Here is a 72089-nt window from a genome sequence, read left to right on the forward strand (position 1 = left end):
CAGTATTGGCTACAACACGCCGAGAGCGAATCAGAAGAAGGTTATTGACGGTGCCGAAGGGAGGAAGAAGAGTGCGTACTTGGCGCAACTCTAGATGTAGACCAGACAGACCCATTTGTGGACGGAAAGATAAATAATGAAAACATTACTTTCCTAGTAGATACTGGCGCTACTCGATCAACTGTTAGGTCAGCTGATGTTAAAAATCTTCCTCTCTCGGATGAAACAATCCAAGTAGTTGGTGTATCCAACAGACAGATTAAAACTTATCTGACAGAACCAGTAAAAGTTAGCATAGGGACATTTTCTGAAATGCACCGCTTTGTTGTGTGCGATACAAGTCTTGTGAATTTGTTAGGAAGGGATTTGTTGTGCAAAATGAATTGCACTATTTTCTGTACCCCTGATGGTATAGCATTTGAAACCCCTGATGAAGATGTACTGTATAAGATGACTATAGCAAACAGGGATACTGAGGTTACTGAAGCCTATGCTGTATTTAACCCTGATGAATTACCCAAAGAATTTAACCAAACTGTAAAGGCAGAAGTCTGGGATTTCACCGGAGAAGACGTTAGAATGATGAAAAATGTGGACCCAGTAAAAATAACAGTGAAGGAAGGAATACGCTATCTAAATGTCCCTCAATATAAACTGACACCTGAGATAGTTGAAGGAGTTACCCCTATAATTGAGAAAATGATAAAACAAGGCATTTTGAGGGAAATAAGGAGCAGTCCATGTAATTCCCTAATTATGGGACTGAAAAAGCCTAATGGAAAGTTCAGGATAGTGCAAGATTTGAGAAAGATAAACAAAATCGTTGTGTCATGTTGTCCCATTGTACCAAATCCACCTGTGATTTTGAATCAAATTCCCCATGATGCAGAATGGTATATTGTAATTGACTTATGCCATGCTTTCTTTTCCATCCCATTGCACCATGACAGCCAGCAGATTTGTGCGTTTCGTTTTGGCGAGCGTAGTTTGGCTTGGTGCCGAATTCCACAGGGGTATACAGAAAGCCCCTCAATCTTTAATCAGATTTTAAAGAAATCCTTAGAAAGTCTAGAGATGCCCGAGAAGTCAGTGTTAGTACAATATATCGACGACCTACTTGTGGCGTCGAAGACTCGTGAAGCTTGTGTAACGGACACTATAGCCTTGTTGAATTATCTGGCTGATGAAGGACTTAAAGTGTCACCATCAAAATTGCAATTCTGTAAGAAAGAAGTACATTATTTAGGTCATAATATCGAAAAGGGTCTGAGGAAAATAACAATAGACAGAATCAGGATCATAAAAGGAATGAGAGCCCCTATGACGCAAAGAGAGGTGAGGATGTTTCTTGGAATGGTTGGATATTGTCGTCAGTGGATAAGCAATTTCTCCCTGATTGCAAAACCTTTGGTACGCCTGACAAGAAGAGATGTGAAAGATCCCATTGATTTGAACAAAGAGGAATTGGCAGCTTTTAAATGATTGAGAGATGATTTGTGTGAAGTGCCAGCATTGGGAATGCCCGATTACGAGAAGGAATTTGAGTTGTATTGCAGTGAGAGGAATGGATGTGCACTTTCTGTATTAATTCAGAAGCATGGAAATTTGAGAAGGCCAATTGCATACTTTTCATCAATGCTAGACCCAGTAGCTGTAGCCTTACCTGGGTGCTTGAAAGCAGTGGCTGCTACCTGTCGAAGTCTGGAACAGAGTGAAGGAATTGTGATGGGATATCCTGTGAAAGTGTTTGTACCTCATGATGTGGCAATCCTTATAACAAGGAGTCGCACTCAATACATGACACATATGAGAAAGTCATATTAGGTGCAACGAATGTGAGCCTTGAGAGGTGTTTGAATGTGAATCCTTCAACGTTATTACCTGATGCTGAGAAAGTGGAAGTCAGAGATGAAGCAGATCATGATTGTCTGGATGTACTTGACTTCTGTACCAAACCACGTCCAGACATAAAAGATGTACCATTGCCAGAAAGCGATTTTGTGATGTTTGTAGATGGTTCTTGCCTAAGAACAGATGATGGAATGTTGAGTGCAGCATATGCAGTATGCATGGTTGCAGCAGTAATGGAAGCCTCCTACCTGAAAGGGGTAAGATCAGCCCAAGTAGCTGAACTTGTTGCTTTGACTAGAGCATGTAAGATTGGGAAGAGTGTGAGGGTGACTGTGATAACTGACAGTCAGTGCACGATTTCGGCCAAATATGGCTACAAAGAGGATTCTTGACATCAAGTGGAACTCTTATTAAGAATGCTGAAGTGGTTGGAAAATTGCTTGAGGCGATACAGCTGCCTAAGCAATTGGCTGTTGTGAAGTGCGCTGCACATAATCAGTCTGGCGATTACATCGCCATAGGCAACAAATACGCCAAGGATATGGCCCAATACTGTGCACAAACTCAGAATTCCATTAATCGGGGAAAGGAGAAGGAAGTGACTTCTTGCACCTTAATGTTTACTAACATTGTGGGTACCTGGGAGGAAGTGAGACAATTGCAGGAAGAAGCAGGAGATGAGGAAATGAAGCAGTGGGTAAAAGCAGGATGTGTACCAACAGAGAAGGACCATGTGTGGGTCTATCGGGATGGAAGACCAGTTATGCCTGATAGCATGATTTCTGCCATGGCACTGATGTATCATGGACAGAGACACATAGGAAGAGATGCCATGATAAGGTTGTTTAAACAGACCTGGTACAATTCAAAATTTAGACTTGTAGCAGAAAGTCTTTGTCAGAGATGCCTTATATGTCAACAATACAACCCTGGAAGAAAGACAGTGGTGAGTCTAGGAACAATAGGTCGAGAAGGAGGGCATTTTACCAGAATGCAAGTAGATTTCTTTGAAATGCCTCCTTGTAACAGGTTGAGGTATGTTCTAGTTATGGTCTGTTTGTTTTCGAGATGGGTAGAAGCATACCCAACGAGAAGAAATGATGGAATCACAGTGGCCAAATTGCTTTTGAGGGAATTTATAGATTCGGGTTCCCAGTAACAATTGAATCAGACCGAGGAAGACATTTCCATAATGAGATCATAAAACTGATTTATGAAGCATTGAATGTACGACAAAAACTACATTGTGCCTATCGCCCAGAGGCTTCTGGTGTGGTGGAGCAAATGAATGGTACTATCAAAAACAGAATAGCTAAAATGTGTTTAGCCACACATATGAAATGGCCTAATGTCTTGCCTCTAGTATTCATGACTATTAGATCAAGTCCAGACAGAACTACAGGGTTGAGCCCCCATGAAATTATCATGGTGAGAGCAATGCATCATGTGTTCATACCAGTCAACAAGCTGTTGCCTATAACTGATGACATGGTGTTGGCTGTAAAGGCCTGGCTGACGCAGTTCATTCTGTGTTTCATCAGGTTGGAGCGGATGCCACCACCCTTGAAAAGAAGCAAGCTCATAATCTGAGCCCAGGGGACTCGGTAAGAATTAAAGTACACAGAAGAAGAAATTGTTTGGTTCCAAGGTGGGGAAAACCACGACAAGTGATTTTGACTACAACAACAGCTGTGAAGTGTGCTGGAATCAGGAACTAGATTCATGTAAGTCATACATTGAGAATTCCAAATCCAGTGGATAGCACAGAAAGAGAATATTTTGATGAAACAGAATCAAGTACTGAATCAGATGAGGAAGAGACAAGAACAAAAGAAAACCCTGAAAGGGGGGAATCAGAGATAGATCTAACTGTTGTCCCAAAAAGTATTTCCTTGAAAAGGAGTTTACAAATTTCTGATACCAGCTCAGACTCAGAGACTGAACAAGTAACTTTTCACTCGAGAAAAGAAAAAGACAGCGAAAAGACAATTAAAGAAATTGTTGATAAAGAAGTTCCAGATGAAGGATTGAGAGAAATTCCACCTGAAATAACAAAATTAGATGGTCAGGTGCTAGATACAGAGAGAGAGGGAAAGATTCTTGCGGAAGACCCCCGAGGAGGTGTAGGGAATTCCAACATTCAGTTAGAGAAAGGGACAAGTAGTCAGCAGGAAGATTGTACGCAAGAAGCCCGAGGAGGGACAGAAGTAGGGAAAACGAAAGAAGCGAAAGAAAGAAAAGCTGTTGAAAGGAAAAAGCAAGTTGAAACAGAGTCAGAAGAAATAGAAGACGAAATACCAGAAGATAGAGTCTTGAGAAAGAGAGCTTGGACAACTGAAAGGAATGATAAATGAATAAACTGAAAAGATCAGCAAAGGATGAAGTGTGGCCGAATAAAATAAAGAGGCTGAGATATCGACTGACACGAGTAAATTCATCAAGTGCTGAACCGGTGAATGAAATAACAAGTCAAGGGAAATCAAAAGATGAAGAAATAATTGTGATTGAAGAAAGCAAAAGAACGAGGAAACCTAACCAGAAGTATAAGTCGCCGGAATGGATGTATGTGGCCCTGCCTCAAATAAAAGAAGACGCGGATAGCCAAGAAGATCCAAAGGTGACTTTACCGGAAGTGGTTGAAGAAGACGAAGAATCGGAAATCCTGAGAGTTATCTTGTCCGATATTGGAGAAGAGACGGATGTTCAGGAAATTCTGTATTCAGATCACGGAGGAAAAGTGAAGAACGATGAGATGCCAAACTGAATAAGACAAGAGTGCTGCTAATGGAAAAACAATAAAATATGGGAAAAGATAAAAACTGGTGCTTAGAGCCTTGGGTTAGATAAACTAGTTGTGAAGTAGAAGAGGCTAAGTCAAAAGACACTGTTCATTTTTACAAAATGGCAAACACAGATAGTAGAAAAGATAGATGTATATTTTTGAAGCGATGGTGTAAAATGTGTTGTTGTTGTACAGGATTACTAATGCTTCTGTGGAGTGTACTAGCTCTGATGATCTCATTTAAGGTTACCATAGACACAATAGAAGGACATAGTGAAAATAAGACTAATAAGATACAAGAGATAGTTCCGAATAGAATAGATAGAAATTATTTGCATAAAGACAGGTCTATAACTGACTTTTCTAACAATGTATTTTCGAAATTACTATATGAATATGTAAAGACAAAGTATGTAAGGGACTGCTACGTCTGTATGCAGTTACCAGCATCTGTTTCGGAGGGAGTGACTTATCACCACCTTCCTGTAATTTATGGAATAACATGTAGTGTAATAGCTAGTTTATTTTACCAAACAGGGAAGTTAGAGTATTATTTTTCAGATGTAGATAACATATTTTCACAAGTACCGTCAATTAACAAACTAAATAAGGTAAAACCTGCAAAGGTATTAGGTGAATTTTTCTTAGAGACTAAAGAATTAACATTAGAATATATATATAGAAATAATTTGACTTGCAGTTTAAAGAAAGAAGAAAAGACGTTTTTGGATATGGTTGAAGAAAGGAGATTGAAAATGCAAAGGAAGGCATCTGAGGGAAAGGCAATTTGGGATGTAGAAATGGAAAAACACTTAAAGGGAGAAGCTAGTCCAACTATGGCTTTAGATTGGCCTCAGAAATGAACATTTTGTATTAGAAGGAATCAGACTGCATATGATAATTACTTTATAGGTAACAGGGAGTGTCATGATACATACCGAATCATGGGTGGATGGGGATTTAAAGGAGGAAATGATCCAGTTTTTCCTGGATTATACTTTATCTGCGGGAGCAGGGTGTATTATCGTTTGCCAGACCATTGGTATGGCACAAGTTATGTAGGCCTGGTTTTCCCAAAGATCTTTCATATGGAAAGAGGAGAAGATGGTGTACTTAATTTAGGTAGTTATTTAGTATGTAGAAAGAGAGAATCTTGGTCAGAAATTGTGGGTGATATTTTTGGAGCATTGATACCAGCAGTGGGAATATCTCTGAATGTGAATAAAATTAGAAAACTATCAACAGTGGTGGATCGCTTGTCTACAAGCACCGCTGGAGGATTTTTATTGGTAAATACTGAAATGGTTGCCATGCGTGCCATGGTAATGCAAAATCGACTTGCCCTTGATATATTATTGGCAAAAGATGGTGGAGTCTGTGGAATGCTGAAAGTTCAACATTGTTGTACTTACATTCCAGATGAAAGTAAAGATTTGAAAATCTATATTAAAAATATAACTGATTTGCATGATGAAATTGCACCACTGGAGGTTGAAGGTGTCTGGGAAAAGATTGGAAAAAAAATTTCTTCTATTAAGAATTTCTTAGTAAACTTAGGTAGTACTTTCTTAGGTAAAATCTTATTTCCATTAACATGTGTGATTTTCTTAGTATTAATATTAAGAATAGGATGCGTTTGTCATAAAAGGAAGAAAATTCAGAAAAGCTTAAAAAGAGAAAATTTAAAAAGAAGAGACGAGAAACAGGAGAGGAAATTTGAAGAAATAGAATTAGAAGTGGTAAAAGAAAATATGTATAAAACAGCCAGAAGAGAAGAAATTGGGGAAACTGAGATGTAAAAACAAAGGCAAGAACTCATTTCAACCAGCCCTGGGCGTAGTGGGCGTAGTGAGGCTGCGTGAAGCATTACGGAGTGGGGGCAAATCTACGCCCACCCGCACACTTCGCGTAGCCCCACTACGCGCCACCCGCCTCCCTCCCGCCCTCATTTTACAATTACTTATAAACATTACATAAAGAAAATTACTTACCTGAGCTGCTGCGTCCCGGGGCTCCATCTCGCTCAGGTAAGTAATTTTCTTTATGTAATGTTTATAAGTAATTATAAAATGAGGGCGGGAGGGAGGCGGGCGGCGGGCAACTCTGCTCCGCCGTGGGATGTGCGTAGACTGCCCTTGCTATGCCTACTTTGCAAAGCGCGAAGTGGGCAGTACTACTCACACTCCGCAGGCGGAGAGGAGCACTGCGCCCACCCTTAATTTCAACTCCATGAAAAATGATACAAAATTTTAATGGTGTGGTGATAAAATCACCAAAGGGGGGATTGATGGAGCGGGTAGTACAACATTTTGTATACCCCCCTAATTTGCATACCTATACTAATTAGAATAATCTATTAATTATAATATTATGAATTTGTTTGCATGAGTTTTAATCAACCTTACTATTGATCAATATACACGTGGGATTAGCATTTTCCATGGCTAAATAATAATTATTATTAACCTATGTACGCATACTAACAATAGAAAAATAGAATATTGCATGGTATATGTTGCTTTGTGATGTTTTCGTAAAGTCGCCCCAGATGACATCAATGGGTGAATATGAATATTTTAAATGTTGCTATATGCTAGATAAATTACAAGCACATAGGGGAATTAGTGAGGGTTTAACATTTTATTCGTTATTTCTATGTATTAATTACTCTTTTGTGTTTGTTTCGCTTAAGTTGTCCTTTGGGCCTAAAACCCAAGATGGCCGCTAACTCACTCGATGCAATGGCTACCATTCCACGAGGCTTTGGGTGAAGTGCGCCTGCGCAACGACTTGTTCCTGTAGCCTCGACATGACCCTACACATTATGTACCCAAGCAAGGTCACGGTGGGAAGCCCGCCAAGTATATTAACAAAGGACAGACACAAGAAACTGGAAAGAACATGTTAGATGACTTAACCCCCGGAACTGTGTGAAACCTCGTCGGACAATCCCAATTGACCAATGAGAGAAGCCCAAACCCTGGAAAGTGTTACATTTAATTTATTATAAAAATCACGGTAGAATAGGTTGTGTTGGTTGTTCTTTTCTTGGCGATGCTATGCTGACGGAGACGACGGTGAGGCTACATGACAGCTGCGCTCATGAATCATTGACAGACTGAATGCTGCCCATTTCTTTGATGGACTACGAACTTTATGGGCATTGATAGATGCTTGCTCATCTCTGGTCCTTGTCCATCTTTGGGACTGTAGTGTGCTGCATGAAGAACTTTCGAATTCTGACTGATTGACGACTAAATCTGCTGACTTAGAGGACGACTAATAGCCAGATTAGGTAAATATGATGTTCTGCAATTTAATAAAATTTAATAGATTGAACTAAAATCCTTGCAAAAATTAGATAAACAAATATTGATTAACATGAAAATGTGTTTTGTCATTTATTGAGGGAGGTAAAGATCAAGATATCAAATGTGTTTTTAGATGATCTAAATCCCCTTACTAAATGATCCATTCATCACGTGGGAGGAGTATCTTGATGTTTAGGACTGTGATCTGTAGGGGTAAGGCTATTAGTGTATAAATGTGTAAATACATTTATCTCTATAGGTTATATAGTATTCCTCTCATGTCAGGGCTTGGAACATTCATCTCTCCTGTAAGTGCAGGCCAGTGAGAAGTGAAGTGGGAATGTTGGTGTTATGGGCCCCACCACTGATTGTAGGAGTGAATGTGTTAATGTGATATTTGGCCTGTGACGAAGGGAGGATATTTAGTACGGGGCTTTGTCTTGATTCCCGTTACCCAGGTTCCACGCTGCTCACCCGGAGACTGTTGGTTCAGAAGACAAAACAGATTAAAATGCATTCTAACGGAAAGTAAATTACCACGAACCATTGCGGAAGCCTCTAGTCAGTCAGAGCAAAGTGACAGTGAGGAGGAAGGACCGTCAGTGTGAAGGTCCAAAAGAGCCAGGGTACCAAATAAAAAATACACTACACCTGAACAGACGTATTTGGCATTGATTGACTGGGAAAAAGCGTATTACACCTTTTGCTGCAATATTCTTAGCTCGCATGACCCACCGTGAGAAACCTCCATGGTCGAGCTGAAATAATTTGCCAATAAATTTAAGTTAATTAATCTGTGCTGGCGAAAATTACCAGTCTTGAGAACTGTATAGCTGCTAATGAATCTGCTTTACTTAACTAAAGAGAGTGTGAACTGTGCTGTGAATTAACGTAGGTGAGGTTTGAGAGGAATCATCTTCCTGAAACTTGCTTTGCTGCTTACGCTAATAACATCTAAATTCCAAATTTATAAAAATTCTTGAGGTCTGATTCTAAAGAAATAATGGAACCTAATGCGGTATCATCAAAACGCAAATGTATATGTGCTTGTATACTTGCTAAATTTTCTGTTTCTAACATTGCTTATAGTCCCACCTCATCATATTTACATGAGCAAACTTGAGCATACTGCTGTGCCTAAAAATGGGTTTGTGAATCACTACGAATTAGGTGATACAAATGATGGATTATTGCATGGAGATTAGTCTGCTGGTGATTTTCCAGCAAATGTATTCACAAAAGTATTAGATGAGTATGTCAGCACCATCGATGCTAGAGATTGCTATGTGTGTTTGCAATTGCTTTCACCAGTTTCTGAGGGGGTGACCTACCACCACCTACATGTAACATTTAGTATTTCCTGCAGTGTTTTAATGAGATTATTTTATGGTTAGGGACAGTTTCAGTATTATTACTCGAATTATGATCTAATCTTTTCTAAGGTGCCAATGAGGAAACCTTTAAATACTGTGCCTGACATTAAAACAGCTGAAATGATGGGCGAATATTTAAGCCTACACAAAACCTAGACACAGCTTTTGTACACCACACAAACCAACACACCTTTTACAAAATGACAGAAAAGGAATTTGTAGAATCAATTGAGGGAAGATAAAAAGATATTATGGCTAAAGCTGCTAATCATTCTAGAATACCATCTTGGGCACTTAGAGAACCCGATTTCAAAGTCAAAGGAAACTAAGATGCTATTGCCTTAGATTGGCATCATAGAGGAAAGTTGTCTATATTAAAGCACCACTGAAGCTGATACCAGTCTTGTTGGTTTCAGCGACTGGGACCACACATTCTAAGTTTTGAAAAATTGAGGACTGTTTTCAGAGGTGTTGATCCAATACTCCCTGGGGTTTATTATATTTGTGGGAAGAATGCCTATTATAGGCTACTTAAAAAAATGGTATGGATTCTGTTGGATAGTTTTTGCAAAAATCTACAATGTGGGTCAGTCTGATGGAACCAATGGAGGTTCTCATAGGAGATTAAAGAGAAGATCAAATACAGGGGACGTAGTAGGCGATATTTTTGGAGCGCTCATTCCATTTGTGGGGGTGATATTGAACTCTCACAAAATACAAAAACTGTCTACACTAGTGGACACGCTATCTACCAATACTGCTTGAGGATTCCTAGCAATAGGCACTGAAACGATTGCCATTATATCTATGATACTTTAAAATCATCTTTCTTTAGACATCCTTCTTGTAAAGGAAGGCGGAGTTTGTCGAATACTGAAACTGCAACATTGTTGCACTTGAATTCCAGACAAAAGTAAAGACTTGAAAGGTTACATTCAGGACATCACTCACCTTGGAAAAGAATTAAAAAATTTAAACGCTGAGGATTCTTGGGAATCAGTTGGAATAGGATTTTCTTCTATGGGCAGATGGTTTGCAAATCTGGGAAATGGATTGTTTGGGAATATCTTGAAGCCCATCTTTACAATTGCAATTATATATATTGACCTTAGTTGTCATCTGTGAGTTTTATAGATGATTTAAAACTAAGAAAGAAACTAGAAGAATAAAGAGAAAGAGAGAGGAAATTGTGCTGGAGGATAGACAGTGTGTTTAGTATGATGAAATGAAGGTTTTGGATAACTCTATACTCAAATTATTAATGAAGAGTACAGAACTTTAATGTGTAACATCAGAAGAGAAAACCAAATTTCGACACCTTTAGAAAGAAAATGACAAACCAGCACAAATTATGCTATATGGTTTAAAATGAAATTTAGTTACTGCCTCGTAAAAGAACGCAGACAGAGTAGACATGAAATTGCTCATTTGAAAAACAAAGGTGTGTACTTACTAAGATTCTATGCTATTCTTTTAACGTGAATTAGAAAATATGAAAGCGATGAGTCACATGTGTTGGAATATTTTTTTAATAATTTTCTGCAGATAATGATATATGTGAATAATTAACAGAACTAAATGCAAACTAGAGGACATGACCGGTTTTAAGAGTTGTTTATTACTATAGATGCTCATGTTAAAGTGTGCATCAACTGAGAAGAAGAAATTGTGTTGCATATAAATGCTAATTCTAATTTAACTAAAACTTTCACAGAATAATCTTTATATATGTACTAATGTAATGTGCCCACAAAGATTTTATTTTCAAGACGTTGAGATAAAGTTACATGTTGGTACTTTCGAAGTGCAGTAGTATGTTATAGTTACATATGTTATTTGCAATGGACTAACTTATTTTAAGCATCTACTTACACTGTAAATCATATCTTAAATTGCCTTAATTCATAATGGAAATGCATATTTGAACACTTAAATTCTTGCTTATATCAGCCTAAATTCAAATTGGTCTGTCTGCTTATTCATGTATATTTTCCTTTTTCCTGTTGCTCGACTCTGTCTCCATGGGAGAATGTCTCCATATTACAAATATATTGCAACTGTATCCTGTTCTGGGAGTTTTCATGGGCTTACAAGGGCCATTCGATACCAATGTTGTTACACCAGGAACATCTGCCTGAGAAACTGCCCTTCCGAACTCGTTCATATGCCTTGTTGTTTAAAGGACCACCTCTAACGGATGATCTGATCATTTACATAACCTGGAATGCCTCTATTCATGAAAATGTTTCTTCTTTATGCCTCTTATGACAAGCATCATATATGTGCGAAACAATGAACAGAGTGGTTAGATCTGATGAGGTAACACTAGAGGTGCCACCCCGGAACTTGAAAAGTTATATCTTGTGTTGGATATGAGGTTTGAGATGCCATTCCTTGCACACATTATTTTGCCATTCATGTCCACATTCCGTTGCCGCTTTTCACATGAGAACTGCTTCCTATCGGACTGAGAGACAACTATTGGACTGGAAGACTCTCCGGCCTGGTGCATAAGCTGTGTGCTCTAATACCGGACGTTTTTCCCTCATGGCAGAGAATCTTTGAGCTGACATTATCCATGTCCTTTCCTGAATCTCCTCCTAGAACTTTGGTAATCGATGGCCCAAAGAGATCAATGGGATTATTCTGTACTCTTAACTTTAATGTTGATATTGTTTTTTTTTATTTTCTAAATACTGATATATCTGACCATTTATAAATCCAGTTTCTGTCTCTCTATGACTAGTCTCCAGAAATTGATTGTGTATTTCTATAAATTAAATGAGGGATGAGAATTCTAACAGAAAGGTCTCTAGTCAACATGTCCTAATGTTACTATTTTGCATAGTTGAGTTACTTTTTTGTATGATCTTAGTTCATCTGCATTTCTTTAGTGGATCTGGCCTAGCAGTAATAATTCTCTATTAGTATAGTGTCGTATGGAGAGCAATATACACAATTCTAGTCACTAGCTCATGTCAGTTATCCAATTCCTGGTCCTCATTGGATAACTAGACTGGATCCCCTATATTCAACCCCTCTCGGCACGATCAAAGATCCATCGGAGGGCTAAGTAAATGCCTCCAGGTGTGGTGCCAGGTAAAATAAAAATCAATTGTAAATAGGGCCAGTGGCACTACAGCAGTATAAACACACATGGATGTATAAATAAAGAAAAAATGATAAAGAATTGAAGGAAAAATCGTTTGAAAATTCAAATATTGGCCTTATAGTCCAGGCACTGAAGTGTACTTCATCTTAAGAAGATTTGCCCATTTGAACATGCAAAATGCTGTAATTTATAATGCACGAGGAATACAAATCCCCCTGTAAAGGAAACATAAACGTATACTGGTTGTGTCTATCAGAAAACTCACCCGGCAAATCATTAGTGCTGTGTAGCTGGAACAATGAAATTTGTGTAAAATAATGTTCCTATTGGAATTATGGACTCACTTGAACTGTACCTAAGATTAGCCATGTATAGAGCTTTCACCGAATCAAGGCAAGATGATGTCCACCCTTAAAAACACAATTTAAAAACAAAGTTACTCTGTATGTGCATATTTCTCTATTTTTACATGCTGCAGTCTATCTTCGAAAGTAAGTTTGGTGAATTTTAGAAGTGCCTCTAGAAAATGTTATGAACCATTTTATTCGAGAAAGCTGGAGAGGAAATGAGTAAAATAGCAACAGAACCCCATGAACCACCATGGACAGCTCCTGTGCTCCTGGAAAGAGAAATGCTTCTCTGCTACCCTGCCCTGCAAAAACAAAATTACGGGTATTGGTTTGCTCCTGAATCATGTGTGAATAGATGTTAAGACACTGCCAGTGAACCATAAAGAGCTTTTTAAAAAGCGTCTAAGTAATTTCCACAAAAAAAACAAAAACTTAAGAGTTAGGAGCCTTTACTCCCCAACTAACAAGCACTTGTAAAGCCAATAGGTGGATATATGTGAACATATTTGTAAAGTTGTTCTCTTTGAATGTTTCTAGTTATATTATTAAATATCGAATTGAATCTTGGTAGCTGTGGCTGTGTGCTCATCTACACTGGCTATCTTTGAATGGAGTTTCTGAAAGTATAAGAAAAGTCATTTAAAGCAAGACACCAATCGTCGGTGCACATTACAGGCCGTATCCTTTGAATGTATCATCTCTAAATAGGATGGTGAAGTGAAGTAGGAGTCATGGAGATGGACAAAGAGAAAGCGAGAGAAAAGGAGAAAAATAGACCCCCACTGCATTACAATGTCTTATGTCGGGAGTGGAAGGATACATGCCATCCAGTCAAAACTCTGAGAGATGGAAATGCTCCTCACATGGGTTATTCAAGACCATAGAGTGGAAGGCCATCATATCAAGAGCAGGGACCAGCAACCCTTCCCATCAAGAGTAAGGGACTGACACAAAACCCAGTGTCTGCATTATCTGTATTATATTGTTCACAATAGGTCTTCAAAAACAGATAGCTGAAGTTGTCTGTAGGTAAAACCTAAAATTAGGTGCGTATACTCGGACAGGCATGCACGGATTGGCTGGATTACTTTGAAGCAGAGGACAACATGCTTTGAGATGTTGTTTACTATGACTAGCTTTGAATGAGTGTTCTGTTACATTTAAAATCAAAATAAAGACCTATCTTATCAGACACTCTAAGTTACCCTTATGTCAGACAGAGATGACTTTTGTTAGGAGAAAGGATCGAGAAGTGTGAGAAAAGTTTAATGAGAAGGGCAAGTTTTTGGGTGATGTGTAGGGGTCAAGGTTGTCTGGATGTTTGTTTTGCAGCAGAAAAATAACATTCTTAATTCAACGCAGAAGGGAAAAATAAGCTGATCTAAAGGTTAGAAACTAGAGGGCGAATTGCTGAATTATTTGCCATCTGGTACTGTAATCCATTTCATTCTGAACAGAGTGAAGGCAAAGACAATCGTGGATTGCAATGTCTGTTCCTTCTGTATTTGTTTGACCATCTGTAAATAGGACAGGGTTTTCAAAGCTATTATTGGTTTAAAAAAAATAACTTGGTATCAGAAAATGCCTACCTGGATTGATCACTGAAAAGAGGAGCAATTTTTCCGTTCTACATCATAGCAGGGGGAAAATAAGTTTTGTTTTAAGGCTTCTGTGTGTCATGGAGGCAGTTAGGTGCGTTTTATCCTTTGTACTATGTTAGTGGCGCAACAAAAGTGTGTGGGTCCCCCCTGCAATGTACACAGAGGGACCCCCGCTCTGGACTTAATACGGAGCGATCAGGCTCAAGAATTGTGCTGAGGGGGCCCCTTGCAGCTTGGGGGCCCCCTGCAGCTGGGGGCCTCCTGCAGCTCAGGGTCCCCCCGCACCGGGGGCATGTGGGGGTCTGTGCTATGCCCCTGTACTATGTTCGTTGACACAAGATGAGTTCCAGGAAGCATTCGTGGCCCCAGCCAAGGTAAACAGTTACATAGAGTCAAGTTCATCTAAAGAATTTGGATAAGGGTATAGACATGGGATAAATATATGTCTTCGCATTTTATTTTTGTGTGCACCTGGAAAGAGAATATTCCCAAAAGAATCCCCTGCTGAAAGCACAAATATCAATTTAGTAAATGGCAGGAGCCTGCCGAAAGTAGAGACTATTGTCCCACATTATAAAGTAGGGAAAGACAGGAAAGAATTCTAACTCATCTGTTTTGGGTGCTTTAAGAAAACAAGCCTTATTTCCCCTAATACCTGATGGGCCTCATTTACAAGCCCATTGCGCAACTGGTGCATCACTTTTTTGGATGCACCAGCGGCACCCTGAGTGACTTTTCATAGACTTGTAAATATGGGCCCCTATTACGCATTACTCTGGGTGAAAGGGGCGTTCTATTGGTGTTGATGTGGGTGTTCCCACGCAACATTCATGGAACCTGACACAATACCAAATTTACAACATTTTGTAAATCTGGGGAAAAGTCAGAACCCTACGCCCCCCCAGGGGAGGCATAGGAGTGGTGCACCAAGGAGAAATACTTTTATTTCTCCTAACTCTTTCCTCTTTCTATGCGTGCAGCATTCTGCAGCACACATAGAAAAAGGAAAATTCCATGAATGATAGTTTCTGTGCAGATAGGTGTCCCTTCCTGCACACAATCAATTTTCCCAGCAACGCAGGCACTCTTGCAAAATGACGCAAGGATGCCTGTGCTGTCGCATAGCAGCCAATTGTTTCCCAGTGCAGGGGAAAGCACAGAAATGAGTTGCATTATTGTTAATACTAAGCATCCCTGTGCTTTGAAAATGATGCAGCTAGGTAAAGAAAAATGGCTTGCGGCGTCACGTAATTTTCTTGCAAATTAGGCCTGTTGTGTTATCAGAAAGAATAATCAGAAGTTACACAGTATTTACAAGATTTTTCCATAGGTCAGTGCCTCAGGCCATCCTGCGCCACTGCCTTGTGCCAAAAGCAAAGGACAGGAATATGCCATAGCTATCAGATACGGCGCATTCCTGTCATTATCCCCTGTGCTGGCGCACAATGGGCTGCCATGTGCCAACGCATGCACTTTTGCGCCATTGGCGGCTCCTCGCTATGGCAGAGTAGCATTGCCCTACTGCTATCAAGCAGTTTGAGAAGCAAAAACATAAAATGGCAATAACTTTCAGTGTTTCTGTGTTTGGTGCAGCTTTGCGGGCAGGGCAGTGGAGGAGTAGTTTGCCCACTCCTAACTGCGCAGTGACTGTTTGGTAGGCCCTTTCGGGCCATTCAAACCATTCAAGCGCACTTTTCCCTTCTCCATGCAGGCTGCATTACAGCCTGCATGGAGAACATGCCCACCCCTCCATCCCCTTGGCTGAGCGCTGTGTCTCAGTGCAGAATGCAGCACACATAGAAAAAGGAAAAAAGAAGGAGAAATAAAGTTATTTCTTTTTGTTGCACCTCCCTTAGGTCTCCTGTGGGGAGGTGTACGTTTTAAGTGCTGCCTCAGAGTTATGATTCCTCATAAATCTGGGGTAGTGTCAAAAAGCCATAGGTGTTGCTGGGAGCACCCACATCAACACCCATTCCATGCCCCTTTGATGCAGAAAACTGCTTTAAAGGGGACAAACGATATTTACAAGGCCGCATTAAGCCTTGCAAAGTCGCTTAGTGCGGCATGGTAAACATGGAGCAGGCCCCTGATTCACCGGAGCATTGCAAAAAGTGACGCTCTGGTGGCGCATCGTCATTGTAATTAAAGCCCTTTGTGGGTAATTGAATCTTGTTTGTTTTAGAACTGTGTCAGATAGTGAAAGTTAATCCTTAGAGGAGAGTTTGGGAAACAAAAATAGTTGTCTGTATTCTCAGGTGCAAAATAATCCTCATAGAGTAACGAAAAAGCTGAAATAAATGTTGTTCTCACGGCAAGTCGAAGATACTGCGCATAATTGTTGTTATTTATTTTTAGATGATCTATTTCTTGCTGATCCCTTTCCGAATACCGTTTCCCAATGTGTAAATCTTGTCGTTATTTATTTCTTTCATTAGCTATAATATCTGCCAGTGGAATTACTATTGGGGGGAGGGGGTACATTCATGATAGGTATAGTGATTTGTTTTGTACTGTGTTGGATCTGACATATCTGTTTGTCAGGGATCTTCTTGCTCTTTCTGCAAAAAGTAAAACACAGTGATTGAAGCATCTCAGTGTTGCATGATGCACTATAAATAACAGTATTAGAGCAATGATACATAGAACCACTGCATTAGATCAAGGATCTCTTAGGTTATGCATTACCAAACAGGTAAGTGCTTCATTTCATAAACACCTTTAAAGAGTGGAGAATCTGTGGTGAAGAGGAAGCAGTTTTCATCGTCTAGCAGAGACATATCAATGCTGGTCCAGGGCTTACTGGTGGTACTGTTGATGGAGGACTGCTCCCAAGGCAGGGCAATCAGAATGGTTTAGAGCCCTTAATAGAAAGGTTTGGACAAAGTTGGCAAAGTCTACCATTTTGACACATATTCAGGGCAGCAATAGACGTTATCCACAGGCCTATGTTTGGCAGGGAATCTTGGTGCTTTTCAAGGATTGTGATTGATTTCTCCTGACATGGGGTAAAACAAGAGATCTCCTGGATTGCTGTGCATGTACAGATGATTCTGGAGGACTTCCTGGGCCACATATATAACTTTGTGAGCTGCTGACTTTAATTGGAGACCCACAGAGTTAACCATGGCCCCAAGGTGAAGGCACCATTTTCTCTTTTTTGCTGGGTGCTAGTGAGTACTGAAGATTGACATTCAAGTATCCATTTGTGCATAGAATACTGAAGGAAATCTGAAAACATTTCCCCATTATCCGAATGAGGATCAAGGCAGACTAGTAATCGGGAATCAGTGCCTTGCATGCAGTCTGGTTCCGCTTTTTATACTTGTATAACAAGTCCCGCAACCTGATACAAAATGGCTGCTGTCTTGTGGCCGAATGCAAGGAAGGGTCACTGATCAAGAATTTGCAAGCCTGGGGTTGTAGAATTCCCATCCCATAAAATCTTTCAACAACAGGAACTATGCAAAATATTTTTTGAAACATAATATTAGTCCCAAAGAGTTAACAGTCAAATTTCCTTGGCTGTATTATCACTATTATTATTATTATTATTATTATTATCATTCCGTTGCTGATTTCTTTAGGAAAATGCAGACTGGAAGTGTGGATCCGGGTTAAAAAAAGTTTTAACTGTTACTGAGGTTTCATTAGAAATAAGGATCAAAAGCCCCCCTTTTGCCCACCCAGTGTATGATATTATTGCTTCTAAAAACTTTGAGGAGTACCCTTCGACATATACCGGTTTCCTACACCAAGTTTCTTGCAAACGTAATATATTGAATTCAGATATAATATTGATCCAATAAGTGTTCCCTATTTTGTTAATGAGCCCGTTCACATTCCATGTGGCAAACCTACATTTTCCTCCCATCAGTTGGGCTCGCGATTGTAGCCACACTCAGTCCTGAGCTGGGAATAAGACAAATTCCACGACTGGGCTTGGATTTCTCCCTCCTATAATCGATAGCCAATTCAGGGCCACATTTAGTACTGTTGTGGGACATATTACACTCCTGTACCTTTGATACCTCCTCTCTACTGGATGCCACTCATCTGCACTATGTTCTTTGCAACTGAGTCAATCATTGTCTTCCATGATGCTCAGTGCTTGTTACCTATTTGACAAGAAAAGATCATTGGAGTGTGGATAGTGTGGCCATGGTGCCTGTACGTTTTGGGTGTTAGTGCAGAAATTATTGTCACTCTGTAAGTGGCAATAGAAAAACCCCAATGGAAAAACTGCCACATTTAGACCAACCGGTGGTAAAAATACTTCCTTTGCGTGGATATCACCTGCTATACTAGGATTTTTGAAGTTTACAACAAAACAATACCCCCCTCAAAGTTTTTTATTTTTGGGCCAATCCATCCGTGTGAATAAAATTTGTTGTGCATTAGCTGGTGAAAATAAATATTTAGAACTATTTCAGTGAGCCACTTTATTCTTTAGGCCTTCTACAGTCTCTCTATCACTGGTTTTCAGAGGGGGGCCATTAACCAAAACAGCCACATATGGGCAACATACTGGGGGGAGGTGAATGGTTACTCGCTGTTGAGTTTGGTCATGGTTATTAGATGAATATTTATCTATTTGAGCTGCATGGTTCGGGGTTACAATAGGTGTCTGAATGTGGGACATTCTAGTGGACCCGGTCGATTGGTTGGTCCTAAGATTCAACAGAATCTGACATGAAGCTGAGCTTATACCAGGTTGATAACCAGTCCCCACAGGTGTATTACCATTAATCATCTTAGCATTTTTATGTCTGTGCCTACTTGTCCCATGCAGACCGTGTGCTAGGTAAATAGAAGATAACAGTTTCCATTTCCCCCTCCAAGGTAGCCAATTTCTTTTAGAGTAACTATCAATTTGTCCCAAAACAGTTTCCCAGAGGGGTTGTCCATGTCATTGCAATGATCAAAAGGCCCCTGCAAGACTGGCGGGACCTGTATGGTCCAATTTGTAGGCATAGTGCTCTGGGACTTTCTTTTACGTTCTGTCGTAGGAAAAAAATCAAGGATTGGTGTTGAGGGTGCCGAGGGTGTCTGATGTTGTAATGGCAGAGATACTGCCCCTCCCAGAGCGTTCAGTAGTTCATTTGCATGGGAGCCCTTCATAGATTCCTTACTCGCACACTCCTGACCCTGATCGTTAGCTGCCCCTAAGGCTTGTTCCTCTGCAGGTGTGACCAGTTCGCCTTACCCATTTATCACAGATGCACTCAATGATAAACGCTGCTCTGCCTGGTCTATCTCCTCATTTTAGGCACCCACCGCACTTGCTGAGAAGAAGTCTATAGTGGTCCGCTTGGTTACAACCCTTAGTTCAATAGGAGGTTTTGTAACTGCGATCTTGCGCTTTACCATTATTGATTTTAGAAGCAGGCCTCTGAATACTCCAAAACAACAGAAATGTCACTTACTTATCAGATGATTTGCTCATTATTTGTCAGCACTGTGTTGCCTCTACCAGGCATACACAGTTGCATCAGGACCAATGAGTGATCGGAAAGTGTTTTAGCTAAATGTCTTACCTCAACCACCCAATTGTTGTGGATATGCACGTGCCCTCAGCTAGTTGCGCGTGCCTCACCAGCAACACATCTATCAGTCTATGATCTGCTATTATAGCCCCACAGCCATGCCATGATTATGTGTGGCTGCACCGGGTCATCTATCCAGAGTTGAATTAAGGACCATGTTAAAGTCTCCAGTCAAAACAACTACTTTGGGAAATAAGGACAATACTGTATCCCAAAAAGAGTGGAAAATTAGGGTATTATTGTCATTGGGCCCATAGACGCTAAATAGCATGATGTGTTTATACATAAATATTCCTTATACCACAATATATCTGCCTTGATCCTCATGCACCAAGTATAAATGTTGAAGATGTCCCTCTTTTAACTATGATAGTGAGATCGTGTGAATATGAGCAGTAGAGCATTGTGTAGACATGCGCTGACCATTTGATTGATAAGGTTTTAACAGTGCGGTTAGTCAAGTGAGTTTCCTGCAACAGTGCTGCCTATATAGTGTGTCTCATTAGCTACGCATATACTTGACTGATCTTACTAGGGTTATTCAGCCCTCTGATGTTCCATGCCAAGCAATTAACTGAAGGCTTCATTTAAGCGTATGATGACGCATATTTTGATATTGTGTATGAATGTGACTTGTAAAGGGGACTGGTGCAGCACGATCATATCGTAGGGTCAGCTTTGATCATGTTACAATGTCATGAAAATGTGATACATCTAGACAGTGAAACTGAATATAAACCCTCAAACCATTCTCTTCTCCCCACCCACATCAGCGACCCCAACCCACCAGTGAATTCTTGTACCCTCGTACCTTCCTATATTAGATCAGTGAACCAACAAACACCGAACAAAAATTCTGACCAATCCAAGAGTGAGTGTTTCCAATGGGGAACATCCAAAGCACCTACTTAGACACTTTGAAGACACAGAGATGCCAAGTAACATCGTTAACTCTAGGAGCCATGCTAAAAAATAAAGGTCAAATGTTACATATTGCAGTGGCTATGTTCTTGTGAGGAAACATTTGGCAATCATGCTGAAGTCGCCCATCGGGTTCTAGGAGGAGCTTTCTGATAAATTGTCATCATTACCACCGATCATCCTGGCTGTGACCGTAGTGAGAGCCTTCCCAACTGGGGGACATGGTCAGTATTTCGAGTCTTCCCATGGGGTCACTCAATGCTGGTGACACATACAGTGCTTTTGTACATGCCTGGAGTTGCCACTCACCCCCTGGCCATGGGGGTTAAAGCAATTCCTGCCAAGTTTTGTTCCTGTAATTCTTGTGTCTGTGCGCAGGACAGACGCAGCCAGGAGCTGCAAACCCTTAAAGCTGTCAGAGCCAGGGGATGAATGGTATTATAAGCTGAAAGATCATCCAATCTGAGAAGCCGCTCAGTCCGCTTTTCTCCACACACATCCCTGGCTGGAGTCCAGTCAACACTCCCATGCAGTTCTTCCAGCACTCAGCCATATGTCACCAGTAGACTCTGGATTGTGCTCACTTGGGTCTCACTCTTACCTGAAGGGGATCCAGCTCACCCAGCCCACATCGTGCCTTCTCTCTGCATCCAGGGCCTCAGCTCCTTGATCGGCTGTCTTCAGGCCAGGCCGCCATCTTGTGTCACCTTGGCAGCTGTCTCGGTGGTCGTGGTGATGCAGCCGAGTTTGCCAGCTCTACACACTCATACACACAACACTCATTTGGGCCCATATACATTCATACACGCAATGAGGTGGCAAATATCCACTGGTCATCAATTTTATTTTACCCTAGGAAACCTTTACACCAGTAATCTTACCATTTATGTCTCCTGAGTAAATGAACAATTCGATAAGACCTAGTAGTAGATTAGAATAGGGAGGAAATACGATAATGCATTTAACTTTCGTTTAAAGAACCACAGACTCAGAAGAAGGTTTAAAAGTTTATCTGAGTTAATAATTTTTGTGAGTCAAATCAACATACACATGGATATACCACAAATCTCCATCAGGAAAATAGTACAGTTAGCTTATAATCAATTTGCATTAATACATTCTTGCAATGACAGCACCTGAGGAGAGAAAGAACAGAGAACAAGTATGGAGCATTAACCCCACAGTTATATTTACCTAGAATGGTATGAGGACCCCGACATCAGAGAGTCAAGGATTCAGGACAGGTTCGGGACAGGGAAAGGTGACGTCTTCTAGTGTAACGCCAGCGTTACATCCCTCTCTTGTGCTACTCTCTCCGGCTCGGGCTCATCTGACCCCTTCCTAGATGTGCCTCCTCGGTTGTTCCGCAAATTTCCCTAGTGTTTGATTCTTCAGTCAGATTGCAGCAAATCGGGCAGCATCTCAGCAGAGCATCAGCATCTCAGCATCAAGTGTGTCTAACCATCTATAACTTACCTCTGTTAAACCAAATGCAAGTGTATGATCCACCCCCAAATGTTTCAATTCCATGTTTACCCGCAATTTCATTGGGCCAAGCAGTGGGGTGAGGACATCACACCATACTAAGTGCAATAATTTTCTTTAGTCTATTGTCTAGCTCCCCGCCCCTTAATTTTAATACCTACAAGCTTTATTCCCACAAGCATTTCAAATTATGATCGATACATTTGTAGCACAATGTTTCTTTTGCCTTCCTCTCGTAGGGTCAGAAGTTGGTTTTCCCATGTCCTTGCTAGGCTTAGGGGTTGGCAGCCGTCCCATGACTTTATGGACTTGAGAGCATAGATGTAAGGTGCATGCGTGGTTGCCACAAAGGATAAGGACATCAGTCACCCTCCAAGGCCCAAAGGCATACTATTAATAAAGTCAGAGAGAAACATGTTAGAATACAAAATTAACTGTATACCACTTACTTCTACTCTAACCCCATTTACCTAATAAATCTTTCACATTAATAGTTTAGTAGAACGTGCAAAGGTTAGTTTCAGCTCGGCATGTGCGTTAGTGCATTACTTTAAAGCGGCCATTTTAGAAGCTGTTGCGCAGCTGCAAAGATTTCCCCCAAGCGACAGAAAACGTCATTCTACATAGATGTAGTAGGCGCATGCACAGAAGAGTTCCTGCATTTTCGGCAGCCATTTTAGGACACTCGGATTATTCATTAGTAAGGCACATAGGAAAGCGTCCCCTAGATACAATATGTTGAATGTGGTGCACTGTTAGTACTCACGGACAGGTTGATTATAGAGTTACATGTCATTCGAGAGGATTGCATACAAGCAAGTTTCTTTTAATGCGAAACCTTGCTCCATCAATCCCCTCTCTCATGGCATTTTATGCCATCACTAAATTCTATTTAAATCAGATGCCAACTTTAGCATTCTACCATTTTGATGTCTTCAAATCTTTCATTCCTTCCCTTGTCTTTCTTAAATTGTGATCCTTTCATTCTTTTGTAAATATTTCCCTTCAATTCTTCAAGTCGTATTTTTTCTTATTTTCTTTTTCTACCTTTCTCATTCACTTTGTACCTTTTTCTTTTCCCACTGCATTTGCGGCAACACATTATCATCAAAACTAGCAAAGTTATGCCCATGATTGACAATAATATTTGACCTAAGATACTTTTACCTATGTTAGAAAACCAACTACTGATGGTGGAAAAGCTATTTGTTATTTTCTTTCATACACTGTCAACCTCCAGTGGTTTCAGTTCTTCTTCCAAATGTGTAATATTTTTAATATATCTTCCAATCTCTACACTATTGTCAGGTATATACGTGCAACAATGTTGCGCTTTCAGCATTTTACAGACTCCACCCTCATTTGCCAATAAGATATCAAGGGCAAGTCGATTTTGCAAAACCATAGATCTGACAGCAACTAATTCGGTATTGATCAGTAGAACTCCTCCAGCAGTGTCAGTAGATAACCGATCAACTACTGTTGACAATTGACAGATTTTTCGAAAATTTAGCAGAACCCCCACTGAAGGTATCAATGCGCCAAACGGGATCTACATTTGCCATTAATCCTATTTCAATTCCAGTAAAATCCCATATTTCTGCATTTACAGTCAATTTGACTTCTGCAGGTAATTCATTTTGTGTCATCATCGAATATAATTCATTTACTTCTGTTCCCTGTTTAGCTAACATGAACTTGTAAACTCCATCTTCATCTGGGGTTTGTATTACAACACCATCCGGTGTGCAAAATATAGTGCAATTTATCTTGTAAAACAGATCTCTTCCAAGCAGGTTTACAGGGCTTGAGTCACAGACCACAAACTTATGCATTTCTTTAAAATTACCAATTCGCACCTCCATGGGTTCTGTGATTGGAGTGCTAATCCGTTTGTTTGAAACACCTACAACTTGTATATTCTCTCCCTAGAGGGGCATTTTAGGAATGTCTGCTGTTCTCACAGTAAACCTGGTAGCACCAGTATCCAACAAAAAGGTAATATTATTTCCCTCTACTTTACCCTTGATGTAAGGACCTGACTGATCTACCGGTAGGGATGCGCCAAGCACGCACTCCCCTTCCTCCCCACTCGGGCACCGTCATTCCTGATCATAATCAATCAGTGGGTCCTGCAAAAGAAACTGTGATGTTACAAACTTTTTCTTACCACTCCCTTCTGGAAATCCGGCGTCCACACTGTACTTGGCTTGACTCACAAAATTTGATTTAGGGGCAGGTGGCAATTGACTCTGAAGATCTATACCCTGTTGCTGATGACTCATTAACACCTCATTCAGTGTCATTATTAATTTGTATAGCTCTACACTCGTTCTTCCAATGTCCCAACTTCCCGCACCCATGACTGGGAAATTTTTTCTTTGCCTCTTCCCAATTTAATCTTCCCCGTTGCTTTCCCCCATTATTGTCACTTTGACCTTGTGCCCTTCCTTGATTTTCTGACTGTTTATTTAATTGGAGCTCTTGCTGTTCAGCTAATTTTACTTGTGCCCACATTACTTTTTCTTCTAAAGCTTTTCGCTTGTTATCAATTTCATCCCCACAATATTTTGCATATTTAAACATTTTGTCGATGGGCTTTGACTGCCAGCAGAGCATGTGCTGCTTAATCATTTGAGATATATCCAATCTCAGCCCAGACACAAATCGCTACACAAAATAAGTCATGTCCTTATTTTCCAAACTTTCAAACCCACTATACTGTTTGAACACCTGTAAAAGACACTCGTAGTAGGCATGTATGGACTCATTTTTCTCTTGGGTTGTCCTGTCTATTTTTACCCAATCAGTTTCTTTTGGGGGAATTTTACTCTTCAGAAACTTGATCACCTGGTGATGCTTTTTCATTACATCCTCTGACGGGGCTCCTGTTTTTGAGTCTCTTGGATATTCCTCACTAGGCCAATCCACAGTAATCTTGCATTCTGTCCACAAATCTGCAGGTACTACTATGTCAAACAGACCATCCAGATCCTTCAATAAAACTTTTGAAACTTTCACAAACCTCTCAACTTGTCTATACCACTCCACTGGTTTCTCTCTCTATTTTGGGAAATAATTTGCAAAAGACAAAATATCCTGTCTAGTCCATGACACATGTACGTACCACCCCTCCGGGTACTTCCCTCATCGGATACAACCTTTCAGCTTTTTCTGTTTCCCTCATGACATATTCAGTGTTGTTCGATTTACCTGTGCTTCTTCCTTTATCATTGCCCATCTAACTTTCCATCTTTCAAGAGCTCCCGACTTTTGTAACAGAAATAACAATTCCCTGATCTGCAACTTTCTTTCAGACACATTCATGTTTTCCAAATCCTTATCAGAAAATTCTGCTCTGTATGGTTTCTGCAACACCTTTGATTTCCCTATGTCAATTCCCATTTCCGATGCCAAACTAGTCAGCTTTTCATGAAATGCCTTTGTATTTCATGTAATACTCTACAGATAAACAGTAATTCTTCTTCACTGTATGTGTTTAGCCTGTCCAGACCCACATTTCCAGCAACCATTTCTTCCAATTCTATTCTTAATTTAAAAATGTCTAATATTTTTGGCTGTGACTTTAGGCATCTCTATTTCTTGAGATCATCTCTCTATATCTTCTGGGGTTACTATTGTGGCACTTCTAGTTCCTGATGCTGTTTCTAATCTAACTTCCTTCGAACAGCTGTGCAAATTTCTTTTTGGGGTTTCCATCATTGGCTCCCGTATGGGTAAATCCATTAATGATATTACTGACTCACATTCACTTGCTTGATCATCTATTATTACCTTTTCTTTTCTAGGTTCTATACTTGGAGAAGGCATCACAGGAACTTTAGGACAGTTTGATTATTCTCTGTACAATGGAACTACCGGACCTATTGTCACTGGTATGTTCAATGCTTCAGGATGTGCGTTTATCTGGGCTATTCTCTGAATCAATTTGTCTCTATTTTTATTTATTGCTTCCATTTCCTTTTCTTGAAGTACCCTGTCTTTGGTGTTGTGCACTATCTGGGGAACCAAAGGTGTTCCTATCATTGGGGCACTAGGGGTCATTCTATTGAATCCATCAGTATAAGGTGGAGGACTTTTCATCAACATGTCTTCCAGGTATCCCTCTTCTGTTTCTCCGCTACCTAACATGGTTAAGTGCTTGGTTTTCTCTGTACATTTACCTCCTGTCTGCTCTTCTGCTGTTAACACAGGATATAACCCTTCCGCCACCATGGCCTGTCTCCATTGTTTCATTTGACTATCTCTAGTCTCTCGAGGAAATTTTGGGTAATATTTGCTTAAGGTCCTGTTACTCCGTGTTCTGTCACGCTCAAAGGCTTCCATTTCCCATTCTTCTAAAGCTTCATATTGAGTCAATCTAGGTCTGGTTTCTAATTCTTTCCTTCTTGTTCTTAAATTGTGCAGTATTCTTCCATTAAAATTTCCGTACTCTGGAAAGGCTAATATTCCGTCATCTTTTTTATATTCTACCCAATTTTCTAACCATACACATGTATGATAACCGCTCTCCTCCATCATGTAATATGCAGGCTTTTTTGGAGGAGGAATGAGAATCCCCTCTCTACTCTTAATGGGTTTGTCCTTTTGGAAATAATTTTTAACTTTTTACATAAATGTCATTTTTCTCTTTTCTCCGTACATTGCGTGCTTGTGCTTATTAAGGTACTGCTCGTAAGCAAACCCCACAAACCTTCTATCTAGTCTAGTCCCTGTTAATGTTGGATCGTACATGTAATCTCCTATATCTATTATTATTCTCGGGATTTCTATTTTGTCAACCAATCAGATGCTTGCTTTAATTCTAAAATTCTCCAATACCAGCTCGTTTTCTAGTCTGATGACCAATCAACTTCTACTCTGCTCGCTCGCTCAGCCAATGCTTGCGCGGATTTTCTGTGACATCAGTATCACTCTTTACAACTGACCCCTCCTTTACAAATTTCGCATCAACTAAACACCTGCTGTTTCAACCAATCCCAGCGCGGCTCTCAGTGACGTCAGTGCAGCACCCACAACTGACCCCTCCTTCACAAGGTAACGCGAAAACCTATTTTCTCACAATTCTTCACACAAATTTCATTAATTAACAACGTATAACATTCGCTATTGTGTCTGACCCACTAATTCAAAGAATAGTAAGATTTCTTTCACTGCGAGTAAAACCCTTCCGTTCACTCTCCACACACTACGAGTAAAACCTTTCTGCTTACTCTTCACTCAAGCATCAGAGATTCTGCTACTTCTTCAGTATTACCCTTTCTATGTGATATAATATCAAAATTTCACCAACTATCTCCTCGCTACCAATTAATCTCACTAACATACAAGAAATTATTCCCTAACGTAGTGCTTCTAGTCCTGCGTAACTTTCAGCACTTTCTCGATCCAGACCAATAACCTCACTGCAGTGTGGCTTCGGCTCGCCACCCGCTATTCAATATTCCCGGGAATTTCCAGACAATATGAAACAATACATAATGGGTTTTGGTTAAAACATAAATCAATAATTCAAATTTCAAATACAATCCTCATCTAACTAACTATACTAACCATGCCTCTGCTACCAAGAAAAACTGATGCAGCGGAGTTTGCCAGCTCTACACATTCATATACACAACACTCATTTGGGCCCATATACATTCATACACGCAATGAGATGGCAAATATCCACTGGTCATCAATTTTATTTTACCCTAGGAAACCTTTACACCAGTAATCTTACCATTCCTGTCTCCTGAGTAAATGAACAATTCGATAAGATCTAGTAGTAGATTAGAATAGGGAGGAAATACGATAATGCATTTAACTTTTGTTTAAAGAACCACAGACTCAGAAGGAGTTTTAAAAGTTTATCTGAATTAATAATTTTTGTGAGTCAAATCAACATACACATGTATTTACCCGAAATTTCCATCAGGAAAATAGTACAGTTAGCTTATTATCAATTTGCATTAATAAATTCTTGCAATGACAGCACCTGAGGATAGAAAGAACAGAGAGCAAGTACGGAGTATTAACCTTACAGTTCTATTTACCTAGAATGGTATGAGGACCACGACATCAGAGAGTCAAGGATTCAGGACAGGTTCGGGACAGGGAAAGGGGAACTCTTCTAGTGTAACGCCAGCGTTACACCCCTCTCTCGTGCTACTCTCTCCGGCTCGGGCTCGTCCGGTCCCCTTCCTAGATGTGCCTCCTCGGTTGTTCCACGAATTTCCCTAGTGTTGGATTCTTCAGTCAGATTGCAGCAAATCGGGCAGCATCTCAGCATAGCATCAGCATCTCAGCATCAAGTGTGTCTAACTATCTATAACTTACCTCTGTTATACCAAATTTAAGTGTATGATCCACCTCCAAATGTTTCAATTCCATGTTCACCCGCAATTTGATTGGGCCAAGCAGTGGGGTGAGGACATCACACCATACTAAGTGCAATAATTTTCTTTAGTCTATTGTCTAGCTCCCCGTCCCTTAATTTTAATACCCACAAGCTTTATTCACACAAGCATTTCATATTATGATCGATACATTTGTAGCACAATGTTTCTTTTGCCTTCCTCTCGTAGGGTCAGAGGTTGGTTTTCCCATGTCCTTGATATGCTTAGGGTTTGGAAGCCGTCCCATGACTTTGTGGACTTGAGAGCAGAGATGTAAGACGCATGCGTGGTTGCCACAAAGAATAAGGACATCAGTCACCCTCCAAGGCCCAAATGCGAACTATTGATAAAGTCAGAGAGAAACATGTTAGAATACAAAATTAAATGAATTCACTGTATACCACTTACTTCTACTCTAACCCCATTTACTTAATAAATCTTTCGCATTAATAGCTTAGTAGAACGTGCGTAGGTTAGTTTCAGCTCGGCAAGTGCATTAGTGCGTTACTTTAAAGCGGACATTTTAGAAGCTATTGCGCAGCTGCAAAGATGTCCCCCAAGCAACAGAAAACGTCATACTACGTAGATGTAGTAGACGCATGCGCAGAAGAGTTCCCGCGTTTCCGGCAGACATTTTAGGACACTCGGATTATTCATTAGTAAGGCACATAGGAAAGCTTCCCCTAGATACAATATGTTGAATGTGGTGCACTGTTAGTACTCACGGACAGGTTGCTTATAGAGTTACAGGTTATTCGAGAGGATTGCATATGAGCAAGTTTCTTTTTATGCGAAACCTTGCTCCATCAGTGGCTTGCCCGACCAACTTTGCCAATGGCAGCACGAGCACTCATGCAGTTTAGAATGTGTAAAGCATCTGATGGATTCATATTTCAGTCCTGGTACAGGCTAGATGTTAAAGATATTTCACTTTGATAGCTTTATTTCGGTCGATGACCATAAAAGCACAGATAAAATATATACATATACATAAAATACATAAATAATTCCGTATTTTTAGATAAAAAGTTATTAAACAGCAGTTATCAAAGTAGCAGCAATGAACAATTAGATTCCATTTGTATTAAAAGTAAACAGTTGATTAGTTTATCAAGGCAGACCTTCTTCTCCACATACCATATAAAAAACGGGAAACAGAGAACACAATTGGGGGGGAAGTGTCATAGCTTAAAATCCTGCAGGCTTGTGCACCGTGAATCACGGCCCGCAGAGCTGCACTAAGGTGCCATCATTTTGCAGTTGACGCTCTACCACTATCCTGGACATGGAAAATTATTGTATCAGTTTCATCAATTTCCATATTCCTCTAGAATGCTTTTCTGCTTTTTCAATAAACAAAAAGACAATCTGATTCTAAAGAGAAGTTCTGATTTAAATATTGGACTGTAAGAGGTCTTTACTTCCTCCAAAGTTTCCTTGCTTAGGCCATACCATATGCATCAGTGACAGTCTGACAGGTGATATCGTTGAAAGGTATTTCTTCCCGGTAACATTCACAGCCAAATACATAGTCAAATTAATGTGATCACATTTTTGCACACAGCAGTCTAAGCACAGCACCCAATATTGTTAAAAAATGCACAGAAGGAGTTAAAATATACCCCAGTGCTGCTAACGTATGTTTAGAAATGTTATAGTCACAATTGTACATTATATTAAAAAGGCAACACGTAGACTATTATAAGCTAATATCAAAATCTTTGGAAATAATCTTAATGTAGTACAACATGTGCCACCAAAGATTGCACTTCTTGTAAAGAGAAATCCTAGTCATGCAATTATACATATCCCTTTCACAATGCTGGAGGTTTTTTCCATTGTTCTCTTGTTTGGAGATAGTATTTTCGGACTGATCTAACCAGCAATTCCCATAGGACTCTAAGTCAGCAGTTTCTTTAGGCTTTCATCACAGTGCTATTAAGAGAGGTAAACTGACAATGAAGAAAATTAGATTAAGTATTGTCAGCTTTAAGCTTAAGCGAAAAAAAACTGTAAGGGATTGCAACCCAGACTATTTTTCTTGTAGAATAATGATGTCTTATTTTTAGAACATGAAGGTTATAAATGTCTGAGGCTGAATGGGATACACACATCTAATAGTTATTAATGGCACCTGTCAGAAGTACATTGACTGACTGAGGGTGAGTCATACGCGCCAGGCTACATTCCCTGGTTAGTTGAGATTTTATTAGCCTCTTTTTCACAGTTAAACTCATAAGCAAGAAGCTGTGAAATTGCTATTGCAGGCTTAAGGATTAATTAATGAAATTTTACAGAAATGCAAGGAGGGTATAATTTACTTCGACAGTCATTAATAGTATAAAAGGGGGCAATATATATTGATAGAGGGCTTCACGTTAAATTTTAGAAACACTATGGGGCATATTATCAAGACAGGCGATAAAATTATCACCGCTTTAGCGGCAGAAAACTGCCGCTAAAAAGGCGATAATGGGCTTGATAATATGCTCTATGGAATTCCAATTGAAGCCCATGTTAGACGTGAAGGAAATCTAACATGGGCTTCAAGTGGAATTCCATAGAGCATATTATCAAGCCCATTATCGCCGTTTTAGCGGCAGTTTTCTGCCGCTAAAGCGGCGATAATTTTAACGCCTGTCTTGATAATATGCCCCCATACTGTTTTCTTTTCTATTTTTACTCCACTGTTTATAACATTTTTCAAGAATTACTCAAGAGGTAACCTCTAAGGAGCAGATTTACAAGCCCTTTGCGCCACTTTTGCGTCACTTTTCCCATGTTAAAAGTGACGCAAAAGTGGCGCAACGGACTTGTAAATAAGCCCCTAAAAGTTTAGATGTATAAAGGGACGTGTAGTGGCTCTCAAGAAATAACATAGTTGAATAAACACATATGAACTAAACATAATTTGATGCACATTGTTACATAACTGTCGTCCACCGTGCTGAGAGTTATCATTTCACCAACCAAAAGTATGAACATGAAACACTAGGAAACCAAGGAGGGCGGAGAAATGATTGCCCTGATCCTCTTTGCTTAAGTCATTCAACAAGAAAAACTAAAGTAAAAGTGGAGAGGGTCCCCAGGAGTGCTGGATGGAGCGGAGTTGGCGGGATAGAAAGTTCAACTAGGAGATGGTATTAGGTCAAGTCGCAAATCCTCTCTTATCTAGGGGCTGACTCATCAAAAGAGAGAGTACTCACTGTGCAACGTCCACCATGTTAATCAATAAGCTGTAGGATGCGTAAGCAAGGTGGTGAAAAGCAAAGTTCAAGGCTGGACATGTCCATGAGAGTGCGCCAGGTGATGAACGACGTCTTCTCAGTGAAAGCTAGTGAGTGGGAATTATTCTCCATCGCCAATAAATGCCGCAATCTGTGGAGCTATAGGCGGGGTCTCCATTATCTGCCAAAAAAGAGAGATTAGTTGTTTAGCCGCTCCTGTCATGTAGCTGAGGGATGTCCAGTCAGAGCTTGTCATACCCGCTAAGTGAGGAAGTTGCAGCATGCTCTTAATGTGACTCAAGATTTCTTTCTAGAATGCTTGGGTCATTATGCAGGACCACCATATTATGTAGAAAATTGCCTTGTGCCTGTTTGCCCTGCCACCATAATGGGGAGAATGTAGGAAACATGTTGTTGAGCAGCAATCGCATTAGATAGCATTGGTACATTATCTTTTAAGAGTTTTTCTCATGTAGGATGCTTCTATGGGTTTTGAGCGAGACTCTCCATAGTCCCTTCCATTGTTTGACTGTTATGGGGATGCCTAGTGTGGGTTTGATATGGTTGGGCCATGACTGGTTTGCAGTACAAAGAACAAAATATATGATGGCGAAGAGGCCTTCTGTACCCTGAAATGATCAGATCATGGTCTTGAAAGGAGTGAGAGGTCAAGAGGCAGCTGCAGAGTTTGATGGGTGTAGGGCCCAATGGTGTAATTGCAAATATTGAAGGTGGGGGTATTGAGAGAGATTAAATTCCGTTTTGCAATGTTCAAATGGCTTAATGGTTCCCTTTGCATAGAGATCACATAGTGTCCTGCATTCACCACACTCCCACTCTGGGAACGAGGCTGGGGTGAGTGCAGGGGTGAAATCATGGTTCTGGGTGATGTGAGTGTTGTGGAAGGGGAAGGTGATAAGACCTCCTTTCACAGCTATTTGGTCCCAGATGTCAAGCAGTCTTGGTTCAATGGCTAAATATGGACTTTTTGGGTAAAGGTGGTATGGGAACCAAGCCAGGTCCAATAGGAGGCATGTATTGTATTGTATTGTATCAAGACTTATATAGCGCAAAACTGTCACCCTACGGGTATCCTGGCACTGCACCTTGCCCTGTTGACACTAGGCAGAACAGATATCCTATACGCTGTTTCCAAGAGCTCAGGTTACTCAACCCTAGCGAAGAGCCATGTCTATAGACTCTTTCTAAATGGGAGTAGCAGTTTAGTTTGTCTAATATGCAGATGGAGAGTGTTCCACATTCATGAGGCGACTATCCCAAAAGCTCTACCGCCCGTAATAGATTTCTTGAATCTGGCGGTAGTTACCAAACATGCATTGGAAGAGCGGAGATTTCGCCCGGGCTTATACCAGGCAAACCTCTCCTGCATGGCTATTGGGCCTAGACCATGTACTGCTTTAAACACAGTACAGAGAGATTTGAATAGGATTCTCTCCTTGACGGGCAGCCAATGGAGATCCTTTAATGCTGCCCTTAATAAAGACCTGCGCTGCCTATTGAAAGACAGTTTAGTTGCTATAGACTGGATCCTCTGCAATTTCAGTAGCACTGATTGCCGTGCTCCCAAAAATAGCGAGTTGCAGTAGTCCAGTCTACTTACAATAATACTCCTCACTACTAAGGGTCTGGTGGCACTTGGTAAAAGTGGGAGAATCTGACACAGTGCTCTTAGCAAAAAGAAGCAGGTGCTAACTATCTTGTTAGCTTGTGACTCTATTTGAAGATTGTCGTCGATTAAGACTCCTAAGTTATGAACTGTTTTCACTGGAACCAAAGGTGCGTCCGTTGGGGAAAAACTAAACTCAGATGGCAGAGGCCGCAGCACTTTAGCCGTGGAGCAGTACACAACCTCAGTTTTTCCGCCATTAAATTGTAGGGAATTTGTCCTGAGCCAGTTGGAAGTCTGTCACATGCACTCCTGGAACATTTCTAGCGACACTGCTTGATTACCTTCCATAGAGAACACCAGTTGTGTGTCATCTGCATAGTTAACCGTATCTATTCCATAATATTTAATAATAGGAATCAGGGGCCACAAATAGATGTTGAATAGAATGGGGCTTTTTGCTAAGCCCTGTGGCACCCCATGGCACACAATAGTCCTGGAGGATGTAAACGGCAGGATAGTCACTGCCTGTTGTCTGCCCATCAAATATGATTGCAGCCACTTCAGCGCCCGCCCTCTTACTCCTATGTTCTCTAATCTCTCAAGCAGTGTCTTGTGGTTCACTGTGTCAAATGCGGCAGACATGTCTAGCAGTACTAGTACAGATGAATTACCATTGTCGGCACACATTCTCAGGTTGTCCAATACAGTAACCAGAGCCGTCTCGGTTCCATGTCCTGGTCGAAATCCAAATTGGTCCTTATCCAGTAGATGGTTTTCTTCTAGAAATAAGGACAAGGATTTACTGACAGGCCTCTCCATAATTTTTACTGGGTAAGGTAGAAGAGATATTGGTCTAAAACTCAAAGGGCTTGTAAGGTCCAGAGATGGCTTCTTAAGCAGTGGAGTAACCACAGCCTGTTTCCAGGCTTCAGGGACGGTTCCACTTTCCAGTGGCTGACAGCAAATCTGTTGCAGCCATGGAAATAATTCCAACTGAAACTCTTTCATATCCCATGTGGGAGAGGAGCCAGAGGGGAGTCCGAGGACACACCATAGGCAAGGCTATTAAATGTGTCTTCGGTCAAAGGTTGGAAACACTCTAAGGCAGTCAGCTGACGGCCAGACGGTATCTCTAGTTGTTGTTCCGCGACGGGTGTCTCTAAAGGCTCCTTTTTCTCCAGTCAGGCCCCCAGCAATCTTATTAATTTCTTCCTCAAAGTGGGCGGAGATATCATCACAGAGTTTCTGTGTTGCAGTTACCTTATTATCCATCCAAGCAGGATTGGCTAGGTCCTTTATGATACCAAATAATGTTCTTGTACTATTGGGTGCTTGCGCAATCATTTTTGAATAGTATTCCGCTTTAGACTTGGAAATGGCTTCCTTATACGAGGTCTGTAGCAGTTTCAGTTCTCTTTTATCTGATTCTGCATACGACTCCTCCATTTCCTCTCTACTTGTTTGCAATTGTTCCGCATTAATCTTAGCTCCTCGCTGTAACAAGGGGCCGAGGATTTCTTCCTATGCTTCAATCTTTTTATGGGAATGACCTGGTCTAAAGTGCTGTTTATGTAATTACAGTAGTTTTGATAGTTTTCCTCTACCGAGTTGGATGAGACAAAAAGATTCTGTGCTGGGAAAGTCTGGTATGTTCTATTTCTCAATAGTTTGGCCCATTCTCTACCCTTGCGATAAGTTGTTGCCTGATTACTATTATTGACTAAGCTAGGCAACATAATCCTAAAATGGATTAGAGAATGGTCAGTCCAATGTTGAGGTAATACCTCAATCACCTCTGTCTCCCTATAGTTTGCGAACAGGAGGTCCAGGGTATGCCCTCCCTGATGGGTTGGCTGATGCACAAGTTGGCGCAGATTAATACTCTTGCAGGTTTGTATTAGGTCTGCGAGATGGGACCCTGAGTACCCATCATCCCTGAGGTTAAAGTCCCCCAATACGATCATCCTTGAGTGGGTTAGTGTCAGATTAGTAAGGGTATCAAACAAAGCTCGGTAATGAGTATTAAGACTCGGGGGCCTACAAGAGATTATCCCTGTCAGTATGTTTCCTCTTGCCTCTTGTAATGAAAAGCCTAATAGTTCGATGCCCTCTACATCATCAATGTGTAATGGAGTGAAGTCCCAGATCTCTTTAAAGATCACCCCAACTCCTCCTCCCTTCCCCGATATCCTGGGTTTGTGAAAAATGTTATAGCCTTCTGAGCATGCAAACCCTGGTTCTACTGTGGTATCACTACTAGTCTACGTTTCGATTAGAAACAGTGCATCTAAGTCGGTTCATTCTATCATACTTGAAACTTCTTCATAAGGTTTCACTAGAGACCTGCTGTTAATCAGTCCACATTTTAATTCACCCAGCGGGTGGGCGTCTGCAGGAGTACTAACACTTGTAGCTATGATTTTGTGATCCCCCTAGCATCCCTCTTACCAATATACAGCAGTTGTTCCCTAGAGTAGCATAGTCTTCTTTCTCCTGATGTAAAATTGGCAGCATGGCTTGCGCTGTGCGCGATCGGTGCACGAACGGGCGCAGACGGGCTTGCCTCTGGTGCGCCTCCGCTGCACGATTGCATCACCCTTCCTAAATAGGGAGGTGTGTGCTAAGCGGCCAACAACTAGTGCGCTGACCCAAGATGGTGCTGACTAAAGGGAGCGAGTACCGGTAAGGCTACTTCCCACCCGGTATCTCAGTGCAAATCTTCGTTTTTATGGTGCAAGTGAGTGGGATATAAAATGTTTTTTTTAAAAGATAATATTCACAAATAGCAGCGATGACAAGCGAAAAGATTCCCCAGAGCCTGAATCCTCCCGTAGCAGCAATACAATTATGTACACCTATTTAAAAAGCTTTCTAGCGTAAACAGGTAAAAAGATCCACCTCACGTTGGAGCTAAGGTATTAGTTGTTCTGTGTTGTGCGCGCTTGCATCACTCTTCCTAAATAGGGAGGCGTGTGCTAAACTCCAACAACTAGCACGCTGACCCAAGATGGCGCTGACTAAAGGGAGCGAGTACCGGTAGGGCTACTTCCCGCCCGGTATCTAAGTGCAAATCTTTGTTTTTACAGTGCAAGTGTGTGGGATATAAAATGTTTTTTTTAAAAGATAATATTCACAAATAGCAGCGATGTCATTGCTCTGTCTATGTGGAGCCATGGTTTCTCACTCTCCCTGGCTACCCATTCTGAAAGGCACCATAGGTGTTGAGCACTATAGTAATTCAGGACGTCAGGGTACACCAAACCAACTTTGTCCCTCGGTAGAATAGTTTTGCCAAAATATGTAGTCTCCTGTCGCCTCAAATGAAGATTAGGAGTCTAGTTTAAACAATAAGATGTCAGAGGTAAGCATGGGTGTAGGGAGTGACTGAAATAGGTGAAGGAGCCTTGGTAAGATGTTCATCTTTACAACATTATTGTGTCCTATCCAGGAAAGATAAAGAGGCTTCCATCTCCTGACATCTTCCCAAATCTGTCAGAGGTAATCTTGCCAGCTGGCTTTAGTCCAGTCTTCAAGTTTGGGGGTGAGATTTTGGCCCAAGTAACGGCTATTATGTTGGGCCCAGTGGAGTGGGGCAAGTGCCTGCTAGAGATAGACATCTTGGAAAGGTTTCATCAGCTTATTTCTTTAAATTGATTTTGAAACCCTGGACTTGTTCAAATTCCTCCAAGATCGCCACCAGGATGGGTAGTGAATCAGTGAGATTGCTTGGAGTGAGAAGGAGGTCATCAGAAAATAGGTTGATTTTGTGAGGTCTGCCACAAAGGGGATCTTGCTAACCTGGGGGGTTGTCATATTTTAATAGTAAGAGGCTCCACCCCTAGAGCAAAACGCAGGGGGGTAGAGGGCAGCCTTGTCTAGTTCCCTAAGATAGTGTGATGTGTTGTGTGGGCCTGCTGTTAACCATAACTGCTGTTGGGGTGGAATATACTGGCATGATTTTGTCTTTTATGTTCGGGTCAAGATGGATTTCTTCCAGGACTGCCTCCAGGAAGGCCCAACACACTCAGACAAATGATTCTTGGTATCTAATGAAAGGATAAATTCTGAGATGTTCTGTATGTGAACTTTATCCTCCAGGTGGGCTAGTCCTTTGATGTTGTTGGCACCTTGGCGCTGTCTTACAAATCCAACTTGGTTGGGATCGAAAAGTCCGGGGAGAAGAGGGTCTAATCCCAAGACCAGAATTTTAGTGCATAGCTTGGTGTCCATATTTAAAAGTGCTATGAGTCAGAAGGATAAGCATTCTGTCAGAGGTTTGTCCAGTTTTGGAACTCGTGCAATCTCGGCCTCACACATTGTGGGATTAAGGTTGGAACAGAAGGTGAAAGAGTTGAAGAATGCTATGTGTTGGTCTTGAAAGAAGGGGCATATAGGCCTTATAGAATGAGGGCTGGATGCTGTCCGATCCTGGGGCTTACCCAGAGGCATGGCCTTGAAGGCCACTCACAGTTTGGTAGAATCTATGGATTGTTTCTTGCATTTCCCTCCTGTAGTCTATAATGGGCTCCCAGTAACAGTCCCTGAGGTAGGTTCAGATCGCTAGGACATCCTCTCATGTACAAGTGTAAAGTTTCTGATATAAATCTTGAAAGGCTTGTAGTTTGGCTTCCTCTAAGATGGCCCAGGATGTGGGGCCAGTGTGGATACAGGGTATGTGGGCTTAGACCTCTGAAGACAGAGTTTACGTTCTAATAGCATGTTCACTTTGTCACCCTTGTCATAATATCTGTGTTCGAGGGCCATTAAGGGCCATTTTACTTGGTTTGTTCTATGCTGTCAGATTTGGCCACTCAGGGTAGCAAGTGCTCTAAGAAGAGTTATGTATATCAGTTTGTTCAAGAGCTCGAATATCAGCAGCAAGGAATTGTTCATAGAGACTCTATTCTATCACCACGTTGATTACTACTGTGGAGATTTATCCCATATGGAGGCCTTAAATGCATCCCACAGCATGTGGGGGAGGTGTTAAGAAGAACATTAAGTTGAAAATATAGGGTGATCACCTTAAAGATCCCTGAGGATACGGAGGTGAGGCACAAATGTGCGGTTACCCTTGTCAAGTGAGCACGATATGTGCAGAGATAGAAATATCAGAGCCAGGGACCATATTGATTGTGCGCAGGAGAGCATGAGTGGTGTAAAGATGGTCAACGTGGTAATAGGATGTGCTTACATGTGAGAATAACAAGAAGTCCTTAAGGTCAGGGTACAGTAGTGCCTCACTTCAACTAGCTTCTGCTTAGAGATTTCCCTTTTTAATAGGGCTGACATCCCTCCTGTACCCTGGTATGTGTTATGGCTACTCTTCATGTCAGGCTCCCAAAACAGGTTGCAGTGGGCCCCTGCTATGATGCCTCCCTGTGCTTCCCCAACTGTTCTCTTATCACTCATCTAAGGAAGATATCATGACCTGCATTGGGTGTTTACATATTAGGGGTGGGCAGAACTTGCAGTGTTTTACTTCATGGAATTCCACAGAGTAACCCAAAAACTCAGCGGAATTTCGCAGGTTTCATCAGTGGCAGATTTCTGATTTCCATACAAGCTCATGTAAAGTAAACCAGTTGGTCCCCCACTCCAGTGGTAAGGAGTGGGTTACCCCTGTTCCCCCTGAGGTGGGAGTGTTGCATTACACTCCTTTGGGAGTAAGTTCTTACATTGCTCTCCATTCTTCCAATTTAACACATTTATAGGGAAGACACCATGGTATACATTGTGCGCCATGCTGCAAGCATTCGCCTGGTTTAAATGGGCATGGCAAGGAGGCCCATCAGTTACCCCAGGAGACAAGCAAAGCACGTTTCTATCTAACACTCTCAATTTTTTACAAAAAAGTACAGCCAATAACCAATTGATTCATAAGTTCCAATACAGCACCACCACTTTGATGACAGTTCGGACCAATATCACCCACTTGAGCCGCAGAATTGGGGGGCACTCGCCTTGGGAATGTGCAGGGTGTCAAATGTCAAAGAAGAGTACCCGTGTCCCTGGGCAGTCGAGGATAGGGAAGCTCTCACACTGCTCCAGTCAGTAACAGTTCCAGAGAGATTGGGGCATTTGTAGGGCCCCCATTCCACAACAGGGAAGGAGATGAACCGCTCCTGAGCCCTCTGTCACAGTGGACAGTCTGATTCCTCAAAGGCGACGTTCCCGCTGCGGGTACCGCTGTTACCATCGTCTTCATCATCTTAAATTGCAGCTTTTAGAGTATTGAAGGCACATCAATCCTGGGGGATGGCCGGCACGGCAGAAGCTCAGGCTCATATTGATGGTGAGTTCGGCAACTGCAGTCCAGCGGACAGAAAAAAGCTTGGCAAGAGGGTGGGGAACCTCTCAGTGTACATTTTACAGGCTCTCTTTAGTTGGGCTTTTCTTGTGGCATAAAGAGCCTCAGAGGCATATTTGGAATTGTGGTCTTCATGCCACAAGCCTGGCATCCGGCGTACGGACCTAGTGTAATTGGTGCCAAAAAGAACTATGTTTCCTACTGTGCCCCACAAGCACTGCCTTGGAATTCGAGCTTATGCTTGACACCTTCACATAAATGTGCCTGAATCCTAACATATGAAAGACATGGACTAGAGCATTCATCAATGAAATTAGAGGCAGTTTTTTCCATTGATTTGCAGCATATTTGGCAAAACTGATTTGTGTGGTTGGATCATGGAAGAAAAGTAATCTATATAGGAAAATATGTTTGGAATTAGATTTGTACAGTTTAGTAGGGGGAAAGTCAATCAACAACATAATTAAAATTCCCTCCTCAAAGGTTGAGATATTGTCAAAACTGACATCTAAAAGTTGCAGATGGGGGAGATTCAGCAGTATCAAAGTTGAATGCATAACAATTCATCAGACATTGTTTACGTAAGCATCTATTTATGCTCAGGTTCCCGTCCTTCTTAATCTACACCTAATTCCTTCAGCTATGACAGGGCCGTCACCTTCAAACAGACCAGCGCTCCCTATCATAAGTGGAGTATGTCAGATAAATCCATTGTTCACAACACTTCTTGAACAGTTTATGTACTCTGACATGCCTAAGGAATTGGACCCAAAGTATCTAAAATGAAAGTAAAATGTGAATATTCAGAGAATTTTCATATACAATTCATGCAAATAGAAAGGGCTGTGAGCTCTTTAAACATTCATTAATAGGGAGTTAGGCATTTCAGGGCCGATTGACACAGAATTGTAAAAATATGTAAAAGAGTACTACTGTATTACTACATTCCTTAGTAATAAATGCTTTGTGAATTGGTCCTATCATTTTAGCTTGAAGACTAATGAAAATCTCACCTAGGTTGGGAGTGTAGGCATGTATGATGAGCCACAGCAAACTAAGCAACGGACAAGGCAATACAAGACTAAGAAAAGTAATCAGATTATGATAAAAACCTACTTACTGGACACTAAATTAGAATGCACTCAGAGTTTAATGTTTAAATGTAAATGATGCATTATCAAATAAACTCAGAGAATTGTGTAGGTGCTAGAAAATGTACCTTGGAGGATTGGCTGTGTAGCTTGGAGTAGCAGGGAAATTACAGTGAAGAAGTTTAGGCTTCAGCAGGGACCCGTTAAGAGATACATTTTAAGCAATATTTGTTATTTTATGTTTTATTTTGTCAGACCCAGGTTTGAAGAAAGAGAGGTTTACATTTTTAATCTCTTGAATCCCTTCTATACATGAAAATGATCAACAGGTCCCATTAGGATATTTAGTATACCTTCTTGCACACAAAAGATCCCTGAGCACCTCCCTCTCAGTGAGGGGGCTCTAGCCTGTGCCGTGACTAGCATCACAGCACATGGAGAATCCCAAAGATGAAGCATGCCACCTTTGGTGGGTGAGGGGTTTCATTCTTTTAAAGGGATACCACTATGTGGCTAGGTCACCCTTTTGTGACAGTTCCTCATGTTTCTTACACCCAAGAGTTTCTTGTTTGTGATACATACTCAGTATGGGGAGCTAACCCTTGCAGGTCTTTAAATATCTTCGGACCCCAAATCCCCCTTTTTTGTGATTAATTAACACCTAGAGAGTGACACCCAAAGCAGATTCCTGAAGAGCCTTGACTGGACCCTTAAGACCTTCTGCCTGCATTTAGATACTCCAAGCCTTCCCTTCATCACCTCCAATCAGCCCTTAGAGATCTTAGGCACATCATAAGACATCCTCACTTTATCCTCTGTTGAAATCCCTAGCTTGCATTCAGAGACTGTTGGGCCCTGATTACAAGTAAGATGGAGTGAAATTAAAGCATGTAACTCCCCTCCGTCTCATTATGAGTTGGTATGTTTTTCCACATATGATTTTTCTGGGTGTGGTAAAACATTACCCGATTTGTACACATCACAATTAGACTTTGGTTCTAGCAGCAATCAAATCTCATTCCCTATTTTTGTCTCTCACAGGAGAGCATACTATATTTACCCCTGCAAGAAATGATCTTCCCTTCCCTCCCCTACTCTAACTCTATGGTACCTCACCCAGAGGTCCACACATACATTTGCTCAGGGCACGTGGTAAATGTATGCATTAAATCCCACAGAATGGAAACTTGGTGTGGTTTTATGGCCAAAAAATTGGTCCCACAGAGTAATTACTAATTCTAGAGCGTATAACTCTTATTTATACAGTACTGGGGCAGATTACTCACACAGCATGCAACCCAAGCAGCATCCAACTTGTAATCATGGCCCTTATGTAATCACAGAAACTCGTAGAATGCCCTCAAAGAACAACAGCATGGACTTAGTGCCAACCTATCCTCAGTTGGTCCTTACTCTCCCCTAGCTGGTCTTAGAGCTCCTCAGTTGGCTCAATCACATCTCTGGCAGGCCCTCAACATGCTTTATGTGTTTCAAAGACCCTTAGCTGATCTTCATACAACCCCTTCAGTCTCCCAGCAATGCTCAGGTCAACTTCACACAGCCAGAAGTGGTCTATAGACACCCACAGCCTACCCTCAAAGATATTCATAGACCTGAAAACAAACCATGTTCAGTTGTAGATAATCCTCTATGAGTATCACCTGAACACCCCTCAATAGCCATCCTGCCATGTGCTCAGAAAATACCAGCAGCCCTACAGAGATTCTCAGCTGGGCTGTATGCATACTTGGTTCAATGACGGAATATCGTCAAAAACAATGTTGACTCAGCAAAAATCAAAAAAATTATATTTATTACAAAAGTATCGCCATACTATATGTACCCAAAATCAATACAAGCATCAACCCAATGACATAAATATCACAGTCAAAAATATCTAAATTTAACAATGTCAAACATGCTAATATCGAAACAAAATAGTGTCTACTATTCAGATATATACACAATCTCAAAAACATCGCAACATACAATATCAGCTACCATTACATTGCTAAAAATAAGGAAAAAACTATTTTAATCATAAACTCCAATTATAAATTAAATATATATAAAAAATACATACAAAAGTATTAAAAATAATAATACTTTAGACTGACAAATATAAAATTGTTCTTGAAAATAACCATATATATATCCACCAAATATTTACTATTAAAAATAAACACATTTTGTAAAAACAACATTATTACAATAAAATAAAAATTATAGCACCCATTAAAAATAACTAAATTAAATTTAGAATTTAAAATATATTAATAACACAACAATTCAATAAATATACATATTTAAAAGTCAAACAGAAACATTAATTAGCTTAAATCCAAAAATGGTAATACCTGAAAAAAAATTCAAGCAAAGTAGCCAATAAAATGTACCCTCAAACTAACCAATAAAAATATAAACATAATTGATTGAACGCTAGAAAAAGCCATGGTCAGGGATGTGTACCGTTTCACTGCAATCTCAGGTTTATTGATTTCAGTAAGTGTATGGTATAATTTAATGCCTAGATGCACTGGAACACCAATTTTCCATTATTTGCACTGGAACACCCACTCTCCACCAATGGGATGCCTATCAGTAGGAAATATAACACAAAGCAGCACAAGGCACTACGTTTCTATACATTTCTTTATAAAGTCACAATAGGCAGTGAAAACTGCCCCTTGTGTGACTTTGTAAATCCTACTTAAGCTTTTGTGGTGCCTTGCATCACCTTGAATGATGCAAGGGCAATGCGAAAGTTTATCAAATCTGGGCCTAAATGAACTAAAATCTAACCTGACCTAATTTTAAAATCCAAATCTAAAAATGCATTGTTAAACTCTATTTTTTTTTGTGGATATTAACCCTTAGATACTAATGAAACACTTCAGTAAAATGTGAGCACTTCACAACTACACACAAAAAAATCCAACTCGTAACTTGTAAACAATAAATCTAAATAAAGGCACATTAAAAGTAAGTAAAAATAAACATAATCATAAAAACAAAACAACCTTTATAGGTGAAACAAGCTAAAACCCCATCACCCCCAAAACTAACCAAATAAGTTTTATTAAAAATTAAACTAAAACAAACATTTTTTCACCAACTGAAAAAGAAAGCCCACCTTCACCCAAATCTAAAGAACACCAAAAAGAAATAATGAAAATCAACTACAAGGTCAAACAACAGCACACATGTAAGTATACAAATGTAAAATGTGTGAAAGCATAATTAAATGACGTTAGCAAACAAAAAAAATGGCTGAACACGGTAATTAATTTTGAATTTATGGCACTTTCGGAAAGAATGGCTGCAAAAGCCACATCTATCACATCACAGAAAGGCAAACAGTTACTTTCATGCTTGAGAAACATATACAGCTAGGAAAGCACAAGCACCGAGAACGTGAATTGGAAATGTACTAAGGGCCTAATTATGAGTTTGGTGGTCCCACAGCAGAGGGTGCAATGTGCCATCTGCTGTGGGAACGCCAAACCTGTGGTGTGAATGCCAGATCAGGTGTTTTTTCCTAGTCTGGCAGGGGTCCTGCGGCGGTCTGAGAGCAGCTGTCTGTCAGGCCTCACAGGCAGACCCCCACTTTCAGAACACCGACTGCACCTTTTTGAACGGTATGTCGTGCATTCCACACTGTGCAGGAAGGGGGTGAAAATAAAGGGGAGCACTATATGTGCCCCCGTATGCCCCACAGGCCCAAATCTGGCATTTTACTATCCTGAGTAGGGTTGTGAAATGGCAACTCCGAATATGCTCGGGTGTGCCGGCTGCGGCACCACCAGCAAATTCCTACTATTTAAAGAATGCCCGCCCAGCCAGATCCCAAATCCTTGATCCTGTCGGCAGTCTCATGGCAGCCCGACCTCCGCAATCATAATCCTACAGGCTTCACGCAGTACGGAGGTCGTCAGCCCACCACCAAGGGTATGTTTAATACATGTTGAATAGCATTATACTAACATACCTCGCATTTATGTACTGCTTCCTAACAAATAAAGTGCAAATTACTGTGAACCTTTAAACCACATCGAAATAAAAACTAACAACTACTCTCCACACAAAATTGTAATAGGCTTTTAACAAGCAATGATAGAAAAAATACGAAAACTATAGTTGATTTATACCCACCCACAGCCATACAATGCTAAAACTTCAAACACTGCATTTGAACACATCTCAAAAATCTGTACTAAGTGTAGAATATGCAACAGCTAATTTCCCTTTGAAAATAAAATGGTAATAAATGGCATGTGTAGCTTTCACAGATGTAGTTCAACACCACAAAGCCCAAATGGAATCGACATTTTATTAAAGAAATGGATAAAAACTATGCCCTCTAATGGACTACTTCAAAGACATTTGGGTTAGCAGACTGCTCCACTCTAGACACAGATACCAACTCAGATTCCAAATACCATGGTGGATTGTCTACAACAGCAACATGGCTCAACAAGCCAAAATCAATAATGCAGTGGGAAGATGGCACAATGCCTTCCGAGCCAGACTATGAAGAACCCAACCAAAATTCTACACATCCATAAAAGCCTTCCAAAAAGAACAAAGCTACCACTTACAATATTCCAAATCGAACCTAAAATAACTAAACATACCTGGGAAATTTACGAAAAGCTACAATTCAAAGTCACACTCAAAAATGAAAACCTACCTACCAAGATGCTCACAACTAAAATAGAACAAAAACCAGCACTGTTACTTATAAAAAAACAATTTTAGATGATTAGCACAATTATTTTTTATAAATCAGTGTATAACAATATAATTATTGAATGGGAAATAAGACTGCTAAACAAACATAATTATTGTTAATATTTGATTAAAATTAAAATTTGAAAACCAAAAACATGCATATAAAAAATGTTCAAAGCAGCTCAAGAACACACAGAAACAAAATGAAACATTTCAGTTGCAGCAAAAGCTAAATTCATATTCATAATAAAATGTCCATCCAAAAATAGATTACAACATTTTACTTATAGTGGTATAGCTGAATTTCTTGTTCCACTTCCAAAAGTCAAAACTATAGAGTAAGAAACTAAAAGAAAATGCAAAATTGATGTCCAAATTAAATCCACTGAAGTAATCCACAGTAATTAAAAATGATAAAAAAGCAAACAAAACAAGGTAGAACCTTCTCCAAGAAGTCCCAAAAAATCAAAGGAAATAAAAAATAGTGTTTGTTTAAATTAAACTAAATTAATTTCCTTTTGTTAAAAAGCTTCAAACTTTCACCTCCCACTTCGTATATCCTGTAGAAAAGTAACATACCCACCCTTACAACACATACATCCCAGATACAATGTAAATATCACATTACAGCTCTTCAAGCATATTCTAACTCATAACTTTATATGAGATAACATATTATTAAGCCTGGGCGTAGTTCGCGTAGTTCCGCAATGTGGAACTCCGCAAAGTGCAAAATAAACTCTGCCGCGCTAAGCGGTGCTCTGCGAGCAGCGGAGTGTGCTATATAAATGATGTTTACGGTTAATTTCAGTGCCAGGTGCTCGTCCACACTGTGCAATAATCGCGAATGGCACCATGCACAGCTCAAGCAGGCGCTGCTTCCTTTCTGCTGCTCAAGCAGATTTGTACTCGAGCTACAGCTTTTTCAACACGAGCAGTCGCAAGCATACCCGACCACTCGCAATGAGAAATCTGACAACCCGCATTGAGAAATCTCGCCAGGAGGTTGATTTTCCACACTTGCACTCACCAACTTGATGTTGACGATCGCGAGTGAGGAAAAAACTCTGCTCCGCAACACGAAGCAGAATTTTTCAGAACTCCACGAGCTCTGTGTAAAACGGAGTGCAGAAAACTGCACAAACGTATCGAGAAGAGCGGTGTTCACCGCCCAGACTTACATATTATTACTACCAAACTATATTTAGGCATTACCCTACATAGAAACGTGTCACAAACAGCCACTAAACAATCTTACAAAATAAAGCTAATACCATAACTCATGCCAACTAGACCTACCTACATCTCACATCTCTAAAACTCTAAATACAAACTTTAAATACACTTTACAGTTCATCAAATAGCATCAGGAAACTGCAACTAACACAAATGAAGTCAGATTTAAAAGAGTAAAAAATACAGCTAGTAATAATAAAAGTATGGCTGCTAGGTGAAAATAAAAAATCTTCCTATAGAAATTAATAGAAATGTTACAAAAATGTTTTAAAAAGTATAACAAAATGTATGTGAACACATAATAAAATGTTTAAAAATATTAAATAATGTACCAAATAAAGACAAATATATATGCAATGTGTAAATTAAATAGAACTTTAAAATATATAGTAAACAGTACCAATTAATATAAATTAAAAAGGCAGTACAAAATATATAAAAATACTAAGGTCCTAATTACAAGTTCGGCGGTCTCCATGGTGGTGGCCCTCCCATCACCACACTGCAACACCATGCAATGTATTACAAGTGTGGTGGTCGGACCCCCACAGGACTGCTACATTCTCAGAGGATCCATGAACAGCTAGGCGCAGGGATCAGATAGAGTAATATGCTGATGATGGCATTGCCAAGTATATTACAATTTGCCTTTTTTCCAGCCTTTCTATGGTGGTGAGCCTGCCATGGAAAGGGTAATGGAGAGGCAACTTAGGAAGCCCTTACAGGGCCCCTTACTGCCCCTGGGCCTGGGGTTGCATGCAGGGGGGTACATGGTGTGCCCCCCTGGTAGTGCACTCCCAAGTTCCTGCACGTGGAGAAATGCATGACATGGTGCATTTCTTCCCGTGCAGGAACATGCTGCAGAGGTCCCACGGCTTTGCCTTGCTAAGGCTCCCCTTTGAGCCTTAGAAAGGCACTGCCCCAGCACCATCTGCCCGACCTGGATTGCAGTCGGAATCCGGTGGGCAATCATATTATGGGTTGGGTGGTTCTAAAGTGGAGCATTGGCGTGGCGCTCCATGGAAGGACAACCAAACTCGCAATTAGGCCCTAAGTATTATGTATAGAAAATGAATCCATAAAAAATAGTTATGTAGTTATGGATATAACAGACAATAAGTACATAAAATGTTGTACCACTGTAACATGTGATTTTTTTTTGTGCAAAATAAATGTATATATCAAAAATAAAACCAAATATGTACATTCAATTAAATAAATAAAAAATGTAAATAAAACATATGTAAAAACTGTGTCACATATTGGTTATTATTGCAAAAATCAACACACTATACAATAGTGCAAACTATAAACCATTTTAGGGAAAGTGTTTTACAGTAGAAGGGTAACGTTTACTATTAAAACTCCTCAACTCCAATCTAAACCATTTTAGGGTAAAAGGGTTAGATTTACTGTTTCCACTCCAATGTACACCATTTTGAGGAAGGTGTTGGATACTAAAAGAGCAACATTTACTTTTCCCACTTCAAACTAAACCCTTTTTAGAAGGTGGTATAATTTTCAAGGATTTTGCACTGCCTTTGAGCCACGCAAGGGGTCACAGGGCAACATCAAATGTATAATAGGATTTACCAAGCCACGTAAGGCCGCCTTACAGTCAGGAATTAGAAATTTGTATATAAATACCTTTGAAATAAATCCCTTGTAGACACTTTTACCCAATACTTATTTACCCAAGACCAAAAGGGTATATTGTTTTCCCCATTTCTATATAAACTTCCAAAAAGTGGCATTTTCAGATCTGCTATTTAAATGTCCAGAGACACCAAACTACAATTTTCCATCTGGTCCCAATTGGAAGTTACCCTTGCAAAATGTTACAAGGCAGCTCCAATGCTAACCTATGGGAGAGATGGGCCTTGCATTAGTGAAATACACATTTAGCAGTGTTTCACTACTAGTACATGCGAGGGAACCAAAAACTTTACTGTGAGGACCCGCTGTCACTTTAAAAATGCTGCTGCTCTGCCAACCTCTAAACGTGGCCCAAAACCTTTAAATTTGCTGTAAAAATATAGGCAATTCAATTTCAGTTTCAGATAACATCTAGGAACAAAGTTCAGTCGTTTGTACTTGTATTAAAACAATATCTAGGTGGGAGAGAAACAATAATAAAGTGTAAATTCACTTCACAGATGCTTCCAAAGAAGCATACATCCAGTAATCCATTGCAGATATATTGCAGTGTACATTAATGAACCTGGAAATCACAAAGAAGGCCTCTGTTCTTGTGTAGCCATGCCATTCAAACAGGAATAAGAATGGATAAATGTAAAAATAATATATATGTTACCTTTGTCATTTGGTGGGTGATTGTGGTGCTCAGAAGGGAACATAGACTTGGAGCAGAGCACCTCATGATCTCTACTTCATTTCTACTATATGGTGTCTCGCTGATATGAGATGTTGGCTCAGTAGTGCATAGTGACATCAGTTGATAAGAATGGAGACAGCATGTTGATTGGTTATAGGCAAAAGACCACGTCTGCTCTCTGAAAGGCTGCTCATTATGACAGTCTCTTTTAAGAGTTGCTGAGGATTCAATCATTACATATAGGGTGCAGGAATTGTCTAAGTCCTCTAGTTTTATAGACTGCATCTTTCAGGCAGGGAGAACATAGTCTTTGGTGTTTCTTCTAGGTTACATGAACTCTGTCCCAAAACCTAGATATAAGGAGGTGGAATGTGTGCTACAAACTATTGCAGTAACAAACAACAAAGTGAACACAGGAATGTGAAATCCCTGTGGTTACATTCTAGGCCATCATTTTTCAGTCAATGTCTGTTCTAGACAGAGATCGGGAAAAATGGAAATCACTCTTGGCCATGCTCCTTCAGGCAATTTTTAGCCTGAACTGACCGGCCAAGTGGGGTATAGCTTGGGGTATAGGTTGAGTCAGGCGGCACATCAAGCACAAGATCCATATCTGCTCATACAGATAACATACCTGGTTTCTACTGAAACAAAAAACAATGTGATTGAAGGAATGTTGTATTTAATTGTATCCACTTGTGATCATTAGGGGTGGACGGAATTTGCGAAATCCACTTTCGCAAATTATCGCGAAAATGTTAAAAATTATCGCAAACACGCGGAAATATCGCGAAGATGCGGAAGTTTTTTTCCCGCATGTTTCTGCATGGTTGCGGCTCGCCAACTTGCCCATGTGGTTGCTCGCGGGCGCGGCCATCTTGTTTTCAGTTGTCTCGCGGTGCATGATCGCGAGAAGAAATACGTGATTGCGTGACGCATGACGTCACTGCGAGCGTGAACTGTCGCGAGACAGCGCAAATGGCTAAAAACAATACAACATCTCATGGAGAATGCGACCGGATCAAGAAAACTTGTCGGCGAACGCAGGGATTCAGGTAAGGCGATCACGCGCGCGCGAGAATGTATTATTTCACAGCGCGAGCAAGAACCAAATTATCGCTAAGCTGCGGAATGCGGAAATTTTGACATTTTTGCGCTTTCCGCGGAATGCGAAAATGTCAAATTATCGCAATTTCCGCGAACGGAACGAAATTTTCGCCAAGGCCTAGTGATTATTAGTAATGCATTCCAGTTAATAGTCTTTTTGGCACCGGCATATGCAGCTAAGTTGCCTTTTCTGAATGGTTTCCCTAGAATGTCTTATTTTTTTTATGAGATGTTGTCACTAAATTTTACAAAAGAGAATTTCAACAGGAGCTGCAACACTAGGGTATGGGTTTGTTAACAGCAACACAATTTAAATTTCTTTCATTAATAAAAAAACCAATACTGTTAATAGGAAGTGTAACAGCTATGCCTCTATAGTAACACATGATATATAACTCAATGAAAGAATTGCTGTGCTCCATCTAATCTTAGGTATGGTCTGGTAAGGTGTGTTAAAAAATCTGCAACAGAAGCAAAGAGTAAAAGTAAAATTGTTCAGTACAATAGGTGATGACATGGTGCACGGAACAAAATAAAGTCCATCATTGAGGTCTATCAGAAAGAGAAAACAAAAGAAATTATAGGGTTAAGGGTTTATTTTGAAGAAAAAACCAACAACATGGACTATGACCATGAAAGGTGTTCAGACCCTTCTACTAATTGAGAGTCATCATTAATGCATAGATAATACAGGCATGACCACAGCTTTCTGAAAGAATGTATTTGATTGGAGTAGAAGATAAGAAAAATAAATTCTGTGAGAAAAAGTACTGATGAGATCACAGGATAGCACAAATGATCTTACAATTTTTAAGGAATTTAAAACTGGCTACTTGTAGGAATCTTGGAAAATGACAAGTAGAGGGAAACCAATTACTCAGATGTCCACTGGGAAAATATGAAAATGATGGAGGACACCTAGCCTTGAATTGGGAGTTTCCAAGCACAACTGAAAATATCAAAAGTCATGAGTACAAATCTTATATAATCCTCGAAAGGGGTGGCATGTGGCTGAATATGAAAGAAAATCTAATAAATGAAAAACTGGAATTGCCCATAATTCATTGATTGTGATTTAGTGAGGTGATTTAATAAATAGGGTCCATCTCAAGGTGAGTCAATACTGAGAGCAATATAAATAAAAGCCAGGCAGCATGTACTATTACTTACAAAATGGTGCAGCAGAAATTAATGTAAAAAGTGGCTTGCAATTAAATCAAGTTTACCTGGTGTGGTGAAACTAAGATGTACATAAGTCACTCCAAATCATTTATATCTTCCTGAAAGTAGCACTTGATAAAGTATTCTGGCACTGCATTTCAAATTGATTTAAAGATGATAAATGATGTATGTGCACAATGCCTTCCCCTCCATCAGAATCTAATTGAAATGGTAAAACAGAGTGGGAATATATCAGAATGTTAATAATTTAGTGGGGAGGAGCAACATTATAAATATCAATTTATAAAACATATTTAAATGAAAATTGATAGTGACAAATTCCATTTGTGAAAACTATTAGGAAAAAATACTAAATAGTATGTAAACAAAGAGAATGGGTGCACAAGTCACATAATTTGATTCACAAAGTATATATAACATATTTTATTATGATGATTCAAAATATATAATTGTGAAAAGCATGATTCACTATAAATCAGTGTAAATTAGAGAGGGCAATTTGTGAAGCACATCAAAGACTCAGTAAGTGTTAAATAGTAGTAGTAGTAGTCCTTTATTGTTTGATTAATTAAAATCTTACAATAATACAAAATTCATATAATGACCCTATATAAACAGTTAAAACAACAAATATGACTATATTACTGCTCGGTCATTAAATAGTCTCTTAAGTATGCTCATTCTTTCGTTTTTCAATTCAGGACACACTAGGTGCATAATATTCTCAGCCCCAGATTTACATAGTCTACATATTGTGTCCTCTTCTGATTTTTTCCAAGGTGGTAAATGGCATAATCCCTGTAGTACACCGAATCGTGCTTTAGTAAAAATGTGTTTGATTTTTAGCGACCATGGTGTATCCAAATATTGCTGTACCTTCTTTTTTGAAAACCCATTTATTATTGGACAAGCGTGTTTTCTTTTTACAAATATGTCTTTGTCTCTTATCAGCGATAAGTGAGCTGTTATTTTGTTGATAGCTTTTTTAAATGGTTCCTGGGTTATGGTAGTTTCCCAAATCGACATTACCTCAAATTCTTCTAGCGCTGCATTTAGATATTTCCAGGCCAACGATTTCTTGTTTTCACTTATTTCCTTCCATAAAAGCTGGGACATTTGGTTGTCATAATAATTTTTTATTCTGTTCCATACTTTAAATGTTTGTCCTTTTCTTGCATACAGCTGGTTATTTAGGCCAAATTCCAGCCTTACTTGAGCTTGGGATGTTAGGCAGGCGGAAAAGGGTTTTAAACATTTTTGAGACCGCATTGTTGATGATAACAGCGTCTTTTCCATTTAAGGCCTCACTACCATATACTAATGTAGGCAGCAATTTTGTTGATATCACCTTTAGGAAGGGACAATAAGTCAGATCGCCGATTGATTTCTGTATAATCCTCAATGCGACTGTCAAGGCGTTTGCTTTTCTGTAAATATCAAGTTTTTGAGGGAAAAAGTTTCCATTGCCATTGAATAAAACACCTAAATATTTATATTGTTCTACTTGTTCTAATTGCACTTTTTCAAAGAACCAGTTAGCTTTGTGTTTAAGTCTTGAATTTGTTGTAATCACCATAACTTTAGTCTTTGTCTCATTTATTACCATTCCATTTTCTTTTGAATACACTGATATTCGAGCTATTAGCCGTTGTAAACCCACTTTTGTATAGCTTAAGAGCACAACATCATCTGCATACAGCAAATTTGATATGTATTTGTTAGCTAATTTAGGCGGATGTGCATTTATTTCATTCAGTACATCTGTTAGATCAGCTAAGAACAGGTTAAAAACTAATGGGGCCAATACGCACCCTTGCTTTAGTCCTCCTGGTGTTGATATTTTATTAGTTAGGGTCAAAACATCCCCCATCCGCACTCTGACCCAAGTATTGGTATGCAGGAGTTGAATTAGCTTTAATAATGGGTCTGTGATATATTGCTTTTGTAATTTTTTCTACAGGTGTGGTCTATCCACACAATCAAAAGCTGATCTAAAATTGACAAAGCACAAATATAAAGGTTGTTTTGTTAACATTTCTTTGTCCATTAGTACCGATAGGGCTAAAATGTTTGTAGCAGTTCCTAGACCTTTAATAAATCCTGTTTAATTAGGCGGGAGAATCTGATTGTCCTTTACCCAGTCAGATAAGTAGAATCCCCGCAAACAGTTAAGCATCTGTATCTTGCAGAGTTATTAGACAATAGTTCTCAGGCAGGGCCCAATTTCCTTTCTTAAAGATAGGGGATATTAGCGACCCTCTCCAGGATTCGGGTATTGTCCCTATTCGTACGACCTCTTTAAAGACCTCTGTTAGATGTTCCGCCCATAGGGCTGGTTCCTCCTTATACAGGGCAAATGGGATGCCTTTGGGACCTGATGCCCCATCTTTTTGTTTCTTTATTAGTTTAGCCACCTGTTGCTGTGATATATCAATTTCACTATCATATTCTTAAATTTAATGTAACCGTCCATTTGTGATTACCATCCTGATTATTTATTTTCCCGTCGGGATTTAGATGTTTTACCAGAAAATGAACCCATTCAGTCTCGGTTAATACAGATGCTACAACGGATTTGTCTAGTCTTACTAGACCATTAATCATTTTCCGAAACTCCCTCGAGTTTGTTTGGTTACTAGCATAAAAAAGTTTTGTCCAAAGATCATGTTTAGCTTTGTTTTTTTCGTTCTAAATTAATTTCATCAAATTTAGATTTGTGTTTTTTAGTATAGTTGTTATTTCTTTGTTATTTGGAAGCTTGGTTAACTGTTTCCTGAGATTGTTTCGAGTCCGTCTCAATTTTCATACAGTATACTAAATTAATATTTGTTTCCCTTTTTTTCATTTGTGTCACTTGTTTTTTCTCAGTTTTAGATGAAGGATCATATGGTTTGACTAATTTGCATGTGAAGTTTACCCATTGATCAATTGCGGACCTTGTGGTTTTATCTTCAAAACATTCTTTAACCAGTTTTTGCGCCAGTTCATTAATGTATTCTTTATTGTGTGGTTTCCAAATAAGTATTTTATAATTGACAGTTCCCGTCTGACCGTGCGTTGACAGATACAATTGGTGTAAAGTGTCCTGTAACTCACGACTCAGTGGGTGTTTTGCTAACAGTGTTCAGTCCACTGTATTACATGATTTGTTTCGTTCTCTGAAATTGAGCACATGGCAATGTCTACGCGCTCGGGAAAGTGAGGTGGGTCAGGCGGGGGAAGAGTTAGTGGCACCTTAGATCACTTCATCATACGTGCCTGCTCTGTCCTCGAAAAGGAAATAGCTATTACAGAACGCCGACTCTCTCTTGATCAGCTTAATAATAAACGCTCCTCATTGGGCAAAATAGCAATGGCTGTTTCCCCTGTTACAGAAAGTAACCAAACAAATAGTACTACTTTGGGGACAAAACAAAGTACGGCGACTAGCTTGCATACAAATTCAGATAGCTCTATGGGTCATGGGCCTTCAACACAGCTAGTCTTGTCGTACTCACCACAGCTGGCTATTCCAACAGCGGCTTCTGAGACTATTATTAACACAATTCCCTCCCCTCAAATCCCAGTCTCCCCTGAGTCAACTAACATTGCAGGACCTAAAACTGCTCCTAGCAAAAGGAAAAGAGTGGGTAGTGGCCAAAAGGGTGACCATGTAAAAGCACCAAAGAAATGTAAAACCAAACCGTGCAATTCCAATACCAGGAAAGTGGGTCGCATAGCGATATCTACAGCTCAACAACAGAGGATACAATCATCCTCTGTGCACTCTAATAACCTGGTCCCTCAAACCCCTGTAGAGCAGCTTTCCCCAAATTTTGGTCCATATGGCCCTGAGTTTCAATCTTTTCTTGTTGGCCAACTCGAATTACTTATTAGATCTTTTACACTCCCTCTGATTGAAAGAATGAAGACACTGTCTGAGAGGCTTGAGAGATTCGAGCAGGCCTCTCTAGACAATTTCTTTTCTCTTAAATCATTAATTAAGTTGCATTCGAAGATTGGCCACGATAATCCTGTCATTGCCGACCCCTTTTCTAATACTCAAAACGAGCCTATTTCTAATGCTGCCTTGCTACACCCAAATACTGCTCCAACTTCAGGGCCTAAGAATGGAGCTAATGTACCAGGACCCAAACCCTTAGCACCTATGCTTAACTTGGGCAGAAAATCTACGGATAAAAAAGTTAGTCCCTGGTCCAACTAAAAGTCATGGAAATCCTGATGCACTAGGTCACGAGATAGATTCCACCCAGAGTCCCTCTAAATCACCTAGTAAGGAACCTGCACAAGATCAACTGAACGATAAAGTTACCTGCACCCAGCTAAATCTACCCCATATTAATTTGCCACCGGAATGCCTACCCTTTGTAGTTGTTTTAACCGGAGTCCCTCAGCTCAAAGCTGCCAAGCTTGAATCCTATATTGAATTAAAAAACAAAACAACACATTGGCTTAACACCAACAAGCCGCTTCCTAGGCATCTGGATGGCCATGTTCTCCATGTTAGAAGGGTCTACGGGGTGGGTAATAGACCTAAGAATATGTCTGGTGACTGTATTCTTGTAAATTTCATGGATCCTCGTGTTACAAGGTTAATTTGTAACCAACAATCAGGCTTTGTTGCCAATGGTATAGGATGTCTTGACTTAAGTCAATTCTATTCAGATTCTGTGTATTTCCATCATTCACAATCCTTTTTCCATTCGGCTCATGATGGGCTCCATAAGGGGGTCTGGACTATCAGTGGCAATGATTATTCCACTTCTGCTTTTAGTAGAAATCGAGAACTTCATGGCCACTATGACTCCTATTGACATGGAAACCCTGTCGCGGTTGGAACCTATACCTCCGCTGGTGATCAAAACAACGAAGATATAGAAACTCCTACTGAAACAGCTGGGGATTCCTTACCTAATACTCTGAGCCTCCACGCCCAGCAGCACAGACCGCAGTCTACTCTAAATCTTCAGGATATAAATTACTTGTTATCGCCCCCTACACCTAACTTGCCTCAGGCTACCCCTAGTTCTACCATTCCTCTTACAACACGGGATTTAGTTACAGACGTCCCTCCCCTAAGGGTCCTAAGTTGGAATGTGGCTGGCATTGCTAGCAAATTAGATCTCCCAAACTGGAATTCTTTGATAGAGCCCTATAGCATCTGTATCTTCCAGGAGACTTGGAGCACAGTGCCCCACCACATGGTTGGCTATACCACCTTTTTTGTGCCGGCCATTCTATCTTTGTCTGGGAGAGGACGCCCCTCGGGCGGTCTTCTTATCTGGGTCAGCATCTCTCTCGGGTGCATCATTAGGCAGACCCAAAATATCTCTCTCGATATTCTAAGGCTTACTCTCAAGGGAGCTCAGGGAAGGAAGTCTCTAGACATATTTAATGTCTATGCCAGGGGTTTAAGTGGAGGAGCCTTGTCACCTGTACTTACACTTCTTGAGGGCGAACTGCGAAAGTGCCATCACGCATCCCACGTCCTGGTAGCAGGAGACTTTAATTGTTCTTTTGAACCCCTTGCGTCATTAGATTTTCCTGATTTAATGGAGGATGATGCCAAAAGAGGCATTCCGATATTGGCATTGCCCCCCATTGGGAGATGGACAAAATCAGTTATACACTTGAACACCATGACCCTAGAGTTCGGACTAAGGGCGGTAAATGGCAGAACAGCTTCAGACCTGCAAGGCGCTCATACTTATAACAGGATAAACCATACCTCGAGGATAGATTATATACTCCTTGATTTTAAACTCTGGTTATATGTGGTGGACATGGAAATAATTCCCTCTGACGACAGCGACCACAACCAGTTATCCTTAAGTATGAAACCATTATGGGAGGCAGTAAATGGGTCTTTGATTCCACCGATAGTTAGCTTTATGCCAACCCTTGAGGTGTGCCCCGCAAATTGTGAGAGGCGCTTAAAATGGCGTAAAGTGATGCTTGATGAAGAGAAAGTTCAGTCGATTGGGGCAATACTGTGTGCAGCACAAGTCGAGCTGGCCTCGTCTAATATCCATGAGGCAGCTTATGGCAAGGCTCCAGCCATTTTTCAAGGTATTATTAAAGACCTGGGGAATTTATTTTGAGTATATGGCAAAGGCGGGCCATCGAGGGGGGGGATAAGCATAAGCTCATGGATGGCTGGTACACACAAAACTGTAGGCGGAAGAAATCCGCCCTAATCATGGCCCTCAAAAGTAGGTTCACGCCAAAGATCCAGCTAGCCAGGAAGGAGTATAGGATCTGTGTGTCTAATGCTAAAAAGGACTGGGAGGAACAGTATTGGCAGGCATTAAGGGAGGCTTCCTCAAAACGTGATTCAGGTCCTTTCTGGAGTATTATTAGGACCAAGAACAGACCAGCCCACGAACTTATGACATGTAACATCACTAGTGGGGTCTGGTTCGAGCATTTTTCCAATCTTTACTCCTCCCCGCCCGAGAGTGAGGGGGACCTTTTTCCCAAAGAGGCTTTCGCCTCCACGGGTACATTGAACACTGACCCTTTTACTGAAAGGTAAGTGCTCAATGCTATTAAGTCTATCGTCCCTCAGAAAGCAACAGGTCCGGATGGTATCCCTGGTGACGTCCTCAGATTAGATCCATCTAGATGGGGGAAGCTCCTCTCCGCCCTAATTAATGCCATCGCTAATGGTGCTCCAGTCCCCGAATCCTGGAAGGGGGTTGAGGTTGTCCCGATTTTTAAGAAGGGTGCCAGGGACGACCCAGCCAACTATCGCCCAATTAGTCTGATTGACTCAACCCAGAAGGTTGCCGGGAAGGTGATTCTGGAGAGGATCCTATCCTGGGCGAAAGAAAATAACATCCTTTTAGACTATCAGGCAGGCTTCAGGGTCGGGACAGGCACCATAGAACAAGTGTTCTGACTGCTCCTCATCTACTGGAAGGTTGTCCTTCTCGGAAAGGGCAGCCTTTATCTCGCCTTTATAGATCTCAAAACAGCTTTTGATCTAGTTCCTCGAGCTACTCTGTGGGGCGTCTTGGCCAACATGAAGATTCCCCCCTACCTATTGGCTCTACTAATAAAACTCCATGAGGGAAACTACGCACAAGTGCGGTGGGGCTCACAGGACCAGAAAACAGAGAGAATCCCAGTGAACAGGGGTGTCCGCCAGGGATGTGTTCTTGCTCCTACCCTTTTTTCACTTTATGTGAATGGTGTAGTGGAGCACCTGTTGAAAGTTCCTTCTGATGCGCCATCCCTGGCGGGCGAACGTATTCCAACTCTCCTGTTCGCTGATGACACTCTTCTGTTATCTAAATCACCTATGGGTCTTCAAACTCTTCTTGACAGCTTCCAAACTTTTTGTAATGGTAGAGGCCTTATAACAAATTCCGCCAAAATGAAATACCTTATATTGAATCCACCCAAGAAACTAGGGCGGCCCCTAGTTCTGAATGCGGCTAACCTTGAAATGGTAAAAGAAATCGACTACCTGGGTATCCGCATTTCAGATACTATGCGATGGTCACCTCACATACAAAAGATGCTTTTAAACCATAAGAGGGTTACTGGTGCCCTCCTCAGGGAACATCGTTCTTCCACGTCTAGGCCAATAGCCCCAGCCCTAGAGATATATAAAGCAAAAGGTGCGAGCTCGGCACTTTATGGTGCTGAATTATGGGGCCTGAATAAGATTGACGAACTTGCTAAGTCTGTTTGCAGTTTGATGGCACTACCCAAGAGCACTCCAGTAGTACCTCTGTTAATGGACTTGGGGTGCCACACGATGAAAGACTTGGCAAAAGTCCGCCCCCTTCTCCTATGGGCTCAGCTTTGGCGAACCCCTGAGTTAGCCAAGTATGCAGAGGGACTGACCGAAATATTGTCTATGCCTCGTTGGAACAAAATTAAATGGCTGAAAGAAATTAAGATCTTGCTTTGTGACCTAGGTCTCAAAGACGCCTGGGTGAATAGAACCTCACCCCTGAAAGCTGAATTGAAGAAATTGTACTGGAGTTGGGTCACTGCTAAGAGGATTTCCAGTCCTTATGGTGGTAGAACCACCATTGAGTTTTTAAGTCTTAAGGATGAAGTGCGCTATGAGCCCTATCTTGATATTATTCAGAAGCCTTTCGATAGGGCTCTCTATTTTAAATTTAGGGTCAGTACACTTCCAGTGCGCGAATTAACCGCACGCTGGAAGCCACCTTTCCAGACATCATCATTTTGTCCTTACTGTGAGACTCGAGTTGAGTCAATTGCACATGTTTTATTTGCATGTCCTGAATATAAAATCCCAAGGACCTATTGGCTCAAACCTTTGTGTAGAGACTTTGGCACAAGAGACCATCTCATAGCTCTGCGCATTTTTAAATCAGATACACGACCCTTGTATGTCTGCGCATTATCCAAGTTCTTGAGGTGGTCTTGGCTCATAAGATCTAAAGCCCTAGCAGTCGACACATAAGCAGTCTTTTTGTCACATCGCTTGTTTGTATTCCCTTTTTATGAAACTGTCTTATTTATTCTGTTTATATGTATTTTTATCTTCTGTATGCTCTGGAAATCTGGTGATATCACAGTTTTATGACTAGTCCTGAGGTTTTTTTTTTTTATATATTTGTTTATGTCATAAATGTACATGCTTTTAAGATATATTTTTATCGAAATAAAGCTTATTTCATCAGATACAATTGGTGTTTCGTACTTGGAAATTTTGTAGTGATAATTTGCTGACTATGATCACTATCTGGCACCTTCCTTAGGTGATACAAGGTAAAGTTGTTAAAGATGTTCAATGATACCATCGTATAGTCAATTCGTGATTTAGAATTATGTGTGTGAAATGTCCACACTGGTGGAGAATCTGTCTCGAATCTTCTATTTAGTATTCGTAGTCCCATTGCTTCTATGTCCTTCACAAAATGTATTCCTGATTTACTTTGCCTGGACTTAATTATTGTATCCAGTGATTGTTCCGGAATTAGCCATTGTTGATCTTGCAACTGTACAGTGTTGTCTCATATAAAAGATACTAATAGATTTAAATTAAAATCGCCCGTAAGTATAAAGTCTACAAAAGGATCATCCATCATGTGCTCCAATAGGAGACTGGTAAGAGTGGCACACATATTCTTCCTGGAACTCTGACTAGGGGGAATATATATATTGACCAGCATTAAGGATTTTTCTCGGTCACTTGCTTTATATCGTAACATTACCATTTGGACATTACAGTTATTTGTAACCAGCTGCTCATGTTCCACTTTTAGAGCAATAGATATGAATATTGCTAGACCCCCACTGGGGCGACCATGTTTAGTTTGCTTAATCGCGGGCTCAAAATATCCTTTGTATCCCTGTACAATAAAAGGATTGGTTGCCCATGTTTCCTGTAGTAAGATGATCTGATAGGGATTAGGTATTGCATTTAGGTTGACATTATTTACCTTTTTACTTATCCTGTTTATGTTCCATGAGCACATCCTTATTCTTTTGCTGTCCTTTAATTCATTGATTGTGTTTTTTTGTTTTTTTCCTGTCATTGTTCATGATTGCCGTGTTAGGCCGTCAATATCCATTTTTCATTTATTCCTGTAGCCTTTCCTACTTTACAATCAAACAATGACTTTTCAACATCTTGATCTGTTTTTCCTAAAGGATTTTTTAATATGTAAATGTAAATGTGCTTGTACTTATATAGCGCACAGCTACCCCGGTTCGGGGTTTCCCGGCGCTGTACTCATACCGCTAGGGAACCCTTCCTGGCTTTTTCCCTGTGAAAATGTCCACTCCTGGGCATCCCCAGGGTGAAGCCAGGCATCCCAGCGCTGTTGGGGCCGTTGTGGAGATTAAGCAAGCTATTGCCCAGAGTTGCAGCGTGGGACCCATGATTAGAATAGGCACTGAGGCGAGAATATCCGGTCTGCGGAATTTATAGCCCGAGACCCTGCTGCAACGGGAATCGAACCCTGGTCCCGGACCAGTGCTCTGCATCGAGGTCTGCCGCTCTAACCAATGAGCCACACTTCTCCACCATAGATAGAAGACTGGAGTGCCCTTTTTTCTTTTTTCTCTTGATAATAAGCTTTCTTCTATAATAAGCGGAGTTGGATATACCTTTGGCGCAGGCTTACTAATTATTATCCCCAGCTATGAAAGATTTCTTGTTCGTTCATGTTTCGCTCTGCTATAGAAGGAGTAGTTACAGTTATCAATGTTAAGGGCTGGCTACCTTCCACATTCTGTAGGAATCCAACACATTCAATGTCTTTAATTGACACGTTAGCTAATGATGGAATCGATTTAAAAAGGTGGAGAACATTACCTCTATTCAGCGTGTCTTGGTTGCCTCGGGAATCAAATACTGGTTTAAAAATTACTTGTACAGACCCTTTAGTTGGTAGTTCTTTTTCGATTTGTTCTTCAAATACTTGCTGATCCTTATTTATGACAATAACTAGGTGATCCCATTTCAATATGTATCTGATATCCTCTGTTTGTTCTATCATATCGTTTTGTCTCACAGTTTTGTAGTTAAGTTTCTTATTCTGTTGTTCTGAATTTGAGGTAATTTGGTGGATCTAATGTTGTGTTATGTTTGTATTTGGATTTGGGGCTGTATTTTGATCCCCTTGAGGTGATCTTTGAACTGCCCGGCTACTATATATTTGTTCTTCATCTATAATATCTAGCAGGTCTTTAGATTTACCAGAATTTAGTAGACTTTTTACTTGATCCTTCTTTTGAGGCGATACACTTTGGATGCCCTCACTGATCTTTTTTGCTACACAACAGTTTCCTTGCTGACTATATTGTATTTCCTGTGGTAGAATTTTTTTCCCCTCTTTACAGGTATGTTGAGTAATCGTTCAATGGTATCTGATGTAATAACTATGCCTGTTTGAATTACTTTTTCAGGGACTTTTAGACTGGTCGATTGTTTTCCTTTTTTTGAAAAAATATCGAAGTACTTAGTATTCTTTATCTTAGCTAATGTGGACTGCTCTCTACATATATCATTTTTTTGTTTACCTGTTGTATTTGAGGTAATTTGTTGGATCTGATTTTGGGTTATGTTCGTACTTGGATTTGGGGCTGTATTTTGATCCCCCTCGAGGTGATCTTTGAACTGCTCGGCTACTATATATTTTTCTTCATCTATAATATCTACCAGGTCTTTAGATTTACCAGAATTTAGTAGACTTTTTACTTGATCCTTCTTTTGAGGAGATACACTTTGGATGTCCTCACTGATCTTTTTTGCTACACAACAGTTTCCTTGCTGACTATATTGTATTCCCCTGGTAGAATTGTTTCCCCCTCTTTTACAGGTATGTTGAGTAATCGTTCAATGGTATCTGATGTAATAACTATGCCTTTTTGAATGACTTTTTGAGGGACTTTTTGACTGGTCGATTGTTTTCATGTTTTTGAAAAAAATATCGAAGTACTTAGTATTCTTTATCTTAGCTAATGTGGACTGCTCTCTACATATATCATTTTTTTGTTTACCTGTTGCATCATCCAGACGATCTTTTCCTTCACAAGCCATATTGGTTGGAATTTCCTTTTGAGGGTATGTTGTTACTATTTCTTCCATCTTGGCCTTATTTCTTGCTTTGCGTAATTTTTTTCTCTGTCTTTTTGTCATTTTAAACAATGGTGAATCTCCTTCTTTGTCCTCCCGGTCTTCAAATATCTTTGCTTCGAGATAAACCGATGGTTTTTCTCCTGATAATTTGTTTTTCTCCCGTTGTGTATTCAGGGCTATTGTCGAGCTTACTTTGTCCTGGGCGTCTAGGTCTATTATAGCACTGGATGGTTCCTCCGTCGTGGGCAACTTATTTTTCAATGTTATACACATATCCTCTTTATTCTCTTTATTCTTATCTTATTTCTTTTGAAGGCTCATTTTGACATCTTCCAGTATGGTATTGATAACGTCCGGTATTGTTGTCAATTTATTTATTATTGGAGCGCAAGCGCAATGAAGATAAGTTGTAGCTGCTTCGGTTTGGGCTCGAATGATCAAACTATTTAGTTCAGCTAGTTTATGATCTATTCCAGCCACTGCATTTGCCATTGTTCCAAGTAATTCAATTTGAATGTCCATTTTATTTGACTGAAATGTCAATGCTTCAAGAGTCAATGATGACGTTTGTTAGAAAATATCCCAAATCAACCCCAGGTCCTGGTATCTATGGTTTTGTTTTTTTGAACCCACTGTAGATCATGTTTACTATTAGAGGGACTTTTACGGTCGGCCTGAAGGATTTCTTGCATCATTGGTAATTCTTTTAAATCGGCCACGTCAATATGTTTGCTCCTATCATTTCCACTATATAACATTTTGCTGTTTTTTATGCTATTGGCGCTATTAAAATGTGAAATTTCCGATTTGGTTTCTATAGTTACACTTGTTCCTTGTAGAGTTTCTTCCCTAGTTCCTAATTCATGATAATAGCTTATCCATATTTTTTGTTGATTGAGTGGTTGATTAAGTGGTTCATCTCCCTTTTCCTTACATTTTATTTCCATGCTTGTGACTTCCTTATTTCCTGTTGGCATGGTTATCCTGGATGAGGAAATAGTGCGGCCATTTGTTCTGATTTGACTTCCCTGTGTGACTTCAGCTATGTAGTCACTTGTATCTTGATCTTGATCTACCATTTGGTTTTGAAGTATCAAGTCACTGATTGGCTCGGTTTTCTTTCTTATTTCGACCTTAACCTCTATAGGTAACTTAGTCGATGTTATTGATGTTTTCCCGGTCACCTCTTCTTGTGACATCTTAACCCTTGATATTTCTAACACATCCACATCCATATCATGTTGTTCCATTTGGGAATACGATGTTATATTTAGTAATTCAAGGTCGATAATTTGGTCAGTCACTTGATCAGTCATTTTGTCCTCTGTGGCCACAATGTGGGGATTCTTATGTAATTCCTGCTTTTGTTCAACAGTTTGCATACTTTCTTCCAAGTTGTTAATTGGCTTAATGGGAGTTTGTAGCTTTCTTGTTTCTCTTTCTATTTGGATTGTCATCAGAGCTCCAGATGGGTATTTCATAAAATCAAATTTGTATGGGACCTTTATGGATTTTTCAAACATCTGTGCTATTGGTGAGATTAATGTTTGGTTTACTTCCTTTAGTTGTGCTTTACCTTTTTTTAGTACCCTTGGTGCCTGCCGTGCTCGACTTGTGGGAGGGCCCGATGTCCTTTCCTTTCCAGAACGCATGCCTGATATTTATTAGTATTTATCTTTGCGATCAGATTTTTGATTTTATATATTGTTATTGTTATATATTTTTTCCAAATGCGCCACAAATATGATCCCAACTACGCCAGTGACCAATGCCCGGGATATATAGTCATGTAGTCATATAATGCAACACTAACCCCCTCTGTAGGTCGCCAATGGCCTTTGTTAGCGGATCGGACTCTGATGGAGGGTGTGGGGGGCAGGTAGGTGTCTTTCCCCTAGTTTGCTTGTAGGGAAGGGCAGGGAGATGGAGAAAATGGCGAAAATTTGATCATTTACAGGAGCAAGAGCAGGATCAGGAGCAGGACACACTGGGGCGCCACAGCCGCACACAACCTAGTTGGGCTGCTTCCGTGGTGTGCCCGGGCACAACACTCTGCAGTCTCTGATACCGGAGGTTGTGCTCCAGACCCTGTTCTCACCCCACCCGGTTCCTAATGTGACCTACTCGCTCCTTACCGCAAGCTGCCTGGTGCCGGCATTGTGAGAGAGGCAGAGGTGGAGGCGGCAATCAGCAATCACCAACAGCTGTCACCCGTTCTGCTCAGGATGCAAACCGGGTCTCAGATCTTGGGTCTCAGGCCTCGGGCGTCTCGGGACGTCATGGGCGTTGTACTTTGGGCTTCACGGGTTTATGAATTGTCATAGCTGTAGCCCGTAATCCACAGGCATCCACAGGCATCCTCAGGCGTCCTCAGGCAGCGCATTCACAGTGCACAGCGCACTCGCCGGCTTGCCTGCTCCTCGTGGTCCTTGAGGTCCTGCACTGCCACCTAGCGTCTAGTCCAGTATCAGTAAGCCATCGAATCTATAAGAAACTTTGCTTCTGTCGTACATCACCGCCTGCGTCTTCTTCCAACTTGATACTGCCGCTCAGTGCGAACGGTTTCCCCTGTCAGAGTTGTAATTTTGCTGATAGTATAGTGGTAAGAATATTTTCCTGGCACAGGTACGAAAGTCTTTTTGTAAAAGCTGTTTTCTTCTGTGCCTGTGGATGAACGCACGCGCTTCTTGAAGTCAGTTGCATAATGTGAAAAGATGGGGACCCTGCAAAACAGGAAGGGCGGCTGCTAGTTTTCCTAGAGGATTCATTGGTGTTGGGCGGTATGGAAGCCCTGAAAGCTTGAAGACTTAATGCGCTGCATCTGTCACTCCTCAACAAATTGTCTTAATATGACCCAGCTTATAATGGAACATTTTGCTTGCACTGCTAAGATTCAGTATCCTGTCTTCATAAAATGAAAAAAGTCTAGTGTGCTATTATGTCTACTGAAGCATCTAGTCCTGGTCAGGGTGGTACGCAATCTGAAGAATTATGCTATATTGTAATTACATTTCTTCATTTATTCGTGGTATTTAGACAAGGGACAACTGCGTAACTTCTGGATATCCATTTACATTCACATCTAAGGATTTAAGTAGTAGACCAATCACAAATAGGAACGTGCATTAGAGAATTTGAAAAAAAACACCTTTGGATTTTAACACAATAGAACAAAACAACAAGATCAACAAAATCCAATACCTATTAAAAAATACTGTTTAGAAAATGTGTATCCTTTTTCTATTAACAATTAATATGACAAAGGTTTATCCTTTCATTTGGACATCGTCTACGATGCCCATCCTACTTAGCCTGAGAGTAAATAACATGTATGTTGCCAGTTCAGGTAAACTGTGCCAACATCCCCAAGGAGCATACTTTCAAGAACCATTTTCAGACAGGGGCCAGAGAGGAAATACAGAAAGAGGGATGGGAAATGCCAAACTCAATATTACAAGTAAAATACAGGTTCACATGAAGTTCTGCCATGTGAATAATGAACCATACACTTCAACTATCTGCAAATGATACACATAAAGATATAAAGGCTATAAAGGCTATTCCCGTTTTCAAGTATTATTTTCAAGTAAGATTTTCAGACTTAGTAAAGGATTATCATATGTCTCTATGAAACTGATTGATTGTTTTCATTTTTACCAACAGAATTATTGAAATTTTGCTTGGCAATCAGACAGAGTTTTATTTGCTAACAACACACAACATAACATATTGTACACACCAGGCCTTTTGCTTTTGCTATCTTCCACTTTTTAATCCTTGAACATTCCAGTGAAAAGTCTAGCTTCTGAAAACCTAATTCACAGAAAAATATTCATATTGAAAAACACCTGTGATTTAGTATTATATAAGTAAAGAGGAATAAACACCACTAAAAGTTCGTATCTATAATTGAAAAATTACTATCAAACTAGTTGATTAAGGGTGGAATTGGCATTTTGGACACCCCCACACATAAAAGATTCTATGCCAGCTGTCTAATACCACACACTACCTACTAATAAATGACTATCAGTAGGCAAAGACTTGTGAGCTGGTCAGGGGTAGGCTCTTTTACTATTATTCATCTATCTTCCTCTGGTGGGATGCTTGCATAAATGGAATTGATATGCAGGGAGACTAATGAGTCCTGGCCTAGATCAAGGTCTTCAGTATGAGTGGTAAGATCACTACAGCCCCTAAGATAACTGGCAGTAGTAAGTACTAGATGTTTTAGAAGCATATCAATATTCCTGCCTATTGGTTCGAAAATGGACCTGTTTCCGTACACATTGGGTCTGCCAGAGATCGTATCTTGGGTTGTGCATACATAACAGGGACATGTGGTATATTTTTAAAAATAGGAAATCACAATTGCTTAAGAAGCCATTTTCATCTATGTTGATATTTATTTCTAATATAGGCTTTTGTATATCATATGTAGGATTTTCTGCTATCATTATTACATATAGCACTTAAATAGAATTTCTTTCAAATCAAGCATAAATATTACCTATGCATTAAAGACATTTTCTTGGGCACATGCTTTGTCCCAAACTTTGTGATACTGTGTGTTGATGATTATGAGATACAGGGAATTCTATTTGGGAAGAACCCTTTCAGAAATAGCATACATCTCTGGAGAAGCTTTGTGAATGATATTTTCAATGCTGGCATGGAGACTGCGAGAATCTAAAAGTGTTCCTTGCCTTGTTCAAGCAAACTCACGATGATCACAAATTCATCAGCCATCACAGTAATGCCACTATTCTATTCTTCAACTTAACAATCAAAGTAATTGGTGGTAAACTAGGTACTTGTCACTATCATAACACAATAGAAAGCAATACTCTTCTTCTTCTTCACTAGAGCCACCACCGAAGAGCTCTAAAGGAATGTTGACCCTTTGAGCACACCAACTCTAGAATATGAGACATTATGTCACTTTAAAAAACCTAAATCATGAGTATTTGATATACTTTACAAAATGCCCTTATCAGTTTACAGCGATGCATTGTGATTCCTAGTTTTCATTCTTGTGGTGCATTTCAAACCTTTTCATCAAATGGAATATATACGCCTTAAATCACATTTTGTGACCTGTGTACCTGGCACTTGGTTTGCACAGTATATAGTCTTTCATACAAGAAATGTGCTATTATCTATTGTTCGCTAAAGATAGTTTTTAATTAATATTTGATATAATTGCCCTCACCTCCTTTCTGCCACATTTACACCTTTTTTCACTTTTTATTTGTTTGTGATCATACGGTGAGCGTGAGAGGCTGGTCTGGTATATGATGTACACTTATGTAAGTGGACACCCTGCACCAGTTCAGAGAACCCTTATGGAGAGCAGCCTTCAGGCTTAGTCCAGAAGGAGTGTAAAGCAGCTTGTTTTACCAGAATGCAATCTTATAGGTATTGATTAAGTGAAAAAGAACCACACAATGTATTTATGAAAATATGGGTTTATTATATAAAACTCACTAACACATACAGATATCTCCTATCCGGAGATATGCACAATGCACACAATACTTTGCATAGAAATCACGTAAATAGCGCAGAATACACAGTGGACCCCAGGGAAGACCAAATCATATACTAAGAAAGTGGTATAATAACCGTGACTCGTGTCAGGACATTGACCGGAGGTCATAGAAGTGTCGGGGACCCAAGAAAAGGTGAGTGATTAGGAACCCCACGGAGATTGTGTGCAGTGTGAGAACACAGCTCCGTTCTCAGTACAAATCAATGTGTAAGTAGTATTTGCAATTTTAGAGATTAAGGGCTCTTCCCAGTGGACCCTGAAGAAACCCCGCGGAAGACAGAAGGTTGGAAAGCCACCACACCCATAGATACCCTAGTACGCCATTTACCTACACAACGGAAGACGGGTGCATAAGTGTGAAGTGGTGTCAGAAACCGCTGTCAAACCCAATGGAGGACTTCAAGAAAGTGCCGCTGCTGGAGAAGGAGAAAGTGTCCGGCGGGGCGGAATCCGAAGGTGGATTCAAGTTGAAGAGTACCTGCAAGCAGAAGGGACAGAATCTATGTCACTAAGGAGTGACCCGGAGACCTGAAAGACAAATGCCCACCGATGTCAGGAGTTCCAGGAGAGCTGATGCCCACCGATGTAAGGAGTTACAGTAGAGCTGACAGTAACCATGACTCTGCACCTGTGAGGACCTGGCAATGCTGTGGAAGACCAGGAGCTGTGCACGAGCTGTCCCACATCGTATGTAGAGAGTTGAGGGGTCGGTGTCCGTCGAGAGCACCAACAAGCCTTGGCAACTGCAAACAATGTGGATGTCGAAGAAGGTGCAATGTCGGGACCAGCAAGGTCCAAGGGAGTCACCACAAGCAGGAAAGTCTGGGCAAGCCCTGAGCAATCAGGGGAGTTCAAAAGAAATGAAGGTGGCCCTCAACATGATCCACTGGCCGGAGGCACTGGAGTCGCAAGAGGTGCTCACCAAAAGATGCAGACCATGGTGCAGACGATGTGGTGTGGACAAAGATTCTGGTCACTGGAGATGCTTGAGGTTGAGGATACTTGGAGCCCAAAGAGTTTGGTGGAAGGAAGCCAACATGCCTTTGCAACAGCATGTCGATGCAGTGCACAGGGGTTCAGTACCTGCAGCTCCTGCGAGGGATATTGGCTTCAAACTAGGTGAGAGGGCAGGGCAGGCCTTGAGAACTATGGAGAACAACCACCTGTGTTGCTCAGCCTTTTGGAGTCAGTGGGAGCTCAGGATCAGCAGACCGGTCAGCTTAATTGAGGTGCCTGCAGATGCAGGGAAGTGACTCCTTTACTCCAAGGGAGATTCCTTCAAGTGTCTTGGATGCCCACAGGCCTTGAAAGATTCCTGTATGGTGCACAGGCAAAGACGATGCAACAGACTGGAAGAGAGATGAAGTCGAGCCCAAACGAAGTGCAGCAAAGTCCATAGTGCCCAGGCGGTAGAACTTGAAATGGTGTCTGAATTGAATCGTGTCCCAGGATGAATCTAGGGACCTACACCCAGGTAAGCCCTCAAGTATCCTAAGGAAAGGGTTGGGACGATTCAGGGAATGATCCCAGGGGAGGGTTTGGACAGTGTGGAGAATACTCCCATGTCCTTTGTCTCGTTTCGCACCAGAACTGGTTTGAACTGGATTATGCAAGGAGGCACCAAATGTGCCACTCATGCAGACTGAGTGGTGCTGGAAAGTGCACCCACCCGGCCCCAATATACTAAATCCTGTCTGGGAGGTGGTGACACCTCCCTGTGACAGGATACCTATTGTTCTGCCTTCCCCTGCTCGGGCTCGAGAAGCAGGAGTGCATAACCATGTCTCCGGTCAGCAGCAGCCATGTTGTGCTGATCGGGTCTAGGAGACTACTACTGCGAGAACTGAGGGCCTAAAGGAGGTCCATTCCAGTGCTTGGAATCATACCTCCCACACCATTTATGGTGTGGGGGTATGATTCCAACTTGTTTGATGCCAAACATGATAGGATTCATTGCATCCGATTTCAAGATGGCCATCGTTTAATTACGCAGTGCCCCTCTATATGGTAAATGGCTGCTTCACTTACAACCCAGGAGAATGGAGTCTGTAGACTGTACAGGTGTCCTGGTCATGCAGCGGCACCCTCACACTTAGAACGAAGCACCCTGCCCGCAAGATTGTAAAGGACAGCTATGGGGTGACTTATAGGTTTTAAGTGCAGTGACCCTTGATATAGGGGACCTATATCTTTCGTAAGTGGTGCTAGCACCAGCATACACAGGCTGCAATGGCAGGCCTGTAGTTACAGTTTGACCGGTCTCCCATGGATGGCATAACACATGCTTTATTCATCCCATCGGGGACCTCTGGGGTACCTATGCCCTGATTACCTTAGTACCATATACTAGGGACTGATAAGGGTACCTCAGTATCCAATCTGGGATGGACCTAAGTACTGAACATACAATTTAAGGGAGAAAGCAGAGAGCCGGGGGTCCTGATTAGCAGGATCCCAGTCAGACTTAGTCAATAACAGCTTAGCACCAGGCAAAAAGTGGGGGTAACCATAAAAGCAGATCCTACTTTCCTATAGTGAGCATTGTGTGTGTGGTGTATCTATATGTGAAAAGAGGCGCACTCCCTACTTTTCGTGTTTTAAACTCTAAAGTTAACTAGTCTTGCTAATCTAGCGTGCCACAGTGGTGGACATGCTGTCTAAACGTCAATCCAAAGCTTTGTGGGTATTTGCTTAAGGATCTGCACATCCATTCAAAACAGTCAATTTTACATAATTTGTTCACTTTTTTTATCCCCCCTTTAAATGTGGTCCAATGGCGTTAACAATACCCACCCATCAGGGTTTAATAGCACTAGAACTGGAAATCCTAGAGCAAGATTCAAACCAAAGTACACCAGAGCACACCAGGTTGTTGTATCTATAATCCACAGGTATACTTTTAAACCTGAACACAATTCCACTTGACCATTTACTCAAATGTCCTTTTAAACAATGGAACACGGTCTTCAATCAGGTCCTTTTGAAGAGTTTTATTATCAAAAACATGCAAAGCAACAGCAGCCGACGCACGTTTCGCCCCCGGGCTTTTTCAAGGCAGCAGAAAAACATATATAAATCATTTTTTTTTTTTAAATTGTGACCATCTATAGTCACAGTTATACATCAATCTTATAAATGCCCTTTGGATATCACCTCAAAGACAAATTCAAATTGTGAAGCAAGAGCTACCAAACAAATCTCATACTAATAACCATTCAATTATATATAAACAAGCATTATTTTGTAATGCCATACCATTCAAATACATTTCAGTTTGACAAAAACATATTCAAATTGTGAAGCAAGTGCAACCAAACAGGTCTCATACTGATAACAATCTGTTTAATACCACGTTATATAGAAAGTCATTCTCAGAGGATGAATTAA

The sequence above is a fragment of the Triturus cristatus genome, chromosome 5_1 (genome assembly GCF_964204655.1).
Source record: "Triturus cristatus chromosome 5_1, aTriCri1.1, whole genome shotgun sequence".
Taxonomy (NCBI): Eukaryota; Metazoa; Chordata; class Amphibia; order Caudata; family Salamandridae; genus Triturus; species Triturus cristatus.